Here is a 72089-nt window from a genome sequence, read left to right as displayed (position 1 = left end):
CCTTTTTAAGGTGATAAATCTGAGGAACTGTCCCAGACTGAGTTGTCAATAGAGGAGGTTTTGGAACAAATTGATAAATTAAATAGTAGTAAGTCACCGGAACAAGGTGGTACTCAATTCTGAATTCAAATATGAAATTGCAGAACTACTAACTGTGGCATGTAATCTGTCACTTAAACCAGCTTCTGTACCAGATGACTGGCAGATAGGTAGTGTAACGCTGATTTTTTTTTTAAAGAGACTCCACAGGCAATCCTGGGAATTACAGGCTGGTAAACCAGACTTCAGTACCAGGATAATTGGTTGAAACTATAGTAAAGAACAGAATTGTCAGCCACATAGATGGACACAATATGTTGGGGAAGAGTCAACACAGCTTTAGTAAAGGGAAACCACGCCTCACCAAGCTATTAGACTTCTCTGAAGGTGTCAATAAGCATCTGGATAAGAGTGATGCAGTGGAAAGCTTTTGACAAGGTCCCACAGCAAACGCTTTTAAGCTAAGTGAGCAGTCATGGGAGAAGAGGGAAGGTCTTCTCATAGATCAGTAATTGATAAAAAGATAGGGGGGATAAAAGGGGGATTAGCAGTGGAAAGACTGAAGCAAGAGCTCCATGGAAGGGAAAGAGAGCCCAAGCCCGGGTGCAGGAAGGGGTGGGGATCCAGCACCTGCCATCACCACAGCTGACAGCGGCTGTGGCAGCTCAGGGCTCCAGGTGCCCCCGCCAACCACAGCAGCTCAGGCCCTTCTATCCTGGGGCAGAAGTGGAAAATGTCATGGAGATCTCTGAAAGTCACAGAATCCTTGACCTCTGACATAATCTTAGTCATGATAGAAAGGAAGGGGAGGGGGAGCAGGGATGAAGACCCAAGCTCTCCCATGACCGTAAAGGGGCATTATAGTGTCCAGGCTACTTGTTGGTCCACCCCAAATTACATTCTGCCCTGGGTTGCTGCCCATCAGGCTGTGGCTTCTCCATTTGGGGCAGGGTCAGAGTTTTAGTAGTATCTGCTTCATCTGCTAGGGAACAACATCCCATTCTTCAGTGCCTTTTGTGGGTTCTCAACACCAAAGGTGAGTGGAAATATGGATCATTTCCCCAGAGTGCCCTTACCAAAGCTGCAGTCATTCTGTCAGTTGCCTCAAGCATCAGTCTCACTTCCTTGTGCAGTCAGTAACTCCTCCCTCCAGGCTACCAATGCCCTTTTTAAACAGTTCCTCCAGTTGGTGCATGCCCTGCAGCTGTTGAGGGGCGAGGTGTCTCTGGCCCAGTACTGCTTCTTGTTTGCTCTAAGTTAGCAGTAAATAGTTGTGGCTGAGTGGTTAAGGTACTAGATTAGAAATCCATTGGGATCTCCCCATGCAGGTTTGAATCCTGCTGACTATGAGCCAATGGTATTTTTGAACCCTTGGTACTGGCTCCTGTAGCTCTTCCTCTTAGGTTGGGGTTGGGGCCTTCAGACATGGGAAGGCTTCCGTCCACCCACCTTCCAGATTTCAATAGGTGCTCTGGTTTAGTATGGGGTCTGCCCGCTCCTGGAATACCGTGTGCAGTTCTGGTTGCCCCATCTCAAGAAAGATACATGAGAAATGAAAATGATACAGAGAAGGGCAACAAATATGAGTAGGTGTATGGAACGGGAAAGATTAAAAAGACTTGGGATTGTTCAGCTTAGAAAAGAGATGACTAAGCAGGGATATGATAGAGATCTCTGAAATCATGAATGGTGTGCAGAAAATGAATAAGTGTTATTTATCCCTTCATATAACAACAAACCAGGGGTCACACAATGAAATTAATAGGCAGGAGGTTTAATACAAGCATAAGGAAATACTTTTTTACACAACACAGTCAACTTGTGGAATTCATGGCCGGGGATGCTGTCAAGGCCAAAAGTATAACTGGATTCAAAAAATATTAAGATAAATTCATGGAGGATTATTGAAGATGGACAGAGATGCAATTCCATGCTCTGGGTGTCCCTAAACCTCTGTCTTCCAAAAGCTAGGACTGGATGACAGTGGATGGATCACTTGATAATTGCCCTGTTTTGTTAATTCCCTCTGAAGCATCTGGCACTGGTCACTGTCAGAAGACAGGATACTGGAGACCCAGTATGGCCGTTCTTGCGTCTTGATATGGACGGAATGACAATCAAGTCAATTCATGCCCTCTTGATTTTTCTGTGTACACATTTTTTCCACTGGTTTGGTCAGGCAAAAGTACGAAAGAAAGCCCATAAAAAAACATAATCCAGAGAAAACAAAATGTGGCCAGTTAAACTATAAGCAATGTAAACAGGAAAAATGTTAAGTCATTTGGAATCAGAACATCAATTAAAAAAGCTTCAAAACAACAGCTTACTGTTTCCCAGAAAACTGTAATTACAAAAATGCAAAATAGATTTGGAGGGATTTTTAGTTTAGTTCACTTTAGACAGCATCAGTGATATAGGGCAGGGGGTACTGGAACAGATTCAAAATTGGTGTAGACCAGGACCAGTGAGATACTGCAATCTATATAAATTAGCCTTTCTTGTTAGCCAAAGATTAATGAAACACCTCACAAACCCTGCATATTTATGTACAGTGTACAGATAAGTATGCAGTGTACATATGTACTGTACACTACTCTTGTACATTACCTGTCAGCATCATCATCAGAGGCTTTACTTTTTTAACACTTTGCAGCCAAGGAATTAGCTGTGGCATTGCCAAGCAGCTGTGTATCCTCCACGGACTCTAGAATAAGCTATAAAAGAAAAAGGTAAACAGGTCTTACCAACTCCTCGCAAACCAGAGCCAGCACTTTAAAACCAAGCTGGTCATTTTCCACCTGTCAAATCTTGAGGCCGGCATCTCAGGTCACCATCAGACACCAACCAATTCTAGCAAGCTATTGTTGGGCTGGCAGGCTGAGTGAAATAAACAAAAGCCAGAACAAGACAGTATGTTGGCGGGGGTCCGATAACAAGGCAGTTACCATGTGGTCTGGGGCTGTTCTTTCCTGGGACTCTTCCCTTGCTGTCTGCTTCTTTTCTACTTGACCCTTCAACTTGTTGGAGAACTTGGACTATCAGACACTGCATGCCAGAGACAGGGCTGGTTCTTTGTCTCCTACCACCGGGTCCTCAACTAGAGACTCAGTATGCAATTCTAAAAGCTTATGCATAGAATGATACCACAGATCCTGTATTATCTTCATCTTGTTATGTGCCTTGGATATTTTCTTCTTTCTCTATTATTTTAATAAAGGTATCTAAGGTTTTACTTTGTCCTCAGTTTGAGTACCCTCAAAATTCCCATAAAATATTGAACTCCATAGTGTGAATTATATGTAGCCTGATTCTGGGGGAAGAACCTTACTACAATCAGAATGATTGGTCATTAATCTAACATTATCAACTTTAAAAAGAGTCAGGCAACACTGAGAAGATCCTAGATCTAGTAAAATAGTGAATTCCATGATTTTTTTTCTTTAAGCACCTAGGTAAAAACTCTGAGTTATTCATTGGGTTTTTTGTTTGTTTGGGTTTTTGTTTGTTTGTTTGTTCGTTTTCTGTTATTTTACATTGTAGCTGAGGTTCATTGCAAACTCTAGGACAGCAAACCTTATAAAATTTGCTACAGGCTCACAGAGCCAGCATAAACTGAAAAGTTACAAGCTCACATAACCCTAATTTTATGGTCATATAACACATTTATTGCTATAGCATAAGTTTGAGAAGACTGTTAAGTATTCAGCATGGGAATGCTGGGAATTTTTCTTAAATTGGATTTATGAGAGAATGTGTTAAATTATGAGGGAGGCCCTTTGTTGTTCTACAAAGCAGAATACGTATTAGGTTAAACACACAGTTTTATAAAGAAGCCAAAACACTTCCTCCTAATCATTCACTGAGGCCCCAATTCAGGGCAGCACTTAAGAACCTGCTGAATTTAAGCATCAATGGGACGTAAGCATGTGTTTAAAGTTAAACATATCCTTAAATGCTCTCCTGAAATCTCCTGATGCTTTCCTGAATTGGGGCCTGAGAATTTTCTTTTTAAAAAATTTTTAAATGTTTTCCCCAATATTTCTTTTCTTTAACTTTTTTACACTTCTCATCCTAACATGCATGCTTTACTTTTACTTCTGATCTGTACTTCTCATTTAAATTACATCTATCATGTTACATTTGTATCTTCCCTTTATTTTGTTGCTATTTCCTACAACCACATCTACACAAGGTATTTATTGAGAGCCAAGCATTCCTTTGTGTCTCTGATGTGCAGCATAAATTTGTTTAAATTATAGTCTTTCCTTCTATTTTCTTTTTTATTATATTTGTAATTACAATTTACTTTCCACCATAGTTCATACTTACTCTCTCTCTTTCTGTTACTTTCTACACTGCTTTTACTGAAAGGCAAGCATTATGACTCCCTTTTTAACTTTTTTCTACAGATGATAACACAGTCAAGAGTCTCTTTGCCTAAAGCCATGCCTTCTCAGTTCAGACCGGAGTATCCTTCAAAAACAGGAAGAGAAGTTGTGTAGTTGTGTACTGTCTGCAGCACTAGAGGATAAACTGTTTTCATTAGAATTTGATTTTCCTTCATTCTTACACCACAAAATGTATCTTTATCCATCTGTCCCTATATTAATCTCACTAAAAACAACTCTTGGCCTAAATTTACAAATAATCCATTGCCTCACTGAAGATTATTAAAATAAACTTTACACCTGCAAAATGGTTGCTTCAAGTACAATTTACTTTCCATTACCTTTTCCTTAAAAAACTCTCTCACCCTGCAGTGTCCCCTGCTGGTAGAGAGGAGCTAAAGTTTGAACAAAACCTATTTATCTGTGTTTTTTAGTAAGAAACAAGATATTTTTTAATGAGATGAGGTGGATTTTCATTTTTAGGGTGAAATCCTGGGCCACTGAAGTTAATGGGAGTTTTGCCATTGACTTCAGAGGGGTCAGGATTTCTCTCTCTCTCTCTTTCTCTCTCTCAGGAAAGTACGTTACTTATCAGTCTGGAAAAAATATCTGGATTAGCTAGTTATTTCAAATATGAGTGATAATCCCGCTGTTGCTTTTATTGCTAAGGATATTAAATAATTCTCTTTTGTTATGTACATGAACTAGTGCAAACCCATTGAAAGATACAGATTTGAAGGGAGCACAGAACAGAGACATTATTTCTCTTTATGTTTATAAACTAATTAAACATAAAAGCTTGTTTGAAACGACATTCATACATAACCCACATGCTAATCTGCCCTGCAAAATATATAATGAGCAAGATTCAGATGCTGACGAAAAGACTCAAACAAACACAATGCAAGAAGACAAAGAAGAAAATGCATATGGAACCTGATGCAATAACCAGAATTATTTATCCTAAACTGCTAAAGCTATAACAAAGGATCTTTGCCAGAAAGGAAAAACTGAAGGAAAATATCTCAGAGTTAATTAAATCAATAAAACTTTAAAGCAGGATTACAACATTATTCAGAAGGACCTTTAAATATATCCATAAAGAAACTTAACAAAGAAATATTACTATTTTTTTTATTCATGTAAAAGGAGGACTTTCTTATTCTGTCCAGACAGGGGCAAATCCTTGGCCCAGCATGCACCCTGAGAAACTAGCTAGGAACTTGGGGGACAGGCATGAGAGACATCCTCCCCTAAAGTCCATGAGACAGCTATGGAGCCATTCCATCCCAGCAAGGACCCGATGTGATGAGAAGGATTGGAGATCCTGTGGCAGATTCTCTGGCTTTACCACTGACCTCCCTCAGATCACCCATATCCTGCCCCTACCTGTGTGCTGCTGAACAGGGAGTCTCTTCAGAGCTGGGCTACATAACATGCAGATGTGAACGCCTTACAGAACCCCCCAGTACAGACCACTCCCTTCTGCAGTATCACTGCACTGTGTCCACTGCCTGTATATTGCCATTCCTAATATCTGATTTGTGTCCATTTATCCTTTTCCGTAGAGACTGTCCAGTTTGGCCGATGTACATAGCAGAGGGGCATTGCTGGCATATGATGGCGTATATTACATTGGTGGACGTGCAGGTGAATGAACCAGTGATGGTGTGGCTGATCTGGTTAGGTCCTGTGATGGTGTCGCTGGTGTAGATATGTGGTCAGAGTTGGCATCGAGGTTTGTTGCATGGATTGGTTCCTGAGCTAGAGTTACTATGGTGTGGTGTGCAGTTACTGGTGAGAATATGCTTCAGGTTGGCAGGTTGTCTGTGGGCGAGGACTGGCCTGCCACTCAAGGCCTGTGAAAGTGAGAGATCATTGTCCAGGATGGGTTGTAGATCCCTGATGATGCATTGGAGAGGTTTTAGCTGGGGACTGTATGTGATAGAGATATATATCATCAAATTTGAAATAGTTGTGTGTGAGGATAAAGGCACAGAGCTCAGCAACCAGTTGTGCTGTGGCATCATCAGGGATACTGTTCCTGACAGCTTGTATTCCATCTGTGTGTGGGATGTTTGTGTAGAAAGCCTCTACATCCATGGTGGCTAGGATGGTGTTTTCTGGAAGGTCACCAATGCATTGTAGTTTCCTCAGGAAATCAGTGGTGTTGGAGAGTTGTCTGGCGGCCTCCTTTTGGTAGTCAGACCTGTTCATGATGACAACAGCACCTCCTTTATCAGCCTCTTTGACTATAATGTCAGGGTGTTTTCTGAGGCTGTGGATGGCATTGCGTTCTGCACAACTTAGGTTATGAGGCAAGCGATGTTGTTTTTCCACAATTTCTGCCTGTGCACGTCGGCAGAAAAGGGTAAATGGACACAAATCAGATATTAGGAATGGCAATATACAAAAATCTGTAGGAGAACACTTCAATCTCCCTGGCCACACAATAGCAGATCTTAAGGTGGCCATCCTGCAGCAAAAAAACTTCAGGATCAGACTGCAAAGAGAAACTGCTGAGCTGTAGTTCATCCGCAAATTTGACACCATCAGCTCAGGATTAAACAAAGACTGTGAATGGCTTGCCAACTACAAAACCAGTTTCTCCTCCCTTGGTTTTCACACCTCAACTGCAAGAACAGGGCCTCATCCTCCCTGATTGAACTAACCTCATTATCTCCAGCTTGCTTCTTGCTTGCATATATATAGACCTGCTCCTGGAAATTTCCACTACATGCGTCCGACGAAGTGGGTATTCACCCACAAAAGCTCATGCTCCAAAAGTCTGTTAATCTATAAGGTGCCACAGAATTCTTTGCTGCTTTTACAGATCCAGACTAACACGGCTACCCCTCTGATACTAATTATTATTTTTATCTTTCAGATAGAACCATTTTTGACTTGGTCTGAGATGTTTCCTCTGCACCAATCTACTTTATCATTCCTTCCTTCCTTCCACCCTAATTTACAGGAACAGACACTCCTGGTGCCAGAGAACACAGGTGCAGTGTTCTACACAGTGCCTGCCAAAGGACTGTTTACTTGAAGTTACTCATTATTATTGCTGATTTGGAAGTACAACCTTTTTGATATACAGCATTACAAGCCAACAGATTTTCCAGAAACTACTTTACAATGTTTGTTATGCCTCACAGAGATCAAAATATCATGGTTATAGGCAGAATTTTCAATACTACACCATATTCATTAAAAGGATAATGGCCCAATGGGTAGATATTTTTTGCATCACAAAATTTATTTAAAAATCTTTCCTTCCCTTGCTAACACCTGAATTATCATGCTGTTGACGTACTTATCTAAAAATTGGCTGGCATGGCTCTAAACATTTGAAAACACATTAGCTCCTCAGCAAGACAGAGCCAGCACTTCACTTTGGAAGTTTTCCAACACTTTTTAGGAAATTTTTAACATTCAGGAGGACTGGATGGCTCAGAGGACTGATAATGGGATAAAGAGTCTTGAAGTTATCAGTTCAAATCAAGGTGGGAAGTGAGTGAAAGCTGTTACAGTTCAAAGTCTGTTTGATGGCCTACATTTTTTATCCGAGCCTAGCCCCCAGTGGACAATTCAGCTGGCACCAAAAAACCAAACCAACAATCCACCATTACAACTGGCTCAGCTCCTTTGTTGGAAGGCTCGGCAGACAGGTCAAAGACTGAATCAGCCTCAAGCTTAAATTGTCCTCTCAGCTCTAATGCTAGTCCCTCAGCATCACTGATGAGATACATTGACAGCATGGCATGAAGAATTTTGCACTTACTGCTACCCATGCTGCAAATGTTCTTTAGCGGAACAGATTCTCCAGATCTAATACTTTACTGAGTATTAAGTTAACACAGAAATATTTATTATAGATTAGTCTACAATTAAGAGTCTGCATTATGTCTTAATTTTCTTACATTTGTGCATTGGGACATTATTGGGAAGTAAGTCCTCCATCATTTAAAATGATACATTGGACCCACTGATCAGGAAAAGGATTTGAGGAATATTGTGGAAGAGTCATTGAAATGATTATTTAAGTGCATATCACTGTCAAGAAGTCTGGTCTATACTTGAGATTAGCACCATTCAAGCTATCAATAGCCAGCAAATGTTGTAGCTGTACAGACCCCTACTGTAGACATCGCAAGACATGATTTGCACCAGTAGATCTTATCCCTGCTTTAAACCAAGCAAGCTTCATCAATGTAAATCACAGCTTTCTTTGTCTATAGTAGGGGTTCACACCAGCCCAGCTATGCAAGTTGTTGGCCACTGATGGCTTGAATCAAGGGCTAGTACTCATCATAGATAAGGCCCATGTCTAGTTACGTTACAAACCATTTCTTTTGTTTTAATCTGATTTTCTTTTTATTCCCAATCCTGTTCCTAATTAAACCATATGAGTCTTAGACCACTGTTTGAGAGTTTCCTGCAGAACCTCCAATGAGGAGAAAGGTGAAACAACCTTCCACTTCTATGAAGAGGGAGTAAAGCAAGTGTGCCTGAAGTGCATTCCGTTCAAGATCCTCAGTCAAAAACACATGGACTAAGGAACCCTCTCCCATAAGGTAAGTCACTTGCAGGCCTGCAGAGTGACTGACACATAGGAAATACCTAGACTGGCCTAACTCTATTCCTACCACTACTCCAGTGATGTATAGGGGCCAGAAACTTGGCAAAAACACCCCCCAAGAAGTACCCCCCCATAAGTGGAGAAAAGCTGCCAGAATGACTCTACACCACCCTCTCTTGCAGTCCCCAGCATCAGAGGCATATTAGGGGAGGTTGGTGGCATGGCTGAAGTACACCACACTCTATCTCAGCTGTGGAAAACCCATGATGGCCGTTAGTGGTGAATATAAGTTACAGCAGCCCTGAAGGTGCTCCAGCTTATGCTAGGAATAACATTGCAAAGGTGGCTTAAAGCCAACTTGATTCCTTTCCCCACACCCTCATTTCTGTGCTGAGCATAGCTTGGCCAAAATGAGGAATCTGGCCCAATAGGTCAGATTCACTCTAGTGTAAGTCCATTGACTATTATACCAGTAATTAATGTGGCCCAGTAGGTCTATATGATTGCAACAGGCCAAGTTTAGAATGACATGGCTGCAGCAGGCAAGAAATCTTATAAAAGCAATCTCTTCAGTTCAATGAATTTTGGAAAAGAAGGCACAGGCCTTCAAACGTTGTTCAACTGAGCAATACTTCAGTAGATTCATGAGAGAAGCCCTTCGGCAGTCCTGACTTTGGCACAGTTCTCCTGTAGCGACTCCAGACATTTCTGACACCTAACAACAGATAAACACATTGACAGCCACAGGGTTGATTGAAGGGGAAAGAAGCTGTTTTGCAGTCAAAAGAAAATGTATTTAGATTTCTAAGGCCATTTGAAAGAATGCCAGAAAAGTACTTGATTTCGGCATTCTTAAGCTCCTTATGATGGTGCAGCAAGTGGTCTTTCCACATGTGATGATGTATTTCAAGACAAGAGTTTCTTCAAGATTTTCCAAGCCTGCAGGCTCCTGATCCTTTTTCAAATTACAGAGATGATAGTATACCAGGGAGAATTGTGATTAGTCTAAACTCTCCACAGCTGTGAAAGACAAATGTAAAAATTCCACTAAAGAATCCACTTCTGGACTAAATTTACCTACATGACACCAACTCCTAACCAAGGGACTACTTAAAAGAGCTGGAGCAGGATCAATGCTATTCAATTTCTTCCATAGCATCAACCACAGGGAGGCTCACAACTGTTCTACCTAACACATCTCCCAGCAGTGCTGTCATTATAAGCTGGTTGTATTCAAAGAATCCAGAGATGTGTGGGAAGGAAAATGGAGCTCTGAAATAAAAGCTTAAGTACAAGGGAATTCAAAGATGACTTGCAATTCATTACTTGTAGTACCAGGAGAATTATAAAACACCTTGTAACCCAGAGGCTTTGCCTGGAGCCGTTAAGGACTGTAGCCCTCACTTCATCACAGGCTGACAAATTTTGAAAAACGCTTGCAAGAGAAGCCAGCAATGAGCTTTTTGTCAGCTTGCTAGAAGAGACAGCACTGCCTATTTTATTTCTCTCTCTTTCTCTCTAAATTGCTTCCTCGAGTTACCAATCAAACATAACATACAGCGTTGAACTCCATCATTTTTCTTAATGTGTTACAACCGAGAGAACTGGCCTTGTGCCAACATGAAACACTTGATCTTCCATGCGTGTTTGAAGATAGAGGAACATACAGCACATGTTGGGAGACCAGTGATTCACATCACATACATTTGCCTGGACTTATTATTAAAGAAATAGGCAATATTCCATTTCTACAGGAAGCACTTCAAAAATATAATAAAAACAGTGCAAAAATCCCCCACCTGTTTAAGATATCTTCTAAAAAAACCTATTTAAAAATAAATAAATGACGTGTTTAAGGGGGCACCATCAATTCAAAATTTATCAATTTCTAAAATTGTATTATAAGTGCTATCAGTAGTTAAACTCTCCCAGATTACCGCTGCCAATTTCTTAGAATCATAGGACTGGAAGGGACCTCGAGAGGTCATCGAGTCCAGTCCCCTGCACTTATGGCAGAACCATCCCCAACAGGTGTTTGTCAACCTGCTCTTTAAAATCTCCAATGATGGAGATTCCACAACCTCCCTAGGCAATTTATTCCAGTGCTTAACTACTTTGTATGGTTTTAGCATCACACTTTTAAGCCTCCATTACAGTCGTCAATCTTGGAGCTGCTAAGCGTTGGCCTGGTCCCCAGAGTAAGCCACAAAATCTGTATCAGCATCAGGGGAACAAGTGGGTGCTGTGAGGTCACAGCCATACCCCTTACAGCAAATACAAGGAGGGGGTTGACATAGGAACTGCAGTGGTGGCTATGTACCACCAGAAGATTCCCCTGCTCAGTGGAGTATACTACCATTTTGCACTACTGGACCATGGTAACTTGGCCAGAGCAAGGCTATGAATCTGGCCACGAATTTTCAAAATGCTGAGATTTTCACTCAAAACCATAGCTGTTTATTAAAGAGATCGGGCCCATTTTCACGCCAAAGTGGTTCTATTCCAAGTGAAACCTCATAGTTTTTTAGCTAAATTGGACCATTTTCTCAAAATTGCAACATATGAAAAGCTCACATTTTTTAGTTTCAAAGGACCAATATATAAAATACTGAACCGTACTATTCATTTTATATGATTCATGTTGCCTCTAAATGGAGACATACCCCAAAAGCTACTCAGTCACACTGCTCTAAAGCACCATGGGCAGAACTTATAGCCACAAAGATGCAATTTATATTTTAATCTTCCTGCTTTTGTCCATAACTATAAAAGGGATTTAATTCTACACGTTTGTAATTATAATCATTGGTGCTCACCTGCTGGTCACACTTCTTCCTCTGTCAAATGCCATGTTTTGAGGATGCCATGTTTTGCAGATGAGAATGAGTGAATGAGAACTAGTTGGGGGCATGCACCCTCGGGAAGCAAAAATTTGAGTTTGGCCCAAATGCTCTCCCTCACTTCCTAGCATGTCCTAGCTGAAGCCCAAAGACTGAGCCCTACCAGCCCTGGGAAGGTGGGGAACTCACCAGTTGCCTGCTCCTACAGCGTTGTGCCCCTGGTGTTTCCAGAAGGGGGCTGGGCCCAACCTCTGGTGGCAGCCCCAGCAATCAACACCAAGGTGGTGCATCCATGAGCAAGAGGGAGGGGGAAGGGCCGCTGCTTTGCTCCCTCCCCCCAATCATAGCCCAGGAGGTTGTGCCACAAGAAAAGCCCCTGGTGGACACAGTGACCTCATTTGAGAAACACTGGCCTAGGAGCCAGACATGCCAGCTGCTTCCGGGAGCCAGGGTTGGCAGGGAGCCTGCCTTAGCCCCACTGCGTCGCCGACCAGGAGCAGCATGAGGTAAGCGCTTGCTGGCTGGAGCCCACACCCTGAAACCCTCTGACATCGCAATCTGAGCCCCCTTCTGTACCCAAACTCCTTCCTGGAGCCTGCACCCCATACTCCACGACAGAGGGAGGGGAGATGGAGTGAGTGGGGCAGGGGCCTCAGAGAAGGGGCAGTGCCTCGGGAAAGGGGCAGGGCAAGTATGTTGGGTTTTGTGGGATTAGAAAGTTGGCAACTCTAGATCCAGCACTGTTGTCCATCCAAATGTACCTCACTGGGCCCACCTTCCTCATCCCCACATGCTTTAGCCAATGGCCATCTCCAGGGAAAGGGAGACCTGCAGTCCTCATACATCATTCTCCTCTCAATGAACTAGCCAGGGGACTGCCAGGCAAGGCCTACAACTGTCACCTCTTAAGGCTGTCTTGGATGGGGGTGGATTTGGTGGTCCTGTTCCTCTTAACATTGGATCCAGTGTGATAAAATGCACCTGTGGAAAAAACATACGTTTGCACAAATGGGGCTTGTGAGTGTAAAAATATGGGCATGAGAGGTGCAGCTGCAAAAAGAAAAATACCTGTCTAGGTGCAAACAGCTTTGCAGGTGGCAAAAATGTACGTGTGATGGGCACAGCAGCAAAAAAAAAAAACCTTTGTGGGTGCAAGCGGCCTTGTGCAGGCAAAAATGTGACTAGCTGCGAAGAGAGTCTTGAGACTAGCTGCTTTTGTGGGTCATGCCCATAGCTAATAATCTGGCAGTCATAGTGCTGAACCTGCAGGGACCACTGATTAACAAATAAGTCAATGAAACAAATAACAATCACATTACAGACCATACACAATATAGTTCTTGTAAAGGCCTGTCCCAACAGAGCAAAGTGATCCAAGAACCAGAACAAGTCCAACCAGGGCAGAAAAGAGCTAAGGTAGCTGTCGAATATGTTTCTTATTTCCCTGCGCCAACCCCAACCACCGTGAGTAGTCGTGGCCGAGTGGTTAAGGCGATGGACTAGAAATCCATTGGGGTCTCCCCGCGCAGGTTCGAATCCTGCCGACTACGAGCTACCAGTGTTTCATTTTGGCGGGGGCCCCTGCAGCGCTCCTTGCTCGTGCGAGTGACGCAGAGGTCGGGAATGTTTTATTAGTTTGCTGGAGAGGCGAGGAGGGGCGGCAGCCGTACCCGCCCGCCTCGAAGCCTTTCCGCGGTGGCGCGCTGAGCCCGGGACCCCTCCCGCCGTGGCGCGCGTGCCCGCGGGCTCTTTGGCAACCGCCGACGGCGCGGCCCGGCGATGGCGGAGGAGCTGGACGCGCTCTTGGACGAAGTGGAGACCAAGTTCTGCCGCCTACAGTCGCTGGGGGCGGTCGGGAAGAGAGACCGCGGCGGAGGCGAGGAGGCGGCCGGGGAGAGGGACAGGGACAGGTTAGCGGCAGGAGTGGGTGCGCCGCGCTCTGGGGAGCCCGGTGCGGCCTCCCGGCCCCTCCGTCCAGGCCTCGGGCTCCGTCCCTGCCTTGGGCGTCGTGTGTGTCCCCTGCGGCCCCCCCTGGGCGCCGCGCGTGCCCGTGTCCCCTGCGGCCTCCCCGGGGCGCCGCGCGTGCCCGCGCCCCCTGGGGTCTCCCCGTCCCCGGGGTGTTAAAACTCTGGTCAACATCACAGTGGGGGCCCAGGGCTCAGGCTGGCTCCCTGCTTGTCCAAGCCCCGTGCAGCTCCCGGAAGTGGCCGCCAGGTCTCTGCAGCCCCCAGGTTCATGGGCAGCCAGGGAAGCTCCGCGCGCAGCCCCCACCCCAGAGCCGGCTCTTCAACCCCCATTGACCGGGAACCGCAACCACTGGGAGCTGCGGGGCGGCATCTGTGGGCGCATAGGCAGCATCCAGAGCCTCCCTGGCCATCCATGCGTCTAGGGGTCGCAGGGACCTGGCGGCCGCTTCCTGGGAGCCGCAGTAAGTGCTGCTGGGACCCCACACCTCGTCCCGTACCCCAACCCTCTGCCCCGCCCCCAGCCTAGAGTCCCCTCCAGCAACCCAAACTCAATCCCGGAAGCCCGCATCCTCTCCCCCAGCCCTGAGCCCCTTCCCGCACCCAATCTCCCTCCCAGAGCCTGCACCCCAAACCTCTCATCCCTGGCCCCACCCCAAAGCCTATACCCCAGCCGGAACCCTCACCCCAAACCCCTGCCCCAACCTGGAGCCGTCTCTTGCACCCCAAATCCCTCATCTCTGGCCCCACCCCAGAGCCTGCACCCCCAGCCAGAGCCTGCGCCCCCCAACCTCCTGCCCCAGCCCATCAGCGTCTCCTGCACCCTGAACCCCTCATTTCTGCCTTCCCCCCCCCCCCTGAGCCCACACTCCCAGCCCAGAGCCCATACCTCCCCTGCACCCCCAGCCCTCTTCCCCAGGGGCACAAGAGGAAAGACAAGCTTAAATTTGTCTGTAAAAGTACCAGAACTAAAAATACTCCATTCCATGATTTTGCAAGTACTCTGGTGCCCTCCCTTAACACAGAAGTTGGAGTGTGATGCTAACCACTAGTAAAGATAGTGGTATCTTATTTGGAAGTTGAAGTTGAACCAAAGGCTAAGGGTGTCACTCAAGGCCAGTGCATTGTGGTAAACAAATGTTATTTGATATATTTTATTGATTATTAATAGTGGACTAGCAAGATACCATACTTGGAAATTAACTAGCCTATAAACTGTACAAAATTCAGTGTCACCTAATTTTGATTAGTAAAATAAACATTCTATGCAAACATGAATATGAACTACAGCAGTGCAATATTTATTAGCATGATATGTAAAAAGTTCTCTATGCTATTGTAATATACAGTGAAGTATGTACTGTCTACATGAAGTATATAACCTGACTTCTAGTAGTTAAACACTAGCTTATTCTACACTATGCAGAATGTTGAAATTTCTCATATCATTCCAAAAAAAAATCCAAGACTGAATGTTATTGAGTCTGTAAATAACACATTCAGTTTCTCCAGAACAACATAGGCATTTTTAATCTCTCATCTCCACCATCCTTATCTCCCAAATTGTCATTTAAACCAAGGATGTCAGTTTGTGTTTGTTTCTCAGAGAAAGAGACAGACAACCACTGGTGGTAAATGCCAACCTAGAGGCAACCATGGTGGAGATAAGAGATGTAAAAATGCATTAAATCCTTTTCTCTAATTGATAGTTTGATCTTTATTTTTCTGTAATTGCTAAACTGTAATGTTGTAATTAATAATTTAAGCCCTTAAATAGAAATATTCACAAATCTAAGCAGATTTTCAGTGAGTTTAATGTTAGATTCTTATTACTGTATTCTATATTTCCTGAAATACAGTACCATAACTACTCCGAACTATTCTTTGCCCTTTCCATCTCAATTTATATTCTTAAGGAACTTTCATATTGTAGGTTTTGTCAACCCATAACAATAATTAGGTTTTAAAGCCATTGTTTAGCACTTGTGTAGGATGCAGGATCAAAGTTTTGTGGTTGTATTTTTTAATTTGTGTTAATTTAGAGCCAAATTCAGACATGATTTAAACAGTCACAGATCTGTGTCTTCAAAAGCAAATTGAACTGGTTTACACAAGGTATGAATTTAGCATTGAATTGTTAAGGGATTGTCTCAAATATATATAAGCAAGGACATTCAGTGAACACCAAAGCTGTCATTAATGGTTCCATATGTAGCTATATACTATACTATAAACATGTCTGTAAAATCATGCAGTGTTGTGTATCAAAATTTTGAAACACAAATTAAAATTGTGCTTCAGAAATTAGTGTATTTTGATCTGTCTGAAAAGAGTCAGGAATCATAAGCAGACAGACGTATGTACTCTACATTGCATTGACAATTTAGTAGCGTGTGAGAATGTTCATGCTGATCTGTAATTTTCCTCTGCTCTTATGCCACTAACATTTCATGCCTTAGGTACTAAAGATATGTTAGAGGGAAAATAGCTGAATGTTTTTTAAATGTTCTTGAAATTAGGTAGGTATGGTTGAATCGCTAGAAACTAATTTAATTGCTCATTTTACACAATGATGGATTTTCCTCTACGTTTTTCAGATCAGCTAAAATACTAACCAAGGCTGTCGTTGATGAAGAGGACATAGATGACATAATTAAAGATATCATTGATGAAAGCAGTTTTTCCAAAAAACCTATGGTAAGTAGAGTTCTGAAAAATGCATGAAGAGGTTCAGTCAGAAAATTTTCGAAAAGCGAGTTGGGGGGGGGGGGTTATTTGTTTGTTTTTTAATTGTGAGAGAGTAGATGGGTGTAATGAGCTTGGGAGCTCAGGATATGAGAACTGTATGGAGGTTCAGAGAGTCCAAGAGCCAGACTCTCTTCCTCAGTAAGTGGTCAGCATGGACAGGAAATTATGGAAGCTAAGGGTCAGATCCAGAAAGTGGTTTAGGCATTGCAGTGCCTAACTTTTAGGCATCTAGAAAGTCACTGGATCAACACTGCAATTCACAAAGCCTGAGTTAGGTACCTTGGCTCCCTATACAATGATTGTGGAGATCACAGAAGCCAGCATGGTAGTCAATGAGCTGGCAATGCTAGCCCATGGGAAATTCCAAGGAGAGATGTGTGTCCTAAACCATACTGCTCTGGCAGAGACAGGTACCTATCATAGAATATCAGGGTTGGAAGGGACCTCAGGAGGTCATCTAGTCCAAGCCCCTGCTCAAAACAGGACCACTCCACAACTATTTTTTTTTGCCCCAGATCCCTAAATGCCCCCCAAGGGGTTGAACTCACAACCCTGGGTTTAGCAGGCTAATGCTTAAACCACTGAACTATCCCTGTTAGTAATCCACGATTAAAAACCCATCTCCTGGAGTCAAGTAACTTAGGGTACAGCTACACTTGCAGCCGTACAGTGCTGGGAATTAAACCTGTCTTCGTACAGCTGAGTAGGGAAAGCGCTGCAGTCTGGCCACACTGACAGCTACCAGTGCAATGTCATGGCCACATTTGCAACATCTACAGCGGCATTGGGAGCTGTGCATTATGGGCAGCTTCCCAGCGTTTAAGTAGCTGCAATGTGCTTTTCAAAAGAGGGGGGTGGAGTGGAGTATGACAGGGAGCATGGGGGAGAGAGAGAGTGGATTTTTGGAGTCAACACTCTGTCAGCAGCTGCCTTGCAAGTTCCAACCCCCTCCCCCACCCCTTTCTCACTCAGTGAAAGCAAACAGCAGCTGATAAGCAGCCTCCCCAAAACGGACCCCCACTCCCTCCCTCCCACGTGCTGTGCCACTTCTCTCCTCAACCCCTTCCCTCCCCTTCTCTTCAAGCAAACACTAGCTGTGGGCGTTCCAAAGGGAGCCCCCCTGCCTGCCTCTGCCCATTCACAGCAAACACTAGCTGTGTTCATTTTTTGATAAGCAGCTTCAGGAGCCCAGAGTTCACAACAAAATAAAGAGAGGCATCACAACAAAACAAAGAGAGTAATCTTTACTGGAAAGGATTATGGGAAGCTTCCAGAGGTCAGTTACCACATACTAAGATTATTCCCTGTTTACACTGGCACCCCAGCGCTGCAGCAGCAGCGCTATACTCTTTATTCCTCTCGTGGAGGTGGAGTACAAGCAGCGCTGTAGCCAGGGAGATACAGCGCTGTATGTGCCTTGCCAGTGTGGACGGGGAGTGAGTTACAACACTATAAAGCCAGTAACAGCACTGTAACTCTCAAGTGTAGCTAAGGCCTTAGGTTCCTAAGTAGTTTCTGGCAGGAATAAGTTCCACAGAAAATGGTGGGAAGAGGAGACTATGATGGTGTTTATAATTCTTAGCACAGAGGTTAGAGCACTTGCCTAGGATGTGAGAGGTCTAGCTTCAATTCCCTCCCCCCCTTCGCCAAAGGGGAAGAAAGGATGTTAACTGGCATCTCGAACCTGCCACAAAAATGCTCTAATTGCTGAGTTATGCAATATTCTGGTGTGAGGCTCCCAGTCTTTTCTGTTGAAGCTGTTCCATTATGAATAAGTAGTAAAAGAGTCATTGGAGCAGGGGAACTGGACCTTGGTCTCCCACCTCCCAGATGAGTGCCCTAACCACCAGGCTACACAGTCATTCTCTCTCTCTCTCTCTCTCTCTCTCTCTCTTTCTTTCTTTAGCAGGAGATATTGAGGGAGCCCTGACACATTGCCTAGGGATACCCAGGGTTGTGAGGCACCTCGCTACCAACTGCCTTATCTATGGCTGCCATGGTAATCCCCAGCTCCTCCAGCCAGAGGCAACACAAGCACTCCCCTCTAGGCCTTAAAGGCCCCACTGTTACTCTACAGGTTAGTGATAGATACAGTCCAACCTTTGAGCCCTCTAGGCGTTTCCCTAGAGTGTCCAGCCCCTGGTCCACTGGTATTTGCAGTATTCACAGATTCGCTGCTTCCGAAGAAACAGTACTCACCAGCTTACCAGTTCTATCTCATATCACCTCTCCACTCAACACATAGCCTTTTGATGTACTTGATTTTACTACAAATATAAGTTTATTTAACAAAGCACAGATTCAAGCAATAGCAAGTAATATTGGAAACAAATATTTACATATAAAATAAAGTTATAATGCATTCTTGAACTTAGACTTAATTATCAAGATACCCTCATGTCTAGTAGAGTTTGGCTCACCCAAAATCCTTGCAGCGCTTTTTAGCCAGCTTAGCTGTGATATTCCTTTCATGAGACAAGTATGCTGTCAGCTTGACTCCTGTATGAAGGATTCCATGTGTTCTTCCCCTCTTGCCCCCCAGATATATCAGTCCCATCCTTGTCTTTATTCGTAGACAGGGCACCCCCTGCTCATTGTTTCATCCTGTGAATTTCCTCTCTTGTAAATTTCACAATCTCTTCTTTTGCCTGTGGCTCACTATGCAAATAGGCCTACGTTGTGAGCCATACAATACACCAGGGGTAGGCAACCTATGGCATGCATGCCGAAGGCGTCACACAAGCTGATTTTCAGTGGCACTCACACTGCCCGGTTCTTGACCACCAGTCTGGGGGGGGGGCTCTGTATTTTAATTTAATTTTAAATGAAGCTTCTTTAACATTTTAAAAACCTTATTTACTTTACATACAACAATAATTTAGTTATATATTATAGACATAGAAAGAGACCTAAAAACGTTAAAATGTATTACTGGTACGCGAAACCTTAAATTACAATGAATAAATGAAGGCTTGGCACACCACTTCTGAAAGGTTGCCGACCCCTGCAATACACAAATGACCAGCCCAGGGTGATAGGTGTCTGCTGTCTCCTGTCTGAAAGGAAATTATTTGAGGTGTTTCACCTCCTGGTGACCATCCTTAACTCTAAGACCTTAACAACATACATTTTAGAATAGATACATAACACCTTAAATATTATCCGCACATACTTTTTGCAGTAATGACTGTGACCAGTGGGCTACTGGCTCTTGGTAGAGACCTCACATGCCACCCTTTGGTGAACTGTTATGCTTATATCCAACCCAGAAGGTCTCTGTAAAACCCTGTGCATCCCCCAGGCCTTCTGCCGTTTGGCACCAAGAAGTCTCTGGGTCACAAGGCCAGTATCAGAATATCCAATAACTCAGTAAATAAACCCTATATGGGCTGCTATTAGGAAAAACTTCAAAAATTCCAATTAAATGGTCTTGTACTTTCTACTTTCGTTTTCTGTCATTACTTGTCTAAACAGAAGCTTTCTCTTCTTCAGTCTACCTCCTTTCGCCATTTTGTTAACTGACTTTGCAGTTTGGTGTGTTAGTGTTTCATGGAAGCATTGTCTGGTGGTTAGCGCACAGAACTGGGAATCAGAGTTAAATCTAGCTATGCTATGCATTTACTGTATGACTTTGGGCAAGTCACGTAGGCTTCAATTTTTAAGTGTCTACTAATTTTCAGTGCCACGCTTGAGACATCTAGGATGTGCTTAAAAAGGGAGGTGGGGGCCTGCGCACCCACAATTCCAGTTGGCTGGATTTGAAAGATATACATTTTGAATTCAAGTTATTTGATTACTATCCTGGGCCAGATCATTATTCCCTCCTGCCCCACAACACCCAAATAGATTTGTATGGAGGGGGCAGAATCTGCTGCCTCCATTGCACAGGCTTCTCACAGAGCTCTCTGCAGAGTAGGGGAATCTGCGTTTGGGGAGGAAATTGGATGAGTATAGGTGTTTTCTGAGCTTGGTTCCCTATCCACCAATGGGAGTATCTGCTAAAATTGTGATGCTTTTTGAGAAGAGCCAGATCACCGTGATGGGCAACTTGCAGTTTTTCTATCCTCATTCCAGCTTCCATCAGAGAGGTTTCTGGCCCTTGCTTCTTAAGCCAAACTGCATAGCTGTGTATGTTGTTGTAATGCTGCCTGGTTCTCTATCTGTTTTGAAATAGAAACTGAAATCTAAATCTGCAAGTCCCACATCTGAAAGAAATAGTGTTTCCACTCAGGCTCATGGTAAAAGGTACGTGAAGAATGCACAACTGAATAAACTATTGTGTAAATTCTATAATCAGTCTAGTAATGTATACTATTTAAACGGTGATGACACTGAATTACTAAGTATTATGGGGGAGCTTTCATAGGAGAAAGGACAAATAATTCAGCATTTTGACAGTTTTTTTATTCCAAAGAGCAAAGTAAGTTTTTCATTCATTTAATAGATTAATAGATTCCAGGGCCAGAAGAGACCATTGTGGTCATCTAATCTGACCTCCTGTATAACACAGGCCATAGACCCTCCCCCAACATAATTCCTTTTGAATGTTTAAAAAAATCCAATCTTGATTTTAAAATTGCCCCTGATGAAGAAACCATCACAATCTTGGTAAATTGTTCCAATGGTTAATTACCATTAAAAACTTACACCTTATTTCCATTCTGAATTTGTCTAGCTTCAGCTTCCAGCCACTGGATCTTGTTATACCTTTGTCTGCTAGATTGAAGAGCTCATTATCAAATATCTGGTCCCCATGTAGGTACTTGTATCCTGTGATCAAATCTCCCCTTAGGCTTCTCCTTGTTAAGATAAACAGATTGAGCTCCTTGAGTCTATCAGTATAAGGCATGTTGTCTAATGCTAAATTAAAGTACTAAAGATTACTCCAGTTGTAAATAATGTTCTGCCATATGAAAAAGCATTAACAGTTCAAAATTAATGTTCTGTTTTACTTTTCTGTGTTTATTTTAAGTCCCTATACTATTTGGTGAACACGTTGGATATAGTAGAGTGTTTCTGTGACTCTTGCTTATGCACATGCTGAAAAACTTTTAACTCCTTATATGCTCCTTGGGTTTAGCATAAGTCCAAAAAAAAAGTAACACTTATTTTACAAATACTGTGCCTTGCCATTCTAATGAAAGTAATGGACTTGCTGAAAAGGTACATGTGCTCATTGGAGCATGACAGACTAAGTCAAATCAGCCTAGGTTATTATTATGCTACTTTTCCCAAATGACTTTAACTAATTCTACTATTTCTCTGTTGAATTCATGTAGCTGTTGTCCAGTGTATCTTGGTGGAAGCTCTGCACCACATGGTATAGGAACAAATATTTCACAGAGGTAGGAAATCTGAAAGATATTGCTCCATTATTACACTCTTGATCCAAGATAAGGTGCTTATGTACAGTTTCTGTTGAGAGTTTAAATAAGTGGGTTAAACTTATCTTACCTAAACATGTAAGAGATTTTGATAAATTAAGTTACATGTTGAGTGTGTTTTGGAGACCCCTTGAGAGCTTACCTGCTCAGTATTGACACTAAAGATTCTATGGCCCTTTTTATGAAAGTAGGGTGTGCTTGCTCTTATGATTTTACCATTTCATTAGTTCTGCAGTCATAGTTATCCAGCCTAGACTGGACTTGGATTTTTAATTTAAAAAAAAAATCAATTAAAGTTTCAGGTCATCTTTAGACATTTTAAGGAAGGGAAAAGCATGCAAGGTAACATTTAAAAAAAAATAAAATGACCCATCAACTTACAGCAAATCACAAAAAATTTCAGCCTAAAGGGAATTTTCTTCTAAATCATGTTTTTAAAGTGCTTATAACAAACAGCATCTTCACAACCAGAATTATGGGCCATATCTTGACGCCTGTGCTAAGGATTTGCACAGGGATTTTATGTGGGAGACTGAATCTTTCCTGAAAGCCTCTTTGGTGCCCACTAGGTTCAGTTGTGTATGTGACATTTACACCCCTTACCTCGAAAGGCAGTTTTGTTCAGTGGACCTACTTAGTTGTGGTTACACACGCCATGCAACCACTCAAACTTACTTAGAAAGAAGAATTATGGAGTATTGCTCCTTAGTGCGCAGGGGAATCAGTCTTCCTCCGTGGTCTTTTCCAGTGTCACCTGTAACAATGTATTGGTAGCAGTTCAGCTGTTTTTGAGCCCTCTGCAGCATATTATCCTACTGAACTGCACTAGCATAAGTCTACAATCTAGTAGCCTAAATGTAGTCTTCCGTATTTTTCATCAGGAAAAACTGGCAATCTAGCCCAAGGAGTCTCAAACTTAATTGCACCGCGATCCCCTTCTGACAACAAAAATTACTACAAGACCCCAGGAGTTGGGGATTGAAGCCTGAGTCTGCCTTAGCCCCACTTCCCTTAGCAGGAGGGCCAAAGCTGAACCACAAGGGCTTCAGCCCTGAGGGGGCTGTAACCTGAGCCCTGCCATCCAGGGCTGAAGCCAAAGCCTGAGCCTCTGCTATCCAGGGCTGAAGCCCATGGGCTTCAGCCCCAGGCAGTGGGACTCAAGTCTTCAACTTTGGACCCAGACCCCAGCAAATCTAACACCAGCCCTGGCAACCCCGATAAAAAGGCATCACAACCCACAGTTTGAGAATCATTGATCTAGCCTAAAAATCATTGTGAAAAAATAAGCTTTTAAAATACCAGCAATCTCCACTATTAAATAATTTACCTAATACTTCAGTTTAAGTATATTACTATCCATTTTTCCCCAGGGGTTTTAAGACTGAAAAGGCTATCTTCAGATTAGTTGGCAAATGTAAAACCGCTTTGCTAACTACTCAGTTGCTTAATGTGTTTTTTGTTGTTTAAAGTAGAGCAGTATGTTAATGAACTCCTTTATATTAGGTCCTGATCCTGCAATTCTTACATGAATAGTCCTAAAAGCCCCAACTTGGTACGGTACTTAAACACATGTGGACCTTTTAAGCACAGGAGTAGTCCCACTGGAAGTTACATGTACAGGCCGGCCTGTTGAGGCCGGTAGAACTGCTCATACAAGTGAGGGTCTGCAGGATCAGGCACATGGTTGTGGAAACAGTATATGGTATAAAAAATATAGAGAGAAAGCCTTAGAGCCTGCAGATGAAAAATCCAACTGTAAGGACATACATCCACGATGAAACATAGGAATCTTACAAAGGCTTAGGTTACTGGTGAGTACATCTAAGTGGGGCATGAAGGGAAAGAAAACTGAAGACCAAATAGAAAACCACTGGCATATGACCTTTTAATATATGGATTTCTCTTCAAAAAGCTACAGTTATTACTTTTTGTCTTGTAAATGGTATAGTTAGAACTGACAGCACTGCCTTGAGTTAGGGTTGCCTAAAAGCTTCCATTATAAGACTCAGTTTTTGGTTGTGAAGCTAATTGTTTAGACTGAAGTTTTCCATGCTGAATGTCTAGCTCAGGCCGAATTTTTTTTTTACATTTAGAAAAATTAGTTTAGCCATTTCTGAGAACAAGGGAAAATAACTTTTTTTAATATTTGGCAGAACAAGTTCACCATTTTGTTGAGCTCTAATGCCTCCATAATTCAGAGCAGGTCTCAAAATGTTTCTGAGGGTGGGGAATAGTCCCGGTAGGGTGAGAATGGTACCTTTTCTGCCCTTATAAACATCCACCCAAACTTGCCGGGCACCACAACTGAGATCAGGGAGCCTCTCTGCTGTGCTCTTATTGCTCCCCTGCTGGTGCCCAGGCAGTGTGGAAGAGGGATCAGCCTGTTTTGAGTGCTGAGGAATGAGAAGCAGAGGGAAGAGCCAGGGATAAGAAATGGGCGAATGAGGACCCTGCTCCAGGGAGGGGAACAGGGGCAGATGGAGATAGAAATAGCACCCCTGGGAAAGGAAGATATGGTTGGGGACTGGGATAGAAGAATCTGTAACAGCTAGAGATCACTCTCCTCCAGAACCTGGAGCAGAACCCAGGAGTCTGAATTCCCTACAGACCCCTGCTGCTAGCCAACATGTGTGAAGCCTGCTGACAAAGTATGTGTTTCATCCTCCTCTTGTGGCTGTCCTGGAGATAACCACCTAAAACTATTACTATCACCAGTTGGTTATTCTGTTAGCTCAAGTGAGAGTGCTCTGTGCTGTATGTCTAAAGATTCCAAAAGTGGAGGTCAGTATGGGTGGAATTTGTTTGTTCAGTTTGCTTTAAAAAACCCAGTAAATTACATGCAAAAAACTATGTTAAGAGAACGTTATGGTTGTCAAGTCAAGCATTTATTTATTTCTATTCCCATTCTGTGTATGGTCTCATACCTTATTTACTGTGTACCATCCAAATCTGCACTGAATACAGAATTATTAATTCCTTTACAGACTTTTTTAGACACTTATCACCATTGTATCTGAATGCTTCACAAACATCAATCCTTACAACACCCTTGTGAAGGGAGGTGATGGTATTCTTATTTTTACAGGTGGGGAACTGAGGCACACAGAGATTAAGACCAACATTATCAGAAGTGTCTACCAATTTTAAGTGCCCAACTTGAGGCACTTAGGGGCTGATTTTTCAGAGAAATTAGAATTGCATAGCACTTGGTATCTTTAAAGCACTGCTGCCATTGACATCAGTTGTAGCTTTGAGTGCTCAGCGCTTCTGCGGATTAGGCACCCAGAAAATGAGGAACACACAATAGCCACCTGTGAAATTTTCAATTTAAAGGATATATTCAGCATCACAGAGGAACTCTCTGGCAAAGGTGGGCATAGAATCCAAGGAAGCATTTCGCTTCCTTAGCCATGAGACCATCCTTTCTCTTCCTACAGTCCCCTACCTCATTCACTACACATCTTCCACCTTCACCTTCCAAATGAGGCAGGAGTTGAGACAAAAGCCTACATAAACTGTATTAACCTAGTTAGTTCCCAGCGTACCATCCAGCTGGTGCACTGAATGAGGCAGTGGAAGGTATGGTATGGGCTCATGTAATTAAAGCATGTAGAATGCCTACGCATGAGAGGGAACCTTAGTTCTGGCATTTTGAGCACTTGATTTTGAAATCTTAATGTATCTTTGTAATAAATCACTGATATTTAATTATTTTACTTTGAACAGAACATGTGATCAGCTACGTTGTACTGCCTGTGACTTCCATGTGTCTCATTACAATGACTACCAGTGGGATAAGTCATGTGATTATCTCTTTTTCAGGTATGCCTCAGGTAGACTTGAAATTAGTATTTGGGGGGTAATATGCTTATCAAAAAGGTACATTTTAATAGATAAAGAGCCATATTTATTGCTAGTATAATCAGTGTCACTTTCCCTAGTGATGAATTTGGCCTCTTGTGTTCTACTGCAGGATGTCTCATTTCTGAATAAAGTAAAAATATGATTGTCCTTATGTATATTTGCCATCATGTTTTGGGTGGTGTAGACTTATTGCTTCTGTCAGGATTTTTCTCTCCACTGTTAAGTACTGTGTTCATGCTATGTGTATAAGCTGTTCAGTGAGACTCAAGCAGTTTAAAAGCCTTTGTTTTAAAAATGCAGAAGCTTGACTAAATGCAAGCCTTTCCATGGGAAAAAGCCTTGGACCAATCAGTTTCAAAATCTTTTTTTTTTCTTTTCTTTTTTTTGTTAAATTGTGGTATTTCTCCCTCTTCCCCACCACAGTGGGGATCTGAAGTCCTTGAATTTATCCTTTAGCCACTTGACTTCTAATTGCTCTAAAACTATCCTAGGTTGGATAGTAATTACAAATAAGAAGTTTATTCCTGATTTATACAGGGAATTTAAATACAGTGCATTCCATTTATTTTGATAAAATCTGTTTTGATCAAAAGTTTGTTCTCTTAAAATACATTGATCAGGCTAACTGGATGTTCAGATTGTTTGTGTGAACACCAGGGGGTGTATTGTAGCTTGCGAAGAACACTAACACCTTATAATACACATTAGTAAGTCATCCTGTTAATAGTCTCTTCCTTGTTCTCTCTGATCTTAAGAATTGACAAGAGAGACCCTTTTTTTTATTAATACAAATGATTAAAAATACTCTGCACTGATAAGTTTTTTATATGACTCTTTTGTAACTAGAGAGTTTCATGAACTAAAGGGCAGAATGTATATTATTTAATGTACAAGTTATTCTGTTCCTGAGATTTTGAATGAATAAAATAAAGAATCTAATCAAATGAAAGGCATTGTTATCAACTATTTCTAATTTGATTACAATGTGTTATCCTCAACATGATGTTCAGCAATTTAGGCTAACTTGGAATTAAAGCAAATTAGGGGATTAAAAGTGAGAATGAACCGGTTACGTACCAAGCAGAATAGACAGAGGACAAATATACACAGGGCATGTCTACACTACAGACTTAAGTTGACATATGTCAGATTTACTTACAGTCACCAAAGTAATTACTGCAGAGGCTGATATCCACACTACCCTTCTTCTGTTGGTGATGTGCCTCCTCACTAGGAGAGCTGCCACTGACGGAAGAGGGATAGTGTGGGAGGCTGAAGGCCAGGACTCTCAGCTCCCTACTGGAAACCAGCTCCCCGACCCCACCCCCAGGCTTCTTGGCTCCCCGCTCCTGGCTGGGAGCAAGGGACAGCCTCCTGGGCTTCTCGGCACCCCCACAGCAGGGAATGAGGAGCCTCCAGGTAGCATCCCGCTTGGAGCGGGGGGCAGCCACCTGGGCTTCTCAGCTCCCTGAGCAGGGGGCCTCTAGGAAGCAGCCTGCTGGGAACAGGATGCTGGGGGCAGCCAGGCTTTAGCTACCTGGCTTTCTTGTCAGTTTCACAAAACTGAAATTGACAAGGTCGAGAGCCAACAGTCCATATAAGTAACACAGTGTCTGACACTGCATCGCCCCAACTACACCGTCATAAGCTACACCTCTCATGGAGGTGGAGTGATGATGTCAGTGTAGCAGGGCACTTAATCGGCGGGACAAGGCTGTCGTGTGTACACTGACATCATTAGATCGACGTAAGCGGCCTCACATTCACCTAACTATGTAACGTAGACCAGGTCTCAGATATTTGATTACATTCACTTGCAAACACAGCCAGCATAGCTGGCCAATTTTTTGAATATTAATATTAGACATGCCTGGTCTGTTAAACAACATGTCATAGATCTTGTAATAATGCTTACTCTGTAATATCACTCTGTTAAACAAAGAGCTCTGATGACAATATTCCTATGTAATGTCTCTTTAACCAAAAGCTCACTCTTGTAATGATTGTTTTGTTTCTCATATTTGCATGGCATGGATTTGTAAACCTGTTAATCCTTCCTAAATAAACAGTGTAAAATTGAGATTTAAAGGATGGGCAAGCAAGTGGGTAAATAAGCATCTACCCCACTGTTTTTAGTTCTGAGATTTCTATCTAAACATTTTTATTGTGCTCATCAGTGTAGTATTTGAACATCTATAAGGACAGCAGATGAAGGATTAATGGAAAGAGCAGGCTAATGTCAGTCACAGTTAAAACATTAAGTTTACACTTGCTTTTTGAAATAATTGACTTTTATACTGGTCCTGTGGCCTCTTCATTTGCATTGCTGGATGCTAGCATAGAAATAACTTGTGACTTCGTACATGTTCTCCCTATTGTCTAGCCATCTGTATTATGAGAAGTGATCCCTTTTGCCTTCTACCCTGCTCCTCCACCCCGATCCCTTTCACCACAGACCCCATAGTGATTAACTTGCATATGCTATTTCCTGACAGCAGAATGTCACTGTGCATATGGATTCATTTATGATACAAGTGAACCAGTTTAAGATGCTTAGATTTAGGATAGCTGATATTGTATGAATCTAAGCTAAATGAATACTTACAACACACTTCAGATTCACTCTCTAGACCAGATTGACCCCATTGTAGGTTATTCCCAAGCAAGAGAGCTGATACTACATTAGCCTACTTGGTATTTCTTTCTGTTCAATATTTTGGAGGACAGAGTTCCCTCCTCTGCAGAACCAGCAGAGAACTAAGCCTAAAAAAACTTCAAGTTTCAATACACCTGCAAACAATAGTGACAGTACACCGAGATCTTTGCTCAGGAAAGCATTCTGTTCAAGACAGCACTTCAGCACATGCTTAAATCCCATTAAAGGTAATCTGACTTAAGTGCACACTTAATGTCTAGCATGTGTTTTTCTGAATCAAGGCCCAGCACTTGTTTCATGACCTAGCATCTGGCGTGAGTGCAGGAATGGCTGTTATGGCACTGTACTGTCCCTCTGGTTGCTGATCAATAATCTCCTGTCTCCCTGGGGGTTGTATACTGCAGAGGAGGAAGCGCAAGTGAGATGCTCTGTCCCAGTCAGGATTGTACATCATTCGTGTTTCTTGCAGATTTTTTTTTGGTAGAGGGAGGGAGGGAACCAGTGCTGCAGAGAGTGGCTGTCTCCCTTCCCCTCACCTCACCCTCGCTCCCTCCCCACCACAGACCTCTGTGTACATAAACCACCCACAAAAGGGATCGACATAACCACAGTACAAAATGTTCCTTTTCTTCCAACTGATGTCACTAAAAACAGTGTAACAGGAGGGTTTTGACCCAATAGTTTGCCTTCGTGAATTTTTATTTGCTAGAACGTTGTGTTGCTTTAGTAACAAAGGAGTTAGAGTGACCTGTATAAATTTCAGAGCAGCCCATGGCTGATTTAGCCTGTAACTCATTATTAAACCAGAGATGCTATTGCATTATAACCTCAGTACTTACCATGAAGGTGATTCAAAAATTGCATATAAAAAGGAGACTGGCCTGTTAAATAACTTAATTCAGCATTGTGTGGGGACTTTATAGTTACTATAGTCAAAGCTCCTACAATGACAGTCCATTAACTGAGAGGGAACTGGTTCTAAGGGCAGCAGTGCTGCATTTACTGAGCGGGGGGGCTGTGTGCTTCTGGTCCTCCTTCAGGTAAGGAAGAGGATTCTCAGCAACTGCTCTGGCACCAGCAGATAAAGGACCACAACCACTGCACATGTTCTTAAATTGTATGTGATTTCTCACTTCAGATCTCATGATAGTGGAAGAAGGAGGCGAGGAGAGGGAAAAACAGTCTTGAGAGCTTGTGGGTTGGAAGAAGATAAGTAGATGTAGGCAACAGGACCAGGAGCCCGTAGAGTAGCTAGAGAGGAGTAACACTACTGTTCTCACTGGCAGTTTCCTGCATGCATAAAGACTGCCATAGAAGCAACAGCTGTCCAGCAATCACATTAAAGTGTAATGCACCTAGGATGCTAAAAATTTGTATAAAAAAACCACAGATGTAATAAGGTGTCTTTATAAAGCTAGTCTGTTAGAGTGGTTTCAGCAGAATTGGTTTCAGCAGAATGCATGGGCTAAGATCTTTTCTCAGCTTCACACACAACTCCCGCTAAAGTCAGTCCCAGTGTACGCACATCCAGTGTCAGAATTTGGCCCCATCACTAAATGCTTATTTTACAGAAAAAACTAACTCACATGATACTAAAGTGAACTTATTTGGTTGACAGGAATAACATGCCTGAACTCAATAAATTAAGAGCAAAGATGATAAAGAAGAAGGGATCACGGGCTTATGCTTGTCAGTGCAGCTGGAGATCCATCGATGAAGTAACTGACCTCCGAACAGACCGGCAGCTTCGTTGGGTCTGTGGTAAACATGTAGAATGAAGTCTTCTCACATGTTTGGTATGCGTTCCTGTGTGAAAACAGACTTTCAAGTCAAACGACTTCCTTTTAGCATGCATTTCCCGAGAACAGAAAGGAACCCGAACGTGTTATCTAGAGCTAGATAGTGACACTGAATTCAAAACTGAACATTTTTCCTCACTGTAACTGTCTCAGGAATTAAGGGAATTCATAGAGGAAACAGCCAGCTCGGAGGCCTTCTATTCCCTAGAGTGCCAGCTATAGGTGACATTAGAAGTGTCAATGATAAGTGGGCTTGAAGAGCCCCTCCCCTAGTGCCAATGGAGGGAGAAGAAGCCAATGAAACCAAATGGGTCACAGCAAAAGGGAAGAGCAAGAGCCCCTAGGCACAGCGCCGTGAAGCAGCAGAAGTCTGTACAAGATCTTTGACTCCCTGGAGATGGGGAGCAGCCATGCCCTATGGCACTCACTCTTTCAGAGATGGGTGGATATCCACATGGGAATTAATGCTCCTCCTCCCACTGTGCCTGTAGCCTTATGCAGTGTGGAAAGGTTTGCAGCCCAGGGAGTGAGGGATCCAAATGGATGAGAACAAGAGCAGCTGTCACCACACACGGCTTCACTTTCCTTTACCCTCAAATCCCGAAGAGCTGCAGATTTTGGAGACTCCCATCCAAGCTCCTTAGTATTCACTGCTCTTTGGTTTCCTCAAAGCCCTTTGTCCAGAGTATGACATTCCGTGGAGACTGAGGTTTACCACTTAGTTTCTTGGCCTGGTCTCTCCTCGCTCTTTTGGTTTCCCTGCAGGGAGGGGACGGTATGGCCCTGAATTATTTAACAATATTCAATAAGATAAGTTGGGGAAATATTAGCTCTGCAACAGTTAACAAAGATGCTCACTTTTAAGAGTGCAACAAGATATATCCCAGCTGTCCTCGTGTTTGGGTTTTTCAGTTAAAAGCCTCATTTCAGAAATACTCCACCCCCCAAAAGTGTGACTTGCCCATTGCATTCCCCCTTAAAACAGCTCCCAGTATCAGGTTGGTTGATGAGATGTTTTGATTTAATATTAATGTCATAGCAGCTAATAAGCCGTTGTTTTCTGCACTGCCCGCATATTTAAAATATGCACAAGTATTATATATGGCTTGTTTTGTTTCAGCACTGGAAATTATCATATTGAAAAATGGACTATAATTCAATTTCGGTAAAGGGGATGGGATCATTTCATACAGTGATGTAAGAGAAAATGGAATGAGAACTCTGTACTGAAAATATTTTTACTATTCAATAAAATAGTATTCTAAGCATTAATTCAGAATTACTTGATTTATGCAATTCCACATATACAAAGTGGTAACTGGTTTTTAAACACCTGTCGTACTTTAATTACACCAGGAGAAATATGAGGAGCATTCTGCAGTAAGCAGATGAATGAAGTAACTCAAAAAGATTGGAAATTATTGCCATTAATTTCTTGGGAGGGCTGTAATTAAGAAATCCTCTTAACCAATCTTATAACAATTGTCATGAACCTAAAGTTCTGGATTGGTAGTTCTAATAAATGTAAACATTCCCTTATTAGCAAGGAGAATTTTTTTGGCTCTTCTGATGATGCTGTATAGTCATTTTCATCTAACTACTAAAGACAGTCTTTTCGCATCCTTGGCCAAATTGTCTGTGGTATGTTGGTTGCAAGTAAAATTTGGTAAGTTTTCTGCTGGATCTCCCTACTGTAGAGTTGATCATTCGGTCCTTGGAAAAAATTCCTAAGAAAACTCCTAATGAGTGTGTATCATCTGCAAGTTCACTGGTATTTCAAGGCAAAGTTCCAGCTTTTAGAGAATATAAAACTGCAGGTTTCAGAAAATAGGCAAACCTAGAGATCAGTTGATGGACTAGTTCTGAAACAGCTCTCAGAAACTCTGCTTACCTGACAACCCAATACGAAGAGCTTCACCATCCTCAGTTTGGATTTGTAAAGGGTAAGTATTCCTGAGTTTTCTTCAGATGAGCTGAGTGATGGGTTGGGGTAAGAGGAAACCTACGAACAGACCATGATTTATTGAAGAGTTCTTTAGGAGAAAGAAACTACTTTCCATTCTTCCTGTAGAGGGAGTTCAGGTCAGCTCTGCATTTCAACAAGTGATGAGTTGCTTTGGTTTTGTTTGCCCAATTCAAAATGATTTTAGAGAAACTTCCCCTAAGTCTTTGCTACTCAGTATTTGGAAGGCACCTCTCCTATATGGAACCAAATATTCAAGACTTTTGTTTGTGATAATGATATGCAAGATACACAGCTATTAAGTTGACCTAGTAGTAATGCTCTGGAAGATATGGTTTTGCTGACTGGTCTCTTGTTTCCAGATTCAGCAGCACCTGGCAGGGAACTCTACGTGTGAAGCTAAGCCAGTAATGAACAGGGAACCCCAGTCATTGCTTTCAGTGCTAGCAAGAAGAAACAGGGAAAAATGATGTGTTAATTTAGATGGAAAATATAGGCCTAAAGAGTCAAAGGTGCTAATGAGACCCTGTCACTGTCCAGCATTAAACAAGGTTTGGTATGCAGAGATCTCAGCCTGTTTCAGACCATGGCAAATTCATTAGAAATCCTCTTAACCTATTATTAAAGATACGGAAAAGAAGGGAAAACAGTTAAAGCATTTGAAACACGCTGTCATTTTAACAACATCCCTTGTTCCTGTTTCTTTAACCAGAAAAAGTTATTAAAAGGGAAAAAGCCCCTTGCATGACAGTCTTTTAGATTATATCAAAGATGGTCATAACTGTCCCTTTGGGGGAAAAGAGAAGTTAGTGGAGATGGGTTGCAACTGTTGTGCAAGCCCAGTCCTGCTTCCTCAGAAAACAAGCACACAAAAAGGGAGAGAAAAAGACAGAAGATGTAGCTTCTCTGGTGCTAACTTTTACTTGTGACCTCACTGCTTGAGAAACACAAGCACAGCACACGGTCTTATCAACCACTCTGAGTCTTGGCAAACTTGTACCAGCATCAGGCTGTTTAGGACATTGCTTTTATCTGCTTGTCTGGTCAAAAGCTTACAACAGTGTTGCAAAATACACTTCTATCCCGATATAACACAACCTGATATAATACGAATTTGGATATAACACGGTAAAGCAGCGCTCTGGGAGAGGGGCGGGACTGTGCACTCCGGTGGATCAAAGCAAGTTCAGTATAACATGGTTTCACCTATAACGTGCACAGATTTTTTGGCTCCTGAGGACAGTATTATATCGGGATAGAGGTGTATGTAGTCTTGGTCAGCTAAACCAGACTTTTTGTTAGGCAGGAACAAAGAGGAGAGAAGAAATAAAGTGGAGAAAGAAAAGAACAGATGGGTGAGAGGGGTAAGAACTCTCATATCCCAGGTGTTGGCTGACTTTCAGCCACAGCCAGTAGATGTGGTGGTGTCATCTGGGTCCCTCTCTCTGCCCTGGTCTGGTCAAGACATCTCTCAGGATCAGAATGACAAAGGCCTGGGGCGCTAGCATATAGTGGGATAGCAGACTCAGACTCTAAAGTCAGAAGGGGCCATCATGATACTCTAATCTAAACTCCTTCATGTTGCAGGCCACAGAACACTCACCCACTCCTGTAATAGACCTCCTAACCTCTGACAAAGGTGAAGCTCGCTCCTTCCTCTTCTCATGTCTCACAGTCAGCTAGCTTCACAGTAAGCCGTATTTTCTCCCCCTAGCCCCTGAAGACCCTCTTTTTTTTTTTTTTTTCTTGAGGAGTCTGAAAGGGAAGTGATGGGCAGAATAGCCCACCCTCTCATTTTGTCCACCAGTTAGGCCTAATTTCTAACACACCAGTTTTGGTTCATTGATTTCCATCTCACACTGTTTTTGTTAACCAGGCATGATCTTCATATACAATCCTTGAATTATAAGCAGTAGGCCTCTTCATCTGAACTAATTCAATCTGTCCTTTCTTGCACCTTTCCCCATCATCATTTATTATTGTGACATTTTATGAACTTGCACTCACTTTTCACAATTGAGCTCACAATTAGGGTAAATTTGTAGGCCCAGTTATTACAGCAGTGACTAACAATGTAACTGGAAAGTGGAGGCTACGGGGGGGAGGAAAAGGGAAATGTGACTGAATGTAAGAAGGAAGACTTTAATCTTCAGGAGAGTGAAGGGTGAATCTATTTACAGTACAAATCAGCTCTTCTCACAGGTCATCCTACACTTTATCCTCTTGCAAGCTAAAAGCATTGTGAAAATGGTGTCTTATTTCTAGGTGGAGGCAACTATCAGCTAATAGCACCAGCTAGTACCAGCAAGGATATGCTGCAAGCATGCAAGAAACAGTGAAACTTCTAGAAGAACAGTAGGGGCACAAGTGGCCTCTTAAAGATGTGGTTAGAAGCCTGAATACTCAAATGAAAGACTCCTACCATTCATAGTTTCTTCCTCAAGGAGTCTAGCTTCTTGTCTGTGGCCTTGGTTAGAATGGCAGATCTAAGAGCTCATCACAAGTGAAATATAGGTAAACAGTATTTACAAAAACAGTGTTACTTCATGTTGATTTGTATAACTGCTTTTATTTACAATTACAACATTTCATGTAGTTTTAGATTTGGGAATAGTTACTACATCTGCAATTTAAAAAGCTAATTCTTAGTTCTCTTTGAAGGTGGAGGATGCTCAGACTGTTAGGCTGGAGTGGTAATTCTTGAAGAGTGACAGTCCAATCCATGTGCAGTCTTAAGATGCTTCATATATCCTAGCTTTTTGTTAATATCTCCATGTAAAGCACCTAATTAGCCTGTAAAGTGCAGGCTAATTCCTAAATCCCCCAGGTCTGGAAAAGTGCTTTATTTAAAACAAACAGAGAACTGGTGTACAGCATGTGTGCTTCCATTGGAAACACAACGCATGAAACAGATAACAGAACAATAGCCAAGGATTTTCTTATAGACTGATGTTATGAATCTTAGCATCAGACCTGTGGAAATAATCCAAGGTAGAACATAGCTCTAAGCATAGGTTATTTTCAGCATCTTACGTAGGAATTGTTTCTCCCCTGCAAAATTACCCTTCTTCTCAGAGGAAGCTTCTCCCCTCTGATCTAGATATAAAACCAAGAAAGGGACCATGCTTCATGTGGTTTGGTCTTTCCCAAATTTAGCTTTTTTCTAAGTGGAGTTTATAACCAGAGGATATAAAAAGTTACTCATTTAAAAATGTCATTCAGTCAGTCTCCCATTTTGTATTTGGTTAAATGGCTGTATTACATTGAAACACTGACTAATATAAGTGTGACCTTTGTCTTCCCTCAACTATAGCTTTAGAAGAAAGAAATTTTACTGCTTATACCTCTGGAAAAGGCAAGAAGAAAGCATAGGACTTCTGTTTTGTTCAGATCACTCCCCAGCACAGATAACATTGTCCTGCTTTTGAGGGTTTTGAACTAAATGGCTTTGAAAAATATTAAATGACTATTGGATATTAATTTAGCAGATTGGGGGAAATTAGTACATCAGAAGGCAGCCTGCAACTTGTAAAATAAGCCCTGCTGTACTCTTCCTAACAAAAAGAGCCCTGTAAAAGTAAAATGCTGTCCCAAATTATTTCTGTGGGAGAAGATGTTAAATAAACATCTAGAAAATTATCTGGTAAGATTGTGATACAAGAGGCCAATTCCTAGATATAATCTACACAGACTGCTGCCCAAGTGGGAGGGAGAAGAGGACAGCAACTGTATAAAATAATCATAGTCACATTGCATTCTGCATCTTATCCTGCAAAGTTAGTAAAAGCAGAACCTATTAAATTAGTAGTGGTTTATAAATAGTACATGGGTTAGCCAAAGATATTGGGCACATTCTATCATTACATCCATATAGCTCCACTGAAGGCACGGAGGTTGCATGCATTGAGAGCAGAATTTGACCCACTTTCTCAAATTAAAACATGTTTGGGCAAAGGGCCTCTCCGGTGCCTATGCAGAGAGACTATAGTTACAGCCGTTGTGAAGCCAGAGCTTCTTTGCACAGCATAAAGGGACATGTATCACTAGGTTCCTCTTCAGAGGCACCCACAGGGACCAAAATGGGGCCTTTGCACACACCCAGTCTCTGGTCTGCAGTATCCAGGCCATCCACTACACTACTGCAGTCATAAGACACAGCCCTCCAGCTGAGTCCCAGATACCATGCCCTTCCCGGTTTGTCAATAAACACAAGTGAACTGTCCCACAGGCACAGTCGGGCTCCTAGTTAGCTTGTGAGCCAGACTGGAGCAACCACAATGGCGGTTTAGCCTTCAAGGAGGGGGCCCTAAAGGCAGCAGTTACTCAAGATGCTCTTGCCCTTCTCCAGGTACTTGAAGTCTAAAAGCCTGCTCTCCTCTTAGTCTGCCCCCACCTATGCCGTGTTTGCTTTTCTAAGTCTGACATCTTTCACAAGTGTGGCAGGGCAGAGTTCTTCAACCCTGTGTTACCTAGTGTGGGGAGTTGTATAACACATCACAGGGGTCACTAGGCCATCAGAAAATTATTTTTCAGGAAAGAGATCACTGCATCTGCTGCTACCAAAATCCAGTGGCCCTAACATGCTGTCTGAGTGGCAGGAAGAGGCCACACTGACTCCCCATGCCCTGGCTTTGGTTTGTGACACATTTTGTTTCCTCACCATATAAAGATACAGTTCACCCTCATAAAGTAGTTTTAAATGATATAGTAGTGCCCAGAAGTCCCAGTCAGGCTTGAGGGCCCATTGTGCTGGGTGCTGGACAAACACAGAAAAGCAACAGTCCCTGCTTTGTGGGTGAAGTGAATTTCACTCTGAACAGGGGAAAAAATGCCTACTAAATCAGAAATGTATAACTTTCCCCACAGTTTCTATATTATATTACAGTGTGCTGTCAGCAGTCACAAGTAGCATTAGAAAAGACAATACAGTACATGTTGGTGAGCTGTGTTCACTTAAGTTAAAGAATGGTGGGTTTTTACATGAATAGAATTCTGAATGTGAAAAATTACACAATCCACACTACAGAGGGCAGAATTGCATTGAGCAGAATACCGCCTGTTCAGTCTTGTGTTTAGGCCACTTTATAAAAACAGCTTGATACATACATACTTTTTTAGAAAAAGAGACTCCATTTCCAAAACTAAACATGACATTTTAAATTAAAACTAACCAAGGCTTCTTAGCTTTGCTTCCTGATATAGAGGAATTACAAGTCTGTCATCCAATCCCTGCAGCCCTTATAAAGCAAAGAACCTCTCCCTCTGCCATCTTCAACATAAGAAAATAATTTAGTTTTCTTTCTCTGCTGTCTCACAGAATTTACATCTCCCCACCTCCCACACAATCAATCAGTAGATTATGTAATATTTATTCTGGGATTGGGTGGAAAGGGGCTGTGTAATTTAGGAACTCATAATATGCAATAAGACATTTAGACATTGTGTGGTCCAATAGATAGAAATAGGGCATGTCTTAAAGAGACAACAAAAAGGCCAGAATTTAGCACCAATAATGAAGTTGCATTACTTCATATAGAAAACAATGTAGAAAGTTGTTTGAGAAGTTATGTGGAAGTCAGACTAATTGAAGGGCAGAATCTGAAAGCCAGGGGTTTTTTAGGACACAATAATCTGAGCTCTTATGCCATGTAGCATCATGTACGTGATCTAACAGCACAAATGGACTGTATTTAGTAAGTTCTCCAACATATTAAGTTACTGTAACAGAGGGGCAAATGCTATCTTCAGGTGCACAAACAAAACCCTACTGAAGAAGACTTTGTCCATAAAGCAAGTGTGGAAGTAAATGTATTTGCACTGAAGTACGGGCATAATTTGGTGCTTATCTTCAGCATCAGCGCGAAACTAGCTACATTTCCTATCTCAAATTTGTTTCACATTATTGATATTTATCTCTTTCTAGCAGAATGCATAATACAGCTGAGCTTTTGGTAAAGGGCAGGTTTGAATATTGCATTTTAAAGTTGATCAAATTGACTAGCGCTGTTAGACATGTGGCATGAGTGTCTGCAACACTAAGAGTTATTGCAATAAGATAGCAAAAGGCAGGTTGGAAAGATCTACATTATTTGAATGGGCAAGATATTTATATAAAATCCTGACACTGTCATCCTCTCAGATGTATGTTTGCTAGACTGACGTTGAACTGCGCTCTTAGTCAATACACTCTGACTAACAGTTGTCTCAGTAAGAACTCATGTCAGGTTCCTTGGTAAACCATTAAATGTGAAGATATGGGACAAATTCACAGAGGGTGCAAGCTAGTCCCTCTCCATTAACTCCAGTGGAGTTATGCCAGTTTACAACAATAGTAAGTGCTTTTGGGCTACAAGAAGTAATGGAATACTTTCAAGTACTGAGACAAGTTTGTCCAGACTATAATTCCATATATCTCTGCCTGTTTCTCCATCTTTAGAATAGGGACAGTGGTCTAGGTTTATCCCTGATGGACCTCCACTGACTTAAGAAGATGCACATGTAACCCATGCCTGGTTGGTGTGGTGCTCTGTCTCCCTCTAGTGGCACCTAGACCATCTAGAGATTGATGAATCTGCTACAGCTTTGGCTAAAAGGTATGTGGCTTTTAGCTCACACACCAAGCTTCAGAACAGGGCCGGTGCTACCATTTAGGCGACCTAGGCAATGGCCTAGGGCGCCAGAATTTTTGGGTGGCGCTATTTTGCCGGGGGGGGGCGGCACGCGGGTCCGGTGGACTTACTGCAGTCATGCCGGCGGACGGTCCGCTGCTGGAAAGGCTCCGGTGGAGCTGCTGCAGTCATTTTGGCGGACGGTGAGCTGCTCTAAAGGCTCCGGTGGACCTGCCGCAGGCATGCCTGCGGCAAGTCCACCGGAGCCTTTAGACCAGAGGACCGCCCGCCAGCATCACTACGGCAGCTCCACCGGAGCCTTTCCAGCAGCGGACCGTCCGCCGGCATGACTGCAGTAAGTCCACCGGACCCGCGGGGGGCGGCGAAATGGCCATCCGCCTAGGGCATCAGAAACCCTGGCGCCACTCCTGCTTCAGAGGTCCCAGATTTGACCCTGCCTGCCGATGACCAGGATCTGTTGGGGTTACCCACAGTCCAATGCATGGACTGTAACCATGGGGGTCTTATGAACTCTGCTGCTTAGGTGGTGGAATCTCTTTCCATAGAAGGTGGGGGATTCCCCCATGGATGGTGTGATCATGATCTGTCCAATGGAACTGAAATGCAGAAGAGACTGGTCACATCCTCAGGAGAGAATTAGCTGGGTCAAAGGTTGGCCTGTCCTTGTACGACAGCATCCCAAGACTGACATGCCTCCTTCTAGTACTTTCTTTAAAATTTGTAAGAGACAAAGACTTACCATAACAGTCTGAGAAGTTCTTTTCGGGAAGCACTTAAAAAAAAGTAATGAGCTATAACCAGTATTAGTCACCCACTTACCCACCCATCACCCACTGATGGATTTATAATGGTAATCAACCTCTATATATTTTTTCTTCATTTGCTTAGAGTTTAACTATAACGAGACTGAAACCCTTTCAGCTTTGGAGCCAGTTCCAAAGAATTAGTTAAAAGGACAATTTTGGACTGTAAGGGCCAACACAGTAGAATATTTCTGTCAGTTACCACACAAACATTTATAGAAATTAGTGTTTGTTTTCAGGGTCAAGCTGAGCTAACTACTGAAAGGTAGTGAGAGATTCACGGAGTGCTCCTGGAGACAATCACACTGCTTGAAGGGTAGCAGTGTGGCCTTAAATGTAAGAATATAACACAGATGAGGCATTTAACTAGTTACATTGAATATAAGTCTTTCAGCTAATACAGAAACCTTTGGGGCATTCTGCAATTAGTCTGTATTCAGAACATAGGGATTTTATTTCACACTGGTGTAATTGTCCATCACAGGAAAGAAGATTCCCAGCATCTGACTTGGCAAAACTACCACAGGCAGGAAAATTGCATCTGTATTAGACTCAGTATTTTCAGGATGCTAGTAAGTAGGAACATATGAATTGCCCTATGCACCAGACTAGTTGTCCACCTATTACAATACCTTATCACAGAGTGGCCAGATATAAGAAACACTGCTCTACTTTGCACCTCCTTTTCATCTTCCTTCAATGCTCTGTTCCTCAGTGTAAACCCCAGACACCTGGTCTCATCCCTGGGAAGGTGCTCCAGTCAGGCCCTAGCACTACTGGATGGGGCAACCTACCTATTACCCCAACCCGCTTCCATCAGAACTTCCCCAACCTGCTTCCAGGTGTATCTCAGCCATTGGGCAGATGGACTCCAATGAATGCACTCCAACTTCAGCCTCTCCCCTGGCAGAATCCTGTGTGGTTTTGTCACATCTTTTCTGATCAGCAAACATCCTGAGGCAGTGTCCACCAGGCCTTGTTCCCATCTCCTCCCACTTTCAGAGACAATTGGCATTTTTCTTTTTCACCACTCCACCAGTGTCCCAGTCCAACCACAAAATTCAGCCAGCCCGCAGTCCAGCTAGGGGCAGTCTCTTTTTATATGTCCCTGAGTCACCTACATGGGGAGCATACAATTCCTCAAGCCACTGAAAGAGTTCCTCTTGTCTCCTCTTTTCCTTGTAGTAAACACATAACAGTTAACAGAATGTAACATCCATGGAATTCTTCGTTTTATTTATATGAAGTGATTACAGTCTATTTCTCTGTTGCCCCATCAAAAAATGGCTTCATATATTTGTTATGCCTTCTTGCCATCTTCAGAGCCTAGCTTGCCCAGTGCTTGGAGTTCTATAAACACTTCAGAAAGAATCTTTTAAAGCATTGCAGTAGTTACATTTTCCCACATGTGCTAGAGCGAAAACATTTCTTACCCTCTCTTTTCTTCATGCTAAATGTGTCTGTGGAGTTCCAGTTCTATTCCAGTAAGGAAGGACTGAATTACTTTTTCATCAACTTCTAATGAATCTATAAAGTGAGATGAAAAGAAAGGTACTAACAGATCAAGAAACCTATCCATGATTCTGCAGAGAGAGAGAGAAAAAACCAAAACACACGGTTCTATAGAGTTGCAAAGTAAACCTTCTGGATGCGAACTAATATAGCACTGTCTTGGGTAATCTGAAACAGTGGTTTTAAGAGAAGTGTGAACTGTCCTCATTTATGTCAATGGCATATTATCTCTGAAGACTAATAATGACTTTTTGAAGTGTCAAATTTTCTTTAAAAAGAAAAGAAAAAACAGACTGAGGCTGGAAATTGCCTATGCAACATGTGCTTACCATTGCATTCTTAATTTGTATTCACGGTTACATGGACACCCAAACAAACCAGGGTCAGAAGTAGCCCCTGAAAGAGTCCTGCATCATCTTTTCCCCAGTGAGTGATGCTAAATACAATAGTAACTTCCATATTTAAAACTTCCATCACTACTCCATAAGGGCCATATTTTATCCCTGATCTTTGTGAAAATTCATTTCCCATTCCCTTCAGCAGGAGACCCACACTAGATCAAACGTTGTATATGGCCCTAACTGTAGCCTTGGTCCACAAGCCATAATTAGACTCACAGTTCAGCCCTGACCTTAGAATACATTTGTCACCCTTCGCTTGAAGCCCAAATGGATTTTCTTCTTTTCCATTAGCTATCACCTGAGAGTTCAGTATGAATATTTCTTTTTGGTTGTATATTACATTTTATAGCCAGCTAAGTAATATTCATTGAATCAAAGACATTATTAACTTAAGCCTATAGCAGTTCAAACAAAACAGCAGGGTGACAATGAAGGTTACAAACAGAAAAACAACAAAAACTCTCTCTGCCTTTATATGGCTTTATTTCATTTCAGTGAAAAAAGCAGTAGAGTGTAGCCACAGTTTTTTAAAAATTCTTTTAGACTCTCATCAGAGAAATCTGCCACAAACCCACTGCCAAGAAAAAAGACCCAAACAAACAAAGAAATGGGTTCACTCACCTACAGCTTCCAGGAGATGTCACTAGCATGTAAATAGGCTACTTCTTTCCAGGTGTCTCTCCACTGTGGGAAGGGCAGGTTTTTTACATTCCTGTCATGCTCTCTCCCAGCATAGGACTACAACAGGGCTGCATTAGGCACTACATTTCCCAGCCTGCCCTGCTCTCTTGTTTTTGGAAGAGAACGATATTGATCCCTAACCGCTTCTTCTTAGCATATGCACAACTGTGCCTCAGGTGGCACTTGACCAGGATTCATCACCGAATTTGGTCCACTGGTTGAATCATTAGCTTCCCCAGTTTGGGCCAGGTACTGAAGGGGAATGCAATGTGAACACTGATCTATGCCCCCATCCCTCAGCACTGAGGGAAGAGAGGAGTTGTAGCTCACTCTGCTCATGAAACTCTGGCTTAGACTCTAAAGCGAGCATCAGCAGCATGGCCATTATTATAAATGTCAACACGTTCCCTGAGTCCGCGTCCTCCCTCAGTGACCACATTCCCTCTCACATAAGAATTTTCAGAGATAACCCCAGTACAGGGTAGAGCTGGCTCCAGGGTGATTTCCCTCACATGCCTTGTAGGACCTGTATACCTAATTGCCAAAGCTTTTTGTTTTTCTTGTTGGATCACAAACCATTCCTGATTTCTGCAAATATATTAATTGTTTGTAACTAATACACCTGTAAACTGGATAATTTTCAGACTGCAGGTTGTTTCTCAAACTATTCATTACAGCTATTCGCTACTCATTGTTTAACTTATTGTAGGTTTGGTCACAGGGTATACTTAGACCCTCTAATAGCCCTGGTCTCTGGCTGTTCAAACTCAGCCTCCAGGCACTGAGCCTCTGAGGTCCAGCCCTGAGTGAAGCTTTCACTCTTCCCTTCACAAATATTATGGAGTGTCCAGCATGCAGCAATAAGCATAGGAATATTGTCATCGGCCAGGTCCAGCTTCCCATATAGGCATCGCCAGTGGGCTTTTAAATGGCCAAATGCACACTCAACAGTCATTCTGCATTTGTTCAGCCTGTTATTAACTGCTCGTTGCTGCTGTCAAGTTGCCCCGTGTACGGCTTCATAAGCCACGGAATAAAGGGGTAGGTGGGGTCTCTCAGGATCACAATGGGCATTTCAACTTCCCCTACGGTGATCTTCTGGTGCAGGAAGAAAGTCCATGCTTGCAGCTTCTTGAACAGACCAGTGTTCCGAAAGAGGCGTACGTCATGCATCTTTCCAGACCAGCATCCATTAATGTCTGTGAAACGCCCAGGGTGGTCCACAAGCTCCTGGAGAACCATTGAGAAATACCCCTTCCAATTCATGCACTTGGTGGCTAGGTGGTCTGGTGCCAGATTTGGAATGTGCGTCCCATCTATCACTGCTCCACAGTTAGGGAAGCCAGTTTGTGCAAAGCCATCCACATCACAAACATTGCCCAGAGTCACGGTCTTTCAGAGCAGGATGCAATTAATGGCCCTGCACACTTCCATCAACGCGACTCCAACGGTCGACTTTCCCACTCCAAACTGGTAAGTGACCGATCAGGGGCTGGAGTAGCCAGCTTCCACAGTGCAATTGCCACGCGCATCTCTAGCAACAGAGCAGCTCTCATTCTCATGTCCTTGCACCACAGGGCTGGGGCAAGTTCATCACACAGTTCCATGAATGTGTCTTTCCTCATGCAAAAGTTCTGCAGCCACTGCTCATCATCCCAGACGTACATCATGATGTGATCCCACCACTCTGTGCTTGTTTCCCAAGCCCAAAATTGGCATTCTGCTGTGGTCAGCACCTCCGTGAATGCCACAAGCAATCTCGTGTGTTAGCTACTACACATGGCGAGATCAATGTCGCACTCCACTTGCCTTTGTAGTTTAAGGAATAACTCCACTGCCACTCATGATGTGTTGGTCAGAGCGAGCAGCATACTGGTCAGCAATTCAGGATCCATTCCTGCAGCCCGAAGAGGCAGGGTGCGCAGTACACAAACCGTTAAAAGATGGCGCCAAATGCGGATGGAAGCACAGGGATTGCTGGGTTGCGTAGTAACGCATCACAGGGCATTAGGACAGGACCCAGGATGCCACGTGACCCCCTCCGCCTTCCCTCAAGTCTTAGCGGCAAAAGAGAAAGGTGCATTGTGGGATAGCTGCCCAGAGTGCACTGCTCCAAACACCGCTGCAAGTGCCATGATTGTGCAGGCAGCTCAACACACAATAGCAGTTTTCCTTCTGCACTCTATGAGTGGTGCTGGAACTGCCAGCGCTGTAACTTTGTCAGTATAGACATGCTCTTAGAGCTCCCTGATTGGATGTTAAACAGGTGAATAACATATGACATATAGTGAGTAACAAATAATGCCCTTCCATTCCAATATGAAAATAAATGAAATGGATTAAATGCAAAGTACTACACTTAGGAAGGAACAATCAGTTGCACACATACAAAATGGGAAATGACTGCCTAGGAAGGAGTACTGCGGAAAGGGGTCTGGGGGTCATAGTGCCTCACAAGCTAAATATGAGTCAACAGTGTAACGCTGTTGCAAAAAAAGCAAACGTCATTCTGGGATATATTAGCAGGAGTGTTGTAAGCAGGACACGAGAAGTAATTCTTGCACTGTACTCCGCACTGATTAGGCTTCAACTGGAGTATTGTGTCCAGTTCTGGGTGCCATATTTCAGGAAGGATGTGGACAAATTGGAGAAAGTCCAGGGCAACAAAAATGATTAAAGGTCTAGAAAACATGACTTATGAGGGAAGATTGGAAAAATTGAGTTTGTTTAATCTGGAGAAGAGAAGACTGAGAGGGGACTTGATAACAGCTTTCAGGTACATAAAAGGTTGTTACAAGGAGGAGGGAGAAAAATTGATCTTCTTAACCTCTGAGGATAGGACAAGAAGCAATGGGCTTAAATTGCAGCAAGGGTGGTTTAGGTTGGACATTACGAAAAACTTCCTGTCAGAGTAGTTAAGCACTGGAATAAATTGCTTAGGGAAGTTGTGGAATCTTCATCATTGGGGATTTTTAAGAGCAGGTTAGACAAACACCTGTCAGGGATGATCTAGATAATACTTAGGCCTGCCTTGAGTGCAGGGGACTGGACTAGATGACCTCTTGAGGTCCCTTCCAGTTCTATGATTCTATAATCTGAAAAAATTCATTTCCATTTTTAGGCCTTTTGATCCCGAGCTGTCAGCCTCCACTCCAAACCTGCTTTGTCTCCAACATTTATAATGCAGTTAAATATATTAAAAAGTGCTTTTAATTTATAAGGAGGCAGGAAGTCGCACTCAAAGGCTTGCTATGTGAAAGACGTCACCAATACAAAAATTTGAGAACCACTGGTCTACATAATACTTAGTCCTGCCTTGAGTGCAGGGGACTGGACTAGATGACGTCTCGAGGTCCCTTCCAGGTCTATGATTCTATGAATATGAGTGATCATGCATAATGAATAATATGACTCTCTGAATAACAGTGAACTGAAGTCAAACCATTTACTTACAAATACATTCACAAATCTATTTGTTATACAATAGCTCTATTTAATATCTTAAACCCAAATCATTTCTATGCAAAATTCTTTGCATTGCTATGAAAACTTGCATGCTTCTTTTGAAAATGCATCATCTCCTGACTTACAACCCTGTGGCCTACTTAGTAGACTATACTTCCTCCTTCTAAAGGAGAGGATATATTTCTCTGGTAAGAGTTTAGCCAAACTGTTATAAAACAAGATTGTTCAATCGTTTAGACTCATTCAGAAACCAGTTTAACTTCCTCAAAGACTGCATTGCAACATATTCTGAGCTTTTCCCAGACTCTTGAAGTCCGGTTTGAGCTCAGAATTTTTTTAAAGGACAAATAATCATGGTTTGGAGACTTCAAACAACATTAGAGTAAAACAGGGAAGGAAAAAATGTCTGGAAATTAATAGATCAGTTAAATTGCCACCATTTTGCCTTTGTTCAGTTAAGGGGAGATTTCAAAAGCCCAAATGGGAATTAGAAACCTAAATTCCATTGACTGTCAGTCCTTTCTGTCTTGGAAAAACTTCCCCTTACTTCATGGCTATTCCTAGTTAAAATACAGTGCTGTGCCTGTATGTCAGGTTGGACACAGGTGGAGAGGTTGGTATGGGGGAACCTGCACCACTGCTTTTGGGATGTACTGTGAGGTGGGCATAAAGAGAATGGCTGCTCCCAGGGCTCTCCTTTCCCAAGTTTTAGAGCCCCAATCAATCAAACAGTGAAGTCAGGGGACAGATTCCCATTGATTTCAGTGTGAGCTGGATCAGGCTTTCACTTCATTTAAACAGGGCAATGACGTGACTCTAAGTCATAGTAAAATGTTTGATTCGTTTCAGAAATGTTAAAGAAATCCCTTTTTCAATCTTCATTCCTTCAGCAGAAGAGGAGGAAATATAAGCAATGTACAGTATCTGACAACAAGAAAAGCTGTTCAGTTCTTGTTCTGTGAGGCATACTGGGACATAGCTCCGGCAAATACTGCAGTGAGAATACTTCGGAGTTCACCCAATAAGGTGATTTTTTTTTCCAGCTCTTTAGGTACTAGGCTCGAGTTCTAATCATGTATGTTAATTTACTATAGAAAGCATTAAACATAGGCATTTATATCACATTCCTGTGAGGCCTGTATTTGAGGCCAGATTTTCGAACAGACAGATGTCTAGGGCTGGATACCAAAAATGAGCACACATCTGTATGCACCATTAGGACAAATGCTCATACAAACTGGATACAGGGCCACTTACATACCTACTTGTACATGCAGTAAGAATAATTATGCAAATTAGGCCTGGTCTATACCCAAAACTTAGGTCAACCAAGCTATAGAGCTCAGGGCTATGAAAAATTTCGCATCCCTTGCAATGTAGCTAGGTTAACCTAACCCCAACTATAGATACAGTTAGGTCAACAGAAGAATTCTTCCATCAACGTACCTACCACCCCAAGGGCATGGATTTACTATAGCGATGGAAAAACCCATTCTTTCAGCAACCACAGTTGTGCCACTGTAGCGCTTGTAATATAGACAAACCCTTAGACACTGTAGGTGTATCTACACTGGAACAGAAAGGTGTGTGCTCTCATTGAGTGAGCACACTAAAAATAGAAGGTACATGAGTGGTGGGATGGACTAGTCACCCAAGTATGTACCTAAGGTCTCAGAGGGGATCATATATGAAGCAACTAGCCCCTCTCACCCAGGGCCGGCACTTTCATTTAGGCGACCTAGGCGGTCACCTAGTGCACCAGGATTTTGGAGGGCGGCATTTTGCGACCCTCGGCGGCAATTCGGCAGCGAGGGGGTCCTTCCGCACTCCGGATCTTCGGCAGCAATTCGGCAGCAGGTCCTTCACTCGCGCCGGGACCCGCCGTTGAAGTGCCCCAAAGACCGGGAGCGCGGAAGGACCCCCCCTGCCAACGAATTGCCACCAACCAGGAGCGCGGAAGGACCCCGCCTAGGGCACCAAAAACCCTGGCGCCGCTCCTGCTCTCACCACCATAGTTACACTTCTATTTGTAGTGTGCCAGCTCAATCAGAGCTAGTCTGGGTATGGCTCACAGGCGCCAGCTTCCTCCGGCCCCGGGGGCTGCTCAAACCCCTGCTCTGCCCCAGGTCCTGCCCCCACCCGACCTCTTCCCTCAAGTCCCCACCCCCACCCTGCTTCTTTCTGCCCCTGCCCCACCCAAAGCTGATTGCAGAGGGCAGGAGGCATTGGGAGGGAGGGGAGGAGTTCATAGTCGGGGCCACCAGTGGAAGGGAGGTGCTGCAGGGAGGAGGAGAGCTGGCTACCACTGGGTGCTAGGTACCCATTAATTTTTTTGGGGTGCTTCAGCCCTGGCACATGCATATGGATGGCTCCTCCAGCTAAAATGTATACATTCCAGCTCTTGAGTAGGCATACCCACAGTTGCTCACATTGTTGGTTTCTGACTTGGAAAAATCAAACCTTAGGCTTCTGACTGATTGAAAATATAGCCTTCAAAGCTTCCAGAATCTGTTTTGAAATGACTTTGATTTTTTTTCTTTTTAGAAATACTGCTTCAGGTTTCTGAAATGATCAGTTGCTGGCATGTGTCACTTTTAGAGGGAACCTCAAGAAGGGAGACCATATTTTTATAAACAATGATTATAAACATTTTTTAAAAATCTGTCTGTGACAAGAACTCTGGGTACCAAAAAGTGTGCTGCTGTAATATTTAGAATAACCAACATTTACAAACATATGTTTTAATTTAGTTAAATGCAGAGGTTTTTTATCTTTTGTTTTATTATATATATTTTATTGTTTTGGGGTGTTTTTTGAAGACTAAACGGAAAACAGAAAAAAAGGCAAAAGAACAAAAAGTAAAGGCATGGGAAAGCAGGGGAATTTTTATGTCTTTTAATTCAGAGGACATACTTACATTTAAGTCATTAAATATAAATTTATAATGCAAATATGGCCAAATATGTACTATTTTGATATTCACTGGGCTAAGACAAGATCTGCCAGTGTTAAAATTTCTTCCATTAATAAGTAGAGACAGGAGCGGTGCCAGGGTTTTTGGAGCCCTAGGCAGGGGTCCTTCCGCGCTCCTGATCGGCGGCAATTCTGTGGCGGGGAGGGGCCTTCTGCGCTCCCGGTCTTCAGGGCACTTCAGCGGCAGGTCCCGAAGCGAGTGACCCAAAGCACGGAAGGACCCCCCGCAGCCGAATTGCCGCTGAGGGCCGCAAAATGCCACCCTCCCAAATCCTGGTGCCCTACATGACCACCTAGGTCACCAAAATGGAAGTGCCGGCCCTGAGCAGAGATGTCAATTAATCGCAGTTAACTCATGCAGTTAACTCAAAAAAATTAATCGTGATTAATTGCAGATTTAATCGCAATGTTAAACAATAGAATACCAACTGAAATATATTAAATGTTTTCGATGTTTGTCTACATTTTCATATATATTGCATTCTGTGTTGTAATTGAAATCAAAGTGTATATTATTTTTTATTACACTGCATAAATAATAAACAAAAGAAATAGTATTTTTCAATTCACCTCATACAAGTACAGTAGTGCAATCTCTTTATTTTGAAAGTGCAATATACAAATGTAGATTTTTTTTATACATATCTGTCCTCAAAAACAAAACAATGTAAAACTTCAGACCCTACAAGTTCACTCAGTCCTACTTCTTGTACACGGAATCGCTAAGACAAACAAGTTTGTTTACATTTACAGGACATAATGCTGCTCTCTTCTTATTTACAATGTCACCAGAAAGTGAGAAGAGGCATTTGCATTTTGTAGCCAGCATTGCTAAGTATTTACATGCCAGATATGCTAAACATTCATATGCCCCTTCATGCTTCGGCCAGCATTCCAAAGGACATGCTTTTATGCTTTTATGCTCGTTTAAAAAAAAATTAGTGGCTGAACTCCTTGGGGGAGAATTGTATGTCTCTGCTCTGTTTTACCTGCATTCTGCCATATATATCATGTTATAGCAGTCTTGGATGATAACCCAGTACATGTTGTTCATTTTAAGAACACTTTCACTGCAGATTTAACAAAATGCAAAGAAGGTACCAATGTGAGATTTCTAAAGATAGCTACAGCACTTGACCTAAGGTTTAAGAATCAGAAGTGCCTTCCAAAATGTGAGAGGGACGAGGTGTGGAGCATGCTTGCAGAAGTCTTAAAAGAGCAACACTCCAATGCGGAAACTACAGAACCCAAACCACCAAAAAAGAAAATCAACGTTCTGCTGGTGGCATCTGACTCAGATAATAAAAATGAACATGCATTGGTCTGCACTGCTTTGGATTGTTGTCAAGCAGACTCTGTTATCAGCATGGATGCATGTCCTCTGGAATGGTGGTTGAAGCATGAAGGGACATATGAATGTTTAGCGTATCTGGCACATAAATATCTTGTGACACCAGCTACAACAGTGCCATGAGAACGCCTGTTCTCACTTTCAGGTGACACTGTAAACGAGCAGGCAGCAATATCTCCTGCAAATGTAAACAAACTTGTTTGTCTGAGCGATTGGTTGAACAAGAAGTAAGACTGAATAGACTTGCAGGTTCTAAAATCTTACATAGTTTAATTTTTAAATGCAGGGTTTTTTGTATGTAATTCTACCTTTGTAAGTTCAATTTTCATGATAAAGAGCTTGCACTACAGCATTCGTATTAGGTGAATTGAAAAATACTATTTCTTTTGGTTTTTTACATTGCAAATACTTGTAATAAAAATAAATATAAAATAAGCACGGTATACTTTGTATTCTATATTGCAGTTGAAATCAAAATATTTGAAAATGTAGAAAACATCCAAAAATATTTAAATAAATGGTATTTTATTATCGTTTAACAATGTGTCTAATCATGCGATTAATTGAAATTTTTTAATTGTGCAATTAATCGTGATTAATTTATTTAATTGCTTGACAGTTCTGTTAATAAGATTGAAAGCATGACTATGCTTAGCAATGCAAAATGGGATGAGCCTGGCAGTAGTTTTGAATGAAGACATGTTTTTAAATATTGCATTAAGCTGTTCAGGGTGAGAAACCACAAGACAGAGAAAAAGAGTGAAGCAAGTAGTGTTTGCATTGCAGGGCCTCAATTATCATTCAAGAAACAATATTTTCTAAGTACTAGATTAACATTTAAGTAAAGTAGATCCAGTTAGGGATTTCTGTAATTTTGTTCTGTGATTGTTAAAGTGATCTTTCTCAGGATCAAATCCTGACCTTTGATGGCGCCCTATGAAGCCACAGGTGCCTGCTTGCCTACATCCAGGCTCAACATTTAGTCCTCAGAAGATAGTCTGAACTCCAGGCTCCTCTCCATTCCAACTTCCTCCTATGTTGTTGCAACAATTCTCTGTTGAAGAGAAAGGTGCTTTCCAGGGACAGCAGCTGTAGAAAACATTAGTAGTCTGATGCAAAAACAGTCTATGGAGTGTATTAGCATCCAGATGTGCAGGGAGTAATGGACCTAAATCCCTGTGCATCACAATGAGAATATGCTCCCTGTTTAATGGTGTGTCTTTTAAATAATCTTCTCAATTTATTGATAAAAATACCGCATGGTACAATTGCTACTGCATTGTGAAAGAAATACGGTATTTAACAAAGACACACAGAACCCAATCCTCATCTCACTTCCACTGATTTGAATCAGGAGTATCACCATTGATGTCAGTTAAATTACAACTCTATAAGACTCATGTGAGAGGAGAATCAAGGCCCAGGGGCGGCGAGTTGTATGGGCCTGTGGTGCCTGGCCTTCAGCAAATTCAGGGCCTGGAGGACCCAGCTCCACCAGTGTTCAGGGCCGCGTCTGTTCCCCGGCCCCGTCTGCCACCCCCTGGAGCATCCCCCGGCCCCGTCTGCTATCCCTGCGTGCCTCCCCCGAGCATCCCTGCCTGCCCTGGGCAACGGGCAGCTGCCTCCTGAAGCTCCACGCTGCGGTCCCTCACTGGCTGCTGCTGGCTACAAGGGAGCAACACCGGAGGCAGGCTGAGGCAGCCGCGGTGCCTGCGGAGGGAGGAGATACATGGCAGCCCCCACCCTGGCAGGTGACTCCGAGTCAACTCTGGGGGGGAGGGAGGCTTATTCTAGCTGGACCTCCTGAGCAGCAGCCTAGGGGAGGCTTGGGTGAGTGTTGTGCCAAGGGGGCCGGGGAGGGGGCCGCCCTCCCCTCTCTTCCAGAGCCTGCACCCTAACCCCCTCCTGTACCCAAATTCCCTCCCAGAGCCTGTACCCCTTCCTGCACCTCAACTCCCTGCCCCAGCCCAGCGCCTGCACTCAGCACCCAAACTCCATCCTAGAGTCTGCACCCCTCCCACACCCATATTTCCTCCCAGAGCCTGCATCTGAAACCCCCTCCTCCACCCAAAGTCTCTCCCAGGGGGGAGGGGGAGCAGGACTTGGACCTGTTCTGGGCACCACCAAAAATTATACAAACCTGCCACCCCTGTCCAGAGCAATCCAATGGAATTATTCCACATTTACATTGAGGTAGCTGAAAAAAGAGTTTAGTCCAGTGGTGGGCAACCAGCAACCTGTGGGCCACATGCAGCCCGTCAGGATAATCCGCTGGCGGGCCATGAGACAGTTTGTTTACATTTGTATGGACACCTGGAGCTCCCAGTAGCCGCGGTTCACCGCTCCCAGCCAATGGGATCTGTGGGAATCAGCGGCCAGCACGTCTCTGAGGCCCACACCGCTTCCCGCAGCTCCCATTGGCTGGGAACCAGGAACCGCCGCCACTGGGAGCTGCGGGCGGCTGTGCAAATTTAAACAAACTGTCTGGTGGCCCGCCAGTGGATTACCCTGACGGTCCACGTGCGGCCCACGTGCTGCAGGTTGCCGAGCTCTGGTTTAGTCCAGAGGTTTCCAGAAATCTCCTTGTTTTGTTTATTTCCTCACCATATGTTTCCCTTTGGCAAATATTAATTTCCCTCACTCCCCATGTTTCCACTGAAAATGAAATTAATATAGCTGCTTCCTTGTAAAGGTGATTTCCTAGTTAGTGCACTAAACGATCTTCCTTCTAATTTAACGTAGAGATCTAAAAATAAAAAAAGTCCTACAAAAAGTGGGAACTAGGTCAAACAAATAACACAAGTATGTAGGGACAAAATTAGAAAGGCCAAGGCACAAAATGAGATCAAACTAGCTAGAGACATAAAGAGTAACATTAAAACATTCTACAAATACATTAGAAGCAAGAGGCAGACCAAGGACAGGTTACTCAGTTAAGAGGGGAGGCGGGGATAATAACAGAAAATGTGAAAATGGCAGAAGTGCTTAATTAATTCTTTGTTTTTGTTTTCATCAAGAAGATTGGTGTGATTGGACATCTAACATAGTGAATGTCAGTGAAATCAAGGTAGAATCAGAGGCTGAAATAGAAAAAGAACAAGTTAAAAATTACTTAGACAAGTTAGATATCTTCAAGTCTATGAGTCTATAAGTCATCTAGGCCTGATGAAATGCATCCTAGAATACTCAAGGGGCTGACTGAGGAGATATCTGAGCCATTAGCTATTATCTTTGAAAAGTCATGGAAGACAGGAGAGATTCCAGAAGACTGGAAAAGGGCGAATATAAAAAGGGAACTATGGACAACCCAGAGAATTACAAAACAGCTTAATTTCTGTATCCGGAAAGATATGGAGCAAATAATTAAGCAATCAATTTGCAAACATCTAGAAAATAATAAGGTGATAAGTAACAGTCAGCATGGATTTGCCAAGAACAAATCATGTCAAACCAACCTGATAGCTTTCTTTGACAGGGTAACAAGCCTTCGGGATAGAGGGGAAGTGGTAGATGTGGTATATCTTGACTTTAGTAAAGCTTTTGATACTGTCTCACATGAACTTCTCATAAACAAACTAGGGAAATGCAACCTAGATGGAGCTACTATAAGGTGGATGCAAAACTGGTTGGAAAACTGTTCCCAGAGAGTAGTTATCAGTGGTTCAAGGTCATGCTGGAAGGGCATAACAAGTCAGGTCCCTCAGGCATCATTTCTGGATCCAGTTCTGTTCAATATCTTCATAATTTAGATAATGGTATAGAGAGAATACATAAAGTTTGTGGACAACACCAAGCTGGGAGGGGTTACAAGTGCTTTGGAGGATAGGATTAAAATTCAAAATGATCTGGACAAACTGGAGAAATGGTCTGAAGTAAAGAGGATGAAATTCAATGAGGACAAATGCAAAGTTCTCCATTTAGGCAGGAACAATCAGTTGCACACATACAAAATGGGAAATGACTGCCTAGGAAGGAGTACTGCGGAAAGGGATCTGGGGGACCACATAGTGGACCACAAGCTAAATATGAGTTAACACTGTTGCAAAAAAAGCAAACAACATTCTGGGATGTATTTACAGGAGTGTCATAACTAAGACATGAGAAGCAATTCTTCCGGTCTGATTAGGCCTCAACTGGAATATTGTGTCCAGTTCTGGGCACCACATTTCAGGAAAGATTTGGACAAATTGGAGAAGTCCATAGAAGAGCAACAAAAATGATTAAAGGTCTAGAAAACATGACCTATGAGGGAAGATTGAAAAAACTGGGTTTGTTTAGTCTGGAAAAGAGAAGACTGAAAGGGGACATGATAACAGTTTTCATAAAAGGTTGTTACAAGGAGGGAGAAAAATTGTTCTTAACTTCTGATGATAGGACATGAAGCAACGGGCTTAAATTGCAGCAAGGGAGATTTAAATTGGACATTAGGAAAAAATTCCTAACTGTCAGAGTGGTTAAGCACTGGAATAAATTGTCTAGGGAGGTTGTGGAATCTCCATCATTAGAGATTTTTAAGAGCAGGTTAGACAAACACGTGTCAGGAATGGTCTAGATAATACAGTCCTGCCATGAGTGCAGGATACTGGACTAGATGACCTCTCGAGGTTCCTTCCAGTCCTTTGATTCTATGTACATATGTATCATACACACACCCCAGTAGATTGGTATCGCCTCAGTGCTAAAATCTGCTCTCAGTTTACACCAGTGTAAAACTGGACTTTAGTGGAGTTATTCTGGATTTAGACCAGTGTAACTAAGAGCAGACATTGCCCTAACCCCTTAGACTCCATACTTCGCTTCACACTGAAAAGTCATGTAGGTCTTGCGAATCCGGTGCAATTTCTCATTAAAATAATAAGATTAGTAGGACCATGCTATTCTCTGAGGCTTTGTCTAGATTAGAATTTAACAGTGTGACATTACTGAGATCTTGCTACCTACCACAATCTAACATTTCCTAAAACACTAGTCAAGACAAAGCAAGTTGTAATTTAGCACAGCTCCCCTCTAGGCTTTAACTAGATCAGTTTAGCATATGCCTTGTCCTGACTAGAGTTTTAAAGGTGTTAGTGAGATCAAGGGCTTGTCTACACTTACATTTTATAGCACTCTAACTTGCCGGCTCAGGGGGGTGAAAAATCACCCCCCTGAGCGCAGCAAGTCTGAGTGCTTTAAAGCGCTAGTGTAGACATAGTGCTTGGAGCTAATTTCCTCGTGGAGGTGGATTACCAGGAGCACTGGGAGAGCTCTCTCCCAGCACTTGCATGTGACCACACTCGCACTTCAAAGCACTGCCATGGGAGCATTCCCGCAGCAGCACTTTGAAGTTTCCAGTGTAGCCATACCCCAAGCGAGCTCACATGATTTTATATCACACTTTTAAATCCTAGTCTAGACAAGATCTGTAAGCACTTGTAGACATTGCCATTTTTTTCAACAGTTGTATGGCCCTTGTCTGTCATTTAAGCATATTTAAACTGAAAGGAGAGCAACCACAGTCTTTCAGACCAGTTTAACCAAATCAGTTTTAAAATCACACCTTAAGAGCTCGTCTACACACATAAATGCACCAATGTAACTTAAGATGTGAATTTAAACCAATTTAGTTAAACCAGTATGAAAGATTCATGGATGCTCTTTTTTTATTTAAACCAGGCTTAATTCAATTTAGTTTAAATTGTTTAGGAACAAGTTTAGCTAAACCAAAATGAGTTATTCTTAGGCCTTGTCTACACTGTCACTTTACAGCTCTGAAACTTTCTCGCTCAGAGGTGTGAAAAAACACAACACCCCTCTCTCCCCCAAGTGTTGCAAGTTTCGGTGCTGTAAAGTGGCAGTGTAGACAGTGCACCAGTGCTGAGAGCGGTAGCTATTCCCCTTGTGGGGGTGGTTTTTTTACAGCGCTGGGAGAGCTCTCCCAGCACTGGTGCCACGACTACACAGCCACATTAAAGTGTTGTCACAGTAGTGCTTTAACATTGCTAGTGAAGACATACCCTTAAACTGAAATGAGTGTCCGCATAGGGCTTTAAAACAGTTTAACTTAACCAGTTTAATTAAAGCATTTCACTTGTGTGTAGACAAGGCCTAAGGAAAACCACTGTAACTTCATAATATAGACAAGGCCTCAGATGCTGTCAGGGTTCCTCCCCGACTCTGAACTCTGGCGTACAAATGTGGGGACTTGCATGAAAGACCCCCTAAGCTTATTGTCTACCAGCTTAGGTCAAAACTTTCCCAAGGCACAAATTCCTTTCCTTGTCCTTGGATGGTATTGCTGCCACCACCAAATGATTTACACAAAAATTCAGGGAAGGGTCACTTGGAATCCCTATCCCTCCAAAATATCCCCCCAAGCCTCTTCACCCCCTTTCCTGGGAAGGCTTGAGAATAATATACCAACTAATTGCCTTAGCAGTGAGAGCACAGACCAGACCCTTTGTCTTCAGGACACTGAAATCAATCAGGTTCTTAAAAGAAGAACTTTATTATAACGAAAAAAGTAAAAGAATCCTTTTTGTTTTTGTGGATACAGACTAACATGGCTACCCCTCTAATGCAGCTATGTTACTTTACACCAGTTGAGGATCTGCCTCCTGAAGTTTTAATTCAGATACTGTATTATTTTAGCATTTATTATCTGAAACATCCTCTATCTAGGAACTGTATCCATCACAGGCAGAAAAATTAACTGGATGATCCAATAGGGTTTTTTTTTTTGGGTCTTTAGTATACCTCCATGCAATTAATTGGTATTTGACTACATAATTAATAAACAAAGCTTACAAAACAGATAGATTAATCACATTTGAATTCATTGCCACTCATAAGTGAAGGAAAAGGGTATGTGAAATATGAGGACAGATGTATTGGGAGAGAGAAACATTTCTGGACTGGTATGTATATGAATGTCCTTTTACCTGGTTGTTAGATGACTCAAAAAAAAAAAAAAGAGCCTGGGGAAGGCAGTTCAGCTATTTCTGAACTTCTTTTGCATTTTTTAAAAAGCATAATACATTTGAAATGCAAGAATATCAGTGTAATGACAATAGAAATGTAGCGAATGAAAATATGGATGTGCAGACAGTTTCCTCTGCTCCTCAAAAGTGCATGACACTCTATTTCCATTAAAGAAGAACATGTCAGTTACAGATATGCTACATGAAGGCAGAGTCTTCAGTTGCTGTTTTCTATGATTAGTGTAGGGAGGCTTGTTGGGGGGGAAATAATAAATGTAAAGTGATTTAATGATAGGATTTGATACCAGGTTAGCAAAGCAATAGACTAGTAATAAGGTAATAAATATTAGCAAACATATCAAGGAATAACACATACTGTGGCAAGCAGAGGGGAATAGCGGAGAGGAGATGGGAAACACAGAGCTTTGGGAACCTCTTCAACTTTACAGGGGAAATACAAGGAGGGTCGGGAAAGGTTTAGATTATCTAAAGGAAGTTGCAATAGATACTGAAGGACAGTGTATAGTGGTGAGAGACATAAGAGCCTTTGGAAGAGAATCAAAACTCAACAGAGTTCAGAAAAATTGTTTGTTTTATATTAGTGACGGCAGTTCATGAAGACTGAGGTACTTTGTACATAGTTCAAGCACCTCGGAAATTTTTGCACAGTACCATGTCAGCTGTAACGCTGTCCCTAACATCAGGGCTGGCTTATGAGTGGTACATTTTAAAGTTAGCATTATATTGCCAGTTTCAGGCCTTTGCCAATAGCTGGCTTGTTTTCCTTGTTGTTGTGACCGGAGTCCCAGTGGGGAGCCATCTGTGGTCACTCCATTAAGGTGAACTGCAAAGAATGGGGCAGACAATCCCCATAAAGCTGACAGATATTCGAACACTTAGATTTACCAAGCCAGCATAAAACAGCTTCTTTATTAAAAAGTCCAAACAACACAGTTCCCTTAAAGTGATCCAGCCTCAGGCCTCTATCCAGGTACCCACGTCAAATATGATGAAAATTTCTGTAAATCTTATTCTTATTAACTAAACTAAAATTTATTAAAAAACAAAAGAGAGAGAGTATGGTTAAAAGATCAATATACAAACAGACATGAGTTCGTGAGGTGCAGATTCATAGCTGAGATGGTGAGCTTCGTAGTTGCAAAGAGTTCGTTCAGAAATAGTTCATAGTTTACAGACCAGTGTCCAAGTATCATATTCAGGTTGTACCAGCATAACTGGAACCTCAGTCTTGCGACTCAAACTTCCCCTGATGAAGACTAAGCAAATCTCAGGACCCAAGGATCTTTTATGCAATGTCATGTCTTTTGACAAGTTGGAATTTCCTCCGGGGAACAAAAGGTCATTAGGATGACTTTGAAAGATTTCATTAGGCCATTTGCTTGTTCCTCCACCATTCACAGTACATTTCAAAGAGAGATGAATACCGAGATATCCCGTGTTTACAATTCATTTAAATGATAGGATGTTCATTTGATCTCTGAATTATCAGAATACAGCATAGACAGGGACTATTGATTACACTGTGGACCCTACTCATACACATGTAAATACACAAAACACCAACATTATCTCCCCACATGTCTTTTGAGGGTTTTTTTTTTTTTTTTTTTTGCAGGATGTTTAACTCTTTCAAGCCATGTACAGTTATATTGCCAGTTTCAGGCCTTTACCAATAGCTAGCTTGTTTTCCTTGTTGTTTTTGTTTTATGGGTAGAGCTTGGTGTTTAGGAATTTGCTGCTCTGATAAAATTGTTGTCACATTATAGTTTAAATGTGGGCCCTTGCCTCTCTTTTTATTTTTATTATTTATTTATTGATTTATTTTGTAGAAGATTTTTTTTATCCTTTCAGAATTACAGGAGTGACAGCGGTGAACCCTGGGACTTTATTTACATTCAGATTCAAGAGAGTTACAGTGGAAGCGAGAGGATCTGTTGTTTCTTGTACTGCCTGTCTTTCCCTTACAGGTTAAGCTGGATTTTCTAGGGGGAATTACCTTAGACTCATTTGATGCCTCCTGAAGGATGAGATGAGTTATGATGAGTTAGTTAGTAAGGCCCAGATCCTCAGAGGTGTTTAGTCATCTACCTACCATTAAAATCAATGAGAGTTAGGGCATGTCTTCACTACCAACGTTAAAGGGCTGTTGCGGCAGTGCTTTAACCTGGCTGTGTAGTCGCGGCACCAGCACTGGGAGAGAGCTCTCACAGCGCTGTAAAAAACCCACCCCCACAAGGAGAGTAGCTAACAGTGCTGGTGCACTGTCTACACTGCCACTTTACAGAGCTGAAACTTGCATCTCTCAGGAGTGTGTTTTTTCACACCTCTGAGTGAGGAAGTTTCAGCACTGTAAAGTGGCAGTGTAGACAAGACCTAAAGTACTTAAATACATTTTTAGGACCTGGGCCTATGGTCCCAATGTGAGGTGTTCACATGCACAAAAACCACAGTGGGAGACTAAAACTACATTAAGGTCGTTGAAGCTTCATTCTTCCCTCCACAGAGGGGAACAGCTTCACAGAGTGGAGAGTACAAGAGGTCCTTCACTCTGGAACACACTTCCCACCATAGTCCAAGAGAACCTGAATTTGTTGACCATTGCCTAATGCAAGGTCTACCGCCATTTTCTCAGGGTTTTCCAGGAGGGGTGGGTTGAAGGCTTTGGGGTGACTGAGGCATTATTATTTTGAAGAGGTTCTCAGGTAACTGGATTCTATATAAGTTACTACATATTGTTACATGTTTCATGGGGTTAAAAAAAGAACTAGATAAATTCATGGAGGATAGGTCCATCAATGGCTATTAGCCAGGATGGAGCAGGGATGGTGTCCCTAGCCTTTGTTTGCCAGAAGCTTGGGATGGGCAATAGGGGATGGTTCACTTGATTACATGTTTTGTTCATTCCCTCTGGGGCACCTGGCATTGGCCATATCGGAAGACAGGATACTGGGCTAGATGGACCTTTGGTCTGACCTAGTATGGCCATTCTTATGTTCTTATATTGTTGGACTGCATTATGCAACAGTGTTAGCCAGTAAAGTATTTTGTCTTTTGCACTTGTTGTTTTTTAATTATTCATAAAGGTACCTGGAGTATTGAGGCGGCATCTCTAGTAAGTCAAAATAAATTATACAATCAACCAATAATAGAGCACACGTCCCTTCCCCCATCTCCACTGCTTTTCTTTCTGTCGGAAAAACCCTGGAAGTTAAATTGTCCCTTCTGCTTTATACTCTTTCAGCTCCATCCAAACCAAACCATCTCCTCGCTACATTCTTTTCCCTGTACGTAACCTCTGGTATAGCTGCTTGACAGCTATTGTGGCTAAACAAACTTTACAAGTTAAGAGCTCAGAGACAAAGCATTGTTACGTAAACCAACAAGCACATTAGATTATGTGTCAACAACACATTACATAAGTAAATAGGTGCTTCCATAATGGATCATGCCACAACTCCATCCCCTTTGGTGTCTTTCCTCCAACAGTAGCATAATATCTAATGATTCAAAGGAAAGCAAAAAATAAACCAAGAAATGCACCAGGCACATTCCTTTTTGAACCCCCACAAGCCATCAGCTCACACCCCTGAATCAGGAGGTTTGAATTATCTCTATAATTTATTGTGCAGAGCTGCAAAGTTAGAGCTATTAACACAGTTCTAAAATCCAGGTTAAAATGGAATATTTCCCCAGGGCTTTTTGTTTAAAATGTACAGCTCTTTAATTTCATTATAAACAAAGTACAAAGGAACATTTGATTCCCTACATCTCATGAATCTATGTCTATTAAGTTCTTTCTTCCTCCTCTCATCTCTGGCATACAGGAAATAATTATGTCTTTTCAGCCTCTCTGTGTATTTCTCCCTCCTTCAATTTCAGCATAAATCATAATTTTTTATTGTTGTATCTTCCCCTCTGAAAGCCCTGAAGCCATCTGGAGCTACACAGAGTAGTGCTGATTTAAACTGAGCAAAGCTCTTTATATTGCCAAGTGTAACTCATGAATTTTTTTGCTTTTCACACCATCTGCAAAAAGCAAAAGAAAATAAACCCACCTTTCTTTTATTTCAGCCTCACTGGAGTTGGGAAAAAGTTACCATTCATCAGCAAATTGGAGCAGAGGAGATACCGGTAGGACATGGCGGAACATACTAGCCAAATATCTCTAGGTACTTTGTTGGTAGCTCCTAGACACTGTGGGAATGGAGACCTTAGAAATGCTTTTTTCAATAAATTTGGTAGGGACTTGAGTTTTTTCTGATGTCTAGTGGGAATATTCCAATTTCTGAACGAGGGCTCAGATACCATGGAATGAATGCAGTAATAAAACCTGAACAGAATTGAATAGGCTGATGTTTGGGCCACTTGGAAAAATGTCTGTTTGAGTCTTTATTTAGCAGCTTATTGTACACTGCTGAACTGAGATACCACCACCACTAAAAAGTGGATATTGAAAAATATAAGACCAGTCACCCATTACAACAGAATGGGTGAACGATTCCTATTCCTAAAAACCAATGCCTATTTGTATAAACCATACACATCCCCATGCCAAGACCGCGTCAAACACTTCAGTGCTTAGCCAAATACCAGGAACAGCAGATAATACCCTTGACTATGGAAAACTGTTTTCACTGCTATTTTTTTATTTTTAAACACTAAAATCTGAGCTCCACTTTGAAATATCAGGCTGCTCAAAACATTCCACCAGTCCCACAGAGTCTTTATAGCTATTCAGATGTGTGTGAAAATGTACAGCTCACTTGTTGTGTATAACAAAGGACCCATGGAGCATTTTCTTTTTCACGCTCAAATTTTTAGTAAAGCAGCTGCTGTAGAGAGTGCTTTAATTCTTGCACAGCTCTATCTAGCTGTATGATCTCAGCCTGTCACCTCTCAAAGTTACCTATGGAGTCCTTATCAGTTCCATAAGCTGAGATGTAATCTTCTCTTCCTATGAGCCACGTACTGATGACATTATGATAACTGTTGGGCCTCAAGTGATTATGATCAAAAGAAACTGATGTCAACACTGTGACACCTACGCAGATGGAACCATCTGCAGCATTAGCATCAATTCCTGTGACCAGGGTTTTCTTGAGATAGAAATAACTTTCTCTCTTTCATTATTATTAAGATGAGATATTGCTGAAAGTTCTGCCCTTCATGCTCTCACCTGATTACTGCACATGAGGAATATGGCTCTAGAGCTCATTCTATCTGTTTTATACTGCTGTCCATCTCCATAGTAGCCGAATGCTGTCACTGGCTTTTAGGCCCTTTCCTGTTGATGGAATTTGCAATCTTCAGCAGCAGCATAGGAAAAGGCTATACACATGCCTCTCTGAATGAATTAGCATGCTATTTTATCACTCTTCCACCACTGTTCTCTGCGGTAGAGAATGCTTATCAATGCCTCTTCCAGGGCCACCTAGAGGATTCAGGGGACCTGGGGTCTTTGGCGGCAGGGGGCCCCTGGCGCCGAATTGCCACCAAAGACCCGGAGCAGAAGAAGCTCTGAGAGCCCGGGCCCTGTGAGAGTTTTCTGGGGCCCCCAGAGCGAGTGAAGGACCCCGCTCCAGGGACCCTGAAAAACTCTCATGGGGGCCCCTATGGGGGCCCCTGTGGGGCCCAGGGCCTGGGGCAAATTGCCCCACTTGTCCCACCCCTGGGTGGCCCTGGCCTCTTCCGCAGTACTAAATGAGTTTTGAAAAGCTACCTGATTAACTCTCACTGCATTTCTATTCTGTTTGTATGTCACTAAAGTTTCCAGACGTTACTTAGACACATCTATTGAACACCTCAAATTTGCGGGCACAGAGAGGTGTGGCACATTGTAGGATTGCGACCTATGTTTATTTCCAAGCGTGCATGTGCACCCCCTTTAAGGTTCTTTTATAGGTTATGAATGCTTCTGACCTCACGGGTATTAACTTACTCACAGATGCTAAAGCAAGTGGCACTTATCCTTTGATCTTCATCTTCTTCCTTCTGCTCTGACACACAAGCTTTGTTTTTAATATTGGGGGAAATGGCTTTCTGCTTCTGACAAAAATAAGAGAAAACGTTTGTGGCTTCATTTTCCTTCACCTCTTCACAAGACTTTTAGAACAGCAGAGCTGGTTGCACTTGGGTTTGAAGTATTTCAAATGTATCCTTCTGATCACAAGCCCTGAAATTGCTTCTATATGTTACAGTCTCTTGGAGCTCTGACACTGGGGAACAGATTAAAAAGTGATGTGAGAGTCTATATTTAGATTCTTATTTCCTGAGTAAGTAGAGATTGGGCACTTTACAAGATACTGACATTTCAGTGATCTGAAAGCTGTTTTAGTAGTGACAGGAGCATACAGTTGCATAAGATTAGGAAAACAACGGAAAAGACTACAGATAAGGCCTTGTGGCAGTGGAAGTGAGACAATACCCTGAAGTTGGGAGAAAAGAGGAAGATCAACTTCTCAGATCAGTGAGAGCATTCATGAGAATTTGTATGTGTCATTTAGGATACTCTTGGTTTTCATGAGTGTGGAGACTCTGAGAATGCACCTAATGAGATGGATCCTTAAGCAATTCAGGTTCTAGTAACTGGATTGACAATAAGAACAGGAGTACTTGTGGCACCTTAGAGACTAACAAATTTATTTGAGCATAAGCTTTTGTGGGCTACAGCCCACTTCATCGGACTCATAGAATGGAACATATAGTGAGGAGATATATATACATACAGAGAACATGAAAAGGTGGGAGTTGCCCAACCAACTCTAACAGGCTAATTAATTAAGATTTATGTGTAGTGCTGGGGAGGAGCCGGTGGTCGTGGTACATGTAGGTACCAGTGACATAGGGAAGGGTAGGAGAGATGTCCTGGAAGCCAAATTTATGCTGCTAGGGAAGAGACTGAAATCCAGGACCTCTATGGTGGCATTCTCAGAAATGCTCCCAGTTCCACGCGGAGGGCCAGGTAGGCAGGCAAAGCTTCAGAGTCTCAATGCGTGGATAAGACGATGGTGTAGAGAGGAGGGGTTTACATTCATTAGGAACTGGGGAAACTTTTGGGATGAGGGGAGCCTATACAGGAGAGATGGGCTCCACCTAAATCAAAGTGGAAGCAGACTGCTGGCACTAAACATTAAAAAGGTTGTAGAGCAGTTTTTAAACTAGGAGATGGGGGAAAGCCAACTGCTGCAGAGGAGCATGTGGATCGGACACAGACTTCTCTTAGGGGAGAGTCTGATGATAGAGAATCTCCAGGTTATAGTCAGGAGCAGAGGATGGAAGAGGATAATGTAAGGGCCAGATCAGATGATAAACAGTCACATAAAAAAGAATCTGACACATCAGAAAAGGGCAGACAAATAAACAGGGACAAGTTTTTAAAGTGCTTGTACACAAATGCTAGAAGTCTAAATAATAAGATGGGTGAACTAGAGTGCCTTGTGATAAAGGAGGATATTGATATGATAGGCATCACAGAAACCTGGTGGACTGAGAGCAATCAATGGGACACAATCATTCCGGGGTACAAAATATATCAGAAGGACAGAACAGGTCGTGCAGGGGGAGGAGTGGCACTATATGTGAAAGAAAATGTAGATTCAAATGAAGTAAAAATCTTAAGTGAATCCACATGTTCCATAGAGTCTCTATAGATAGAAATTTCATGCTCTAATAAAAATACAACATTAGGGATCTATTATCGACCACCTGACCAGGACAGTAATAGTGATGATGAAATGCTAAGAGAAATTAGAGAGGCTATCAAAATTAAGAACCCAATAATAGTGGAGGATTTCAATTATCCTCATATTGACTGCGAACATTTCACTTCAGGATGAAATACAGAGATAAAATTTCTCGATACTTAAAATGACTGCTTTGTGGAGCAACTGGTACGGAAACCCACAAGGGGAGAGGCAACTCTAGATTTAATCTTGAGTGGAGCGCAGGAGCTGGTCCAAGAGGTAACTATAGCAGAACCGCTTGGAAATAGTGACCATAATACAATAGCATTCAATATCCCTGTAGTGGGAAGAACATCTCAACAGCCCATCACTGTGGCATTTAATTTCAAAAGGGGGAACTATGCAAAAATGAGGGGGTTAGTTAAACAGAAGTTAAAAGGTACAGTTACTAAAGTGAAATCCCTGCAAGCTGCATGGGCGCTTTTAAAGACACCATAATAGAGGCCCAACTTCAATGTATACCCCAAATTAAGAAACACAGTAAAAGAACTAAAAAAGAGCCACCGTGGCTTAACAACCATGTAAAAGAAGCAGCGAGAGATAAAAAGACTTCCTTTAAAAAGTGGAAGTCAAATTCTAGTGAGGCAAATAGAAAGGAGCATAAACACTGCCAAATTAAGTGCAAGAGTGTAATAAGAAAAGCTAAAGAGGAGTTTGAAGGAAGACTAGCCAAAAACTCCAAAGGTAATAACAAAATGTTTTAAAGTATATCAGAAGCAGGAAGCCTGCTAAACAACCAGTGGGGCCCCTTGATGATCGAGATACAAAAGGAGCACTTAAAGATGATAAAGTCATTGTGGAGAAACTAAATGGATTCTTTGCTTCAGTCTCCACAGCTGAGGATGTTAGGGAGATTCCCAAACCTGAGCTGGCTTTTGTAGGTGACAAATCTGAGGAACTGTCACAGATTAAAGTGTCACTAGAGGAGGTTTTGGAATTAATTGATAAACTCAACATTAACAAGTCACTGGGACCAGATGGCATTCACCCAAGAGTTCTGAAAGAACTCAAATGTGAAGTTGTGGAACTATTAACTAAGGTTTGTAACCTGTCCTTTAAATTGGCTTTGGTACCCAATGACTGGAAGTTAGCTAATGTAACACCAATACTTAAAAAGGGCTCTAGAGGTGATCCCGGCAATTACAGACCGGTAAGTCTAACGTCAGTTCCGGGCAAATTAGTTGAAACAATAGTTAAGAATAAAATTGTCAGACACATAGAAAAACATAAACTGTTGAGCAATAGTCAACATGGTTTCTGTAAAGGGAAATCATGTCTTACTAATCTATTAGAGTTCTTTGAAGGGGTCAACAAACATGTGGACAAGGGCGATCCAGTGGACATAGTGTACTTAGATTTCCAGAAAGCCTTTGACAAGGTCCCTCACCAAAGGCTCTTATATAAATTAAGCTGTCATGGAATAAAAGGGAAGGTCCTTTCATGGATTGAGAACTGGTTAAAAGACAGGAAACAAAGGGTAGGAATTAATGGTAAATTCTCAAAATGGAGAGGGGTAACTAGTGGTTTTCCCCAAGGGTCAGTCCTAGGACCAATCCTATTCAATTTATTCATAAATGATCTGGAGAAAGGGGTAAACAGTGAGGTGGCAAAGTTTGCAGATGATACTAAACTGCTCAAGGTAGTTAAGACCAAAGCAGACTGTGAAGAACTTCAAAAAGATCTCACAAAACTAAGTGATTGGGCAACAAAATGGCAAATGAAATTTAATGTGGATAAATATAAAGTAATGCACACTGGAAAAAATAACCCCAACTATACATACAATATGATGGGCGCTAATTTAGCTACAACAAGTCAGGAAAAAGATCTTGGAGTCATCATGGACAGTTCTCTGAAGATGTCCACGCAGTGTGCAGAGGTGGTCAAAAAAGCAAACAGGATGTTAGGAATCATTAAAAAGGGGATAGAGAATAAGACTAAGAATATATTATTGCCCTTATATAAATCCATGGTACGCCCACATCTCAAATACTGTGTACAGATGTGGTCTCCTCACCTCAAAAAAGATATACTGGCACTAGAAAAGGTTTGGAAAAGGGCAACTAAAATGATTAGGGGTTTGGAGAGGGTCCCATATGAGGAAAGATTAAAGAGGCTAGGACTTTTCAGCTTGGAAAAGAGGAGACTAAGGGGGGATATGATAGAGGTATATAAAATCATGAGTGATGTTGAGAAAGTGGATAAGGAAAAGTTATTTACTTATTCCCATAATACAAGAACTAGGAGTCACCAAATGAAATTAACAGGCAGCAGGTTTAAAACAAATAAAAGGAAGTTCTCCTTCATGCAGCGCACAGTCAACTTGTGGAACTCCTTGCCTGAGGAGGTTGTGAAGGCTAGGACTATAACAGCATTTAAAAGAGAACTGGATAAACTCATGGTGGTTAAGTCCATTAAAAGCTATTAGACAGGATGGGTAAGGAATGGTGTCCCTAGCCTCTGTTTGTCAGAGGATGGAGATGGATGGCAGGAGAGAGATCACTTGATCATTGCCTGTTAGGTTCACTCCCTGTGGGGCACCTGGCATTGTCCACTGTCAGTAAACAGATACTGGGCTAGATGGACCTTTGGTCTGACTCAGTACGGCCATTCTTATGTTCTTAAGATGAACTATTGTCAGCAGGAGAAAAAAAACTTTTGTAGTGATAATCAGGACAGCCCATTTAAGACAGTTTGACAAGAAGCTGTGAGGATACTTAACATGGGAAATAGATTCAATGTGTGTAATGGCTCAGCCATTCCCAGTCTCTATTTAAGCCTAAATTGATAGTATCTAGTTTGCATATCAATTCAAGTTCAGCAGTTTCTCATTGGAGTCTGTTTTTGAAGTTTTTCTGTTGCAAAATTGCCACCTTTAAATCTGTTATTGAATGGCCAGAGAAGTTGAAGTGTTCTCCTACTGGTTTTTGAGTGTTATGATTCCTGATGTCAAATTTGTGTCCATTTATTCTTTTGCGTAGAGACTGTCTGGTTTGGCCAATGTACATGGCAGAGGGGCATTGCTGGCACATGATGGTATATATCACACTGGTAGATGTGCAGGTGAACAAGCCCCTGATGGTGTGGCTGATGTGATTGGGTCCTATGATGGTGTCACTTGAATAGATATGTGGACAGAGTTGGCACTGGGCTTTGTTGCAAGGATAGATTCCTGGGTTAGTGTTTTTGTTCTGTGGTGTGTGGTTACTGGTGAGTATTTGCTTCAGGTTGGGGGGCTGTCTGTAAGCAAGTTAGTCTCTAAGGTGCCACAAGTACTCCTGTTCTTTTGCGGATACAGCCTAACACAGCTGCTACTCTGAAACCTGGATTGCCAATATCTAATGTACACAAATTATCTACCCCATCAACTTTCCAGGGTGCTCCCACATGCGCCGACATCTCCCTTGCTGTCAACAAGTTGTAGGATCATGCTGTAGTTGTAACTATAAGACATACGCTAATAAGAGGTGGGGAGAGGAAAACCCAGCAGAAACAGAGAATGGGAAACCAAGAAACAGAGGAACCTAGGCCAAGACGACTGTCAAAGAGCCGAATATGGAGATCAGTCCAGCCAAGGGGATTGCGAGTCTCAGATTTTTGTTATTAAAGTGACAGCACAGAGACAACAGCACACTCGTACAGACTTTCACTGTCTATTTGATGAGGCTTTTGAATTCTGGCACCACGTTACTGCAGCGGTGATGGCAAAAAGGGGAATGACACAAATGCTGCTATCTCACTCCTATACAAGGACTATAATAGTCACAGGCACAGTTGGATAAAAACTAGTGGAAGGCTCTCCAAATTGGATAGGCCATCCCTGAGCAGCGGCAGCACTCTTCTCCATGAGCCCCAATAACATTGCTCGTTTAGTACGTGGGGAGCCCAGGGCCCTGTTCAAACAGAAAGGAGATGATTGTCTTGGCAGAGCTTGCATGGGGGTTCAGTAGGACTCTGCCACTACAAGGAAGAATTCATTATCACAGTGCCACTGGGCTGGCTTTTAAAAGCACCTGATCCTTGCAGCAGTAGTTGCTGACATTCAGACACTGCCTGCATTTGCCAGCCCATAAAACCACTGCCTTAAATACTGAAACTGAAGGTGACTCGGCCTGCTCTAAAGCTCAGTCCAGGAGTCTGGATGAGAGCTTTTATTTATCTCTGTATGCTTTAAAAAGAGCTGGAAGCACCTCATTGGAGATATTGAGTATGATTTTTCAAAGGGCCTAAATTACTTAGGATTCGAAGTCTCATTTTCAAAGGTGTGTTAGGCACTTAGGAGCCCAAGTCGTCCCCTCACATACGATTGGGTCTAAACCCTCCATCTAGATTGTAAGTTCTCAGTGCAGGGACCAGATCTTTTTATACATGTCTGTATGGCAAACATGCTCTTGGGCACTCAGGGTAAAATCCACCACTTGGCAGCAGACCAGTATAGGAAATAGGCATCCTTAGGGCTAAATCCTATTTAGGGCTGTCAAGTAATTAAAAAAATTAATCATGATTAATCACGCAATTAATCGCACTTTTAAAAGATAATAGAATCGCATTTATTTAAATATTTTTGGATGTTTTCTACATTTTCAAATATATTGATTTCAATTACAACACAAAATACAGTGTACAGTGCTCACTTTATATTTATTTTTTAATTACAAGTATATGCACTGTAGAAAAAAACAAAAGAAACAGTATTTTTCAATTCACCTAATACAAGTACTAAGTGCAATCTCTTTATCATGAAAGTTGAACTTACAAATGTACATGTACAAAAAAACCTGCATTTAAAAATAAAACAATGTAAAATTTTAGAGCCCGCAAGTCCACTCAGTCCTACTTCCTGTTCAGCCAATCACTCACACAAACAAGTTTTTTTATGTTTGCAGGAGATAATGCTGCCCACTTCTTTACGTCACCTGAAAGTGAGAACAGGTGTTCTCATGGCACTGTTGTAGCCAGCATTGCAAGGCATTTGTGTGCCAGATATGCTAAACATTCATAGGTCCCTTCATGCTTCAACCACCATTCCAGAGGACACGTGTCCATGCTGATGATGGGTTCTGCTTGATAACAATCCAAAGCAGTGTGGACCGACGCATGTTCATTTTCAATATATGAGTCAGATGCCACCAGCAGAACGTTGATTTTCTATTTTGGTGGTTCGTGTTCTGTAGTTTCCGCATCGGAGTGCTGCTCTTGTAAGAATTCTGCAAGCATGCTCCAAACCTCGTCCCTCTCAGATTTTGGAAAGCACTTCAGATTCTTAAACCTTGGATTGAGTGCTGTAGCTATCTTTAGAAATCTTACATTGGTACCTTCTTTGCGTTTTTTGAAATCTGCCGTGAAAGTGTTCTTAAAATGAACATGTGCTGGGTCATCATCTGAGACTGCTATAACATGAAATACATGGCAGAAGGCAGGTAAAACAGAGCCGGTGACATGCGATTTTTCTACCCCCACCCCCAAAGAGTTCAGTCAAAAATTTAATTAACACATTATTTTTTAAACAAGCATCATCAGCCTGGAAGCACGTCCTCTGAAATGGCGGCTGAAGCATGAAGAGATATACGAATGTTTAGCATATCTGGCATGTAAATACCTTGCAATGCTGGCTACAGAAGTGCCATTGCAAATGCCTGTACTCACTTTCTGGTGACATTGTAAATAAGAAGTGGGCAGCACTATCTCCTGTAAATGTAAACAAACTTGTTTGTCTGAGCAATTGGGTGAACAAGAAGCAGGACTGAGTGGACTTGTGGACTCTGAAGTTTTACATTGTTCTGTTTTTTAATGCAGTTATGTAAAAAAATATATACATTTGTAAGTTGCACTTTCATGACAAAGACATTGCACTACAGTACTTGTATGGGGTGAATTGAAAAATACTATTTACCATTTTTACAGTGCAAATATTTGTAATAAAAAATAATATACATTTTGATTTCAATTACACAGAATATAATATACAAAAATGTAGGAAAACATTCAAAATATTTAATAAGTTTCAATTGGTATTATATTGTTTAACAGTGTGATTAAAACTACGATTAATCATGGTTAATTTTGTTAATCACAATTAATTTTTTTAGTTAATCACGTTAGTTAGTTGCGATTAACGACAGCCTTAGTCCTATTTTGACTTAAGTGTTATTTAAATGGTACCTCATCGCCATCTCTTCCCCCACTCCCTGTTTTTGATCATTTAAAGTAAATACAAATATTCAAATGGGAAAAGGAATGTTCACTGATTCCTAAGGCAATCCCAAGGAAACGTGTCTGGCGGCTACATTAACGTGGTATTAGTTTGCTCTGATTCCTATTATTTCAAGGCATCCCAAGTGAATTCTAGACAGAATACATTTTCCTAGTAATGTATTCATGTTTGTTCATTGCTACTCCACCAGTTGTCTGGTTAAAATGATCAGGTTTATTCCAAGTAGAAAACCTAAATGTACAGTGACATGACGAATGTGTAATTTTCATGGCTCATATTTTTGGTATTTCATAAATAGGTCAGTCTCATTATGACTCAGCTTTAACCAACTTCTTTAATCACAAAAAAACAGAGTGGAGTAAAATCCAACCCTTAGATCTACTTAAATTTGTTACACATTATAGTCAAGTGAAATAGTACCTACTGTCTGGGGATATTTTCGTGGGGCCTTCCTGTAAAACTCAGCATACACTTCATCAGCAAGAGCATAGCAGGATTTGGTTACTGAATTATACATACAGGAGTTTCAGACTACTCAGGTATAGAAGTAATTGGTGTAGAATTATCATGGTGCATAGATACTGTGGGGAGGCATATGCTAAAAATTCCATTGCTTAGTCAATTAGATTTGATGTCGAGATTCAGGTTTGGAACATAGGCAAAAAGAGTGTTTTCTACGGCAGGGTGGCAGGACCTACAACCCCATACAGAGAGGTTCACTTCACTCATCTATAGAAGGATATAGGACCCAGAGCCACAAAAGGGGCTTAGGCACTGATGCCACCTAACTTTGAGGTACCTAGAAAATAACAGGACCACCACCACGAGTCACAAAGCCAGCATGCTAGGCAAGTGCTGCCCAAAGTAGCCCATAGCAGATGCCAACAAGAGGGGTGTCTGCCCTTCTCTCACAGTTCCTGCACCACCCAATTGTGTATGGGCCCTAATATAATAGGTGTCTCACAGACTGCCTAACACCACACAAAACAGGTGGGGTGGGGAAGAAGGAAGAGAACAGCCCTTAGCCCAGTGGTTAGGGTACCCACCTGGGATGTGGGAGAAGGGATCTGAACAGGAATCTGCCATCCCTTGTGAATGCCCTAATCACGGG

General features: G+C 42.2%; 1 protein-coding gene and 1 non-coding gene across 3 annotated transcripts; both read left to right on the top strand.

The window, feature by feature from the left end:
- The first annotated feature begins 13317 nt into the window (after nt 1–13317).
- Nucleotides 13318–13399, top strand: TRNAS-AGA (transfer RNA serine (anticodon AGA)). The gene has a single exon. It is a non-coding gene; the product is annotated as a tRNA-Ser (tRNA).
- Nucleotides 13400–13570: 171 nt separating this feature from the next.
- Nucleotides 13571–61367, top strand: CFAP418 (cilia and flagella associated protein 418). 2 transcript variants are annotated; one of them, XM_050941377.1, is made up of 6 exons: nt 13571–13759; nt 16411–16510; nt 20736–20806; nt 21841–21906; nt 25672–25767; nt 61094–61367. In XM_050941377.1, exons 1-6 carry the CDS (start codon nt 13629–13631, stop codon nt 61155–61157), a joined length of 528 nt encoding a protein of 175 aa, XP_050797334.1. In that variant the 5' UTR covers nt 13571–13628; the 3' UTR covers nt 61158–61367. The 2 variants fall into 2 exon arrangements, with proteins under 2 accessions (XP_050797334.1, XP_050797333.1); XM_050941376.1 differs by lacking the exon at nt 61094–61367 and adding an exon at nt 30084–31536 and having other exon boundaries at nt 13573–13759.
- The last annotated feature ends 10722 nt before the right edge of the window (nt 61368–72089 follow it).

This window comes from Gopherus flavomarginatus, chromosome 2 (assembly GCF_025201925.1).
Source record: "Gopherus flavomarginatus isolate rGopFla2 chromosome 2, rGopFla2.mat.asm, whole genome shotgun sequence".
Taxonomy (NCBI): domain Eukaryota; kingdom Metazoa; phylum Chordata; order Testudines; family Testudinidae; genus Gopherus; species Gopherus flavomarginatus.
The sequence above is the reverse complement of the archived record's forward strand: the minus strand, read 5'-3'. Positions and strand labels throughout refer to the sequence as shown.

What these genes read in the sequence shown, in the direction of transcription:
- CFAP418 (XM_050941376.1), top strand. Translation starts at nt 13,629, where the DNA reads ATGGCGGAGGAGCTGGACGCGCTCTTGGACGAAGTGGAGACCAAGTTC. An exon ending in GGGGAGAGGGACAGGGACAG is followed by an intron (nt 13,760 to 16,410) that starts GTTAGCGGCAGG and finishes TACGTTTTTCAG; the next exon opens with ATCAGCTAAAATACTAACCA. An exon ending in ACTCAGGCTCATGGTAAAAG is followed by an intron (nt 20,807 to 21,840) that starts GTACGTGAAGAA and finishes GAATTCATGTAG; the next exon opens with CTGTTGTCCAGTGTATCTTG.